Raw genomic sequence first — 72,089 nt, 5'->3', positions numbered from 1 at the left:
AGAAATATATATACTCTCTTTTTAAAGTTTTAAGGCAAGACTTCCATAGTCTCACCACTTATTAGTAGCATGATCCTGCAGAGTTCAAGCTGAAGACATAAGGCCCCTCTTGCCTATGGTACCTTTTCACCTGGCATGTCTTTGGTATGGTTCAGAGAGGGAAGAAGAGTGAATTCAACATAAAGTGCTTTCTCTAGGACTTAAAGAATTCCTCTGTTGGGCTGCATATTAGTAAAAAGATCATTAGCTTGCAGGAAAGAGATAGCTACTAAAGCTAGCACGAGGGGAAAAATGACATTTAATAAAATTTAAAGGCAAGAAAGGGACAGCCACTAAGAATTTTACTTTTTAGAGATGTGCTCTTTTATGTTTACCCTTTTTTTTCTGGGCTTTTCTTCCTCCCTCACCTTCTCCTTTCCTCCCTTTCTTTCCAGACTGCCTTGGCTCCCCAACCTTGGCTATACATGTTCTTCTAGTTCAAGTGATCCATGAGCTGAAACTAGGCTCCAAGCAATTAGAAGGCAGAATCAGATTGGCTAATCATGCAGTCAGATGTCCATTCCTGATCCAATCATCCATGGGCACAGTGCAGGCATATGCAGGCCTGCTCTTCCCCAGAAGAGATTGTGAGGGCCAGGTGGAAATGATACTTGTTTCAACCTTCATGTACCTCAGTACCCATTTTCTAAAGCAGTAGGAGAATATCACTGTGAATCTTTAACTTTTTAGGGATGTTTCAAGCCACTGTCAGGACTTTTTATCCTTAATGTCTAAGGCAGCTGGATGAAAACTGATTGGAGCTGAAAGTCAGTAATTTGTAGCTGTCAGGTGAGCTCCTTTGTCTACAGGGAGAAAAACCATGGAGAATTTTGATTACTCAAATATAGATTAAAAATACACAGGCTGTATAGATTTCTGAGCATAAATGAGAGACTTTGAGATAAAAACCATCCAGTATAGTGTAGGGTTAACATACAAAAATAGCAATCTGGGCCTCCCAATGCCCCACCTACCCCTTGACCACCCTGGCTCCTTCCACTAGACTGGCTCCTTGAACTACCCCAGACTTCCTCAAAATCCTGCAAACTAATGGTTAATACATGGTGTATTAGGAGGCCTCGCCAGACTCTGTGACTATTTGATTAATCAGTGCTTTGCTATACTAGTTTTTAAATATTTTGATAATTGCTGCTAAGGTGGTTAATACAGTCTTTGGAATTAGGAGCTATGTGATCCTGAGCTCATTTTTCTTATTTCTTTCCAGATAATTAATTAATAAGTATTTTTGCCCTCTTCCTGATATTTTAGTTGTGTGTATAATAAGCTTAGCAATTGGGTTTGATTTAATCCAAAACTATACCTGAAATTTAATAAAATATTATTTACTTTTTAAGCCAGGGAATCTTCCCTATCACCTCAAAAGTACTAAAGTTATGCCTTCCTCTAGCTGTTCTCGTTATGAAGGACAGTAGACTTGATAGGAGGTGTTAACAATTCTAAACATAGTGCTAAGGAAATTCATTTTACTCCTCTGTTGGGAGGTGCTGGTGGGGTAGGGAACAAATTAACAAGGAGAGAGGGGTAATTATTAAGTACGTAAAAGTTTCCCAAATCAAATTAGCACTTGAAAACACAGAGGGACATGGGCTTTTCTTCTTTAGGCATATCTCATGTTCTGTTGTAAAAATGCTGCAACATTTCCATATTGATGAGATTTAATTTGTAATTGCAGAAGGGTCCCATTCTTACTAGAAATGTAAAATCTGTAAAAATTGTAAGTTGTCAGAATCAAAATGGAGTCACTTGGGTTAAAAACTCAGACAAAGAGAGCTGGGAAAGGCCTTGAAGAAATGGTTCTCATGCATGAATGCCTAATCAAGAAACTCTCACCAAAGACTGCAAAACCACAGCCTTGCACAAAGGCCACCACAACCTTACACAAAAATACACTTCTTTGAGGACAACTGCCCAGTAACTGCCTGTCCAACCTCAGACTGATGCCACCCTTGTTACTGATCCTGGCAGCCAAGGATAATTAATCTTAAAACAATTATGTAATCCCTCTCAATTTTTTTAAAAAACTTTGTCTTTCTAAAATAGGCACATAATTTATTATATATGGCACATATATTCCCAGTGCAAAGCCCATTCCCAAATAAACATCATTTTCTTTTAGAGAGTTCACCTGTTCGTTATTTAAATTGATAAGCCCTATGAGTAAATGCAGTAAACTTGGAAAATTTGGTAAATTTAATTCTGGCAATTAGTGTTTTTATTGTTTTCTTCCCTATTCCTCTTTATGCATTTAAAAAATGTTTATAGGTTCTTCTCTTGGTATTTCACTCTTTCTTTGGATTTGGGAAATTCCTTCGTGGGTTGTTTTAACGTGAAGCCTCGTCTGATTGTTCAGATTACTCCTTTCTCATTTTTCTCTAAGTAATAATTTTATCTTGGTGCATTATTAGAATTCCTTGAGAATTTTCCATCTTTCCTTAAACTTCTGGTCTTTGCTGGATATTCCTAAAGACTACATTATAGAGCAACTGCCCTGCCGATTCCTAGGATGCTTTGTTGCAGTTGAAATATGCTTCCCAAATAATTGTTATAGGACTGTTCTTAGTGCTGCAAATTTAATTAATTTTGTTGCCAGCATCCACTCTTCCAGGCTTGTAGTTAATGACTTACTGTTGGATTGTAATAAACCCATGACTAAGTCTCTATTTGCTTTCTTGAGTTTTGGAAACTAAGGACTCTCCTCTATGAAGCTCAAATGCTTTCTGAGGACTGTTGGGCTGTGCCAGTGACACAAAACATGATTACCAAATTAAAGTCTCTGAAAATCAGATCTGGAGATCTTTTTATCTTTTCTAGAAATGTAAGTCATCTTGAGTGAAAAGCTTCACTTTCATCTTTTTTGTAACATGGCCATCTAATAGTATTTTACATAGGTACATTTTCCCTTTAGTGTCTGAATTACAAACAATCGATTTCCATACATCCCTGTAATAAAACATCTGCGAAGAATGTAACTGCAAGGTGATCTTTTCTTACCACCCTTCATTCACTTTCTTCTTGTTGTGCTGCACAAAGGCTGCCACAACCTTCCACAAAACCTTGTCCCACTGTTTGGAGAAACTCCATTATTCCTCCCTATAGCATAACGATTCTTGAACTAGTCTCATTGTCACTTCCTTCTTCTTCCAAGGCCAGTTTTTCCCGGGGGACCCCAATGGTTAAAAGAAAAGGGAAAAGTGAGGTTTGTATGACAAGGAGATGCTTGTGCCACTGAGTGTGGCTGTTCCTAGCATCTGTTGTTCCTCTTACCAGTCTCCAAGTGCCATGTGGAAGCTGGTCACTCTTTATACTGCCCTGTCTCCCAAACACTGCCCCTGTTCTTCATTCTATCATCCAAGTTCCTACCCAGTTTCTTAACATTCTGAGAGAGCCTATTGTAGTAGTTGGGAGTTTTTCAACTGCAAACGAAATGACTCTGAAAAAGTGATAAACAAAATTGGATATTTAATTTACTGTTACAGAATAGAAAGGCTTCAGGCCAGTTTGATCCAGGTGCTCATGCTCTGCCATTTAAAATCTGCCTCTCTACAACTCTATATTCTGATTACAGTAATCTAGAATTTTGACTGTGGAACTTGGCTAAGCAGGCTGTTTTCTTCTCTTTAACACAAAATAACTCACTTTTTCTTTAGTCATTGCCCAACCAGTTTATCTACCCTCAGCTCTGAGCATGAGAATCTTCATATTTACTGCTTGAATGATGGGAATAAGAATGTGTTCTTGGCACTACTGAGTTGGACTATCAATTGCATTTTCTCACAGAGGTATTTTACTTATTTACACTTAAGTTCTGCCTTGCTTCAAAAAAATGATTTAAGATGGAAAAGGATTGTTGTACATGGCAGAGAGCTTCAAAGTACTCCTGAAATTGTATGTAAGGTACTTTATAGATTTCTGTAGATGGGCTGAGACTGACCCAATATCCAATCGCCATTTTTAACATTTTATCTAAGGGATGTGGATACCAAGTGAAAAATTATTTACAGATGAAATTTTTTAGCACAGTCTGGTCAGACTTACAGAGAACTATCTTTATTTCCTTTCATGTCTGTAGCTAACTGAATTTCACTGTGCATTCTACATTAGATTTTCTCATTATGTTTGTACAAATGCTTTACTGAATAAGCACTTTATCTCTTGTATTTTGAGCCAGATCCTTAGTCTAAGTGAATCATATTGTACAGTTTTCTAGCTATCTTGCTACTTCACTACTGAAATCTTGTGCATGTATAACAGCATTGACTAATCCTAGCTAATGTCTATATGCCCTTCTCCCCAAATATAAAATACGTATGTTTCAGTATCCCCAGGCCTTATCAACCTGTGGAAAAAATGAGTTCTCATTACTAATTATACTTAAATCAGGCTGACACATTGTCCCATCTGCTCAAGCAGGAAACCAGCTTCCCAGAAAATCTCCCTATGTCTGCCATTCCTCTACCTCTGAAAGTATACTTGGGAATTCCTACAGAGTATTTTTATGTGGGTTCAAAAAGCCCATACCCCCCAGTGGATTCCATTCTCCCATGAGAGAGAGAATTAGCTCTGTTTTTGAGAGCATAAGCCCTGGACTTAAACTACCTGTGTTTGAATCCTGGTGCCACCATTTAGGGTACATGACCTTGGACTATTTGCTTAACTTCTCTAAACTTCAGCTTGTTAACTGGAAAGTGGTGACTGTTTTAGGGTTAAGTGAGTTAATGCATTTGGAGTACTTGGAAAGTATCTGACCTATGTTAAGAGCCCCATAAAGATTACTCACTGTTATTATCCACCGCATCTTCTGCTGCTGCTTCTCTTTTTTTAAGCCCCACCCCCCGACTTGAATGCTAGCACACAGTTTTAAAAATCTGCCAATCCAGCGGGTATCCATAGGGTCCTCAATGCTCCAGATCATTGTGTATTCATCACAGAAGTGGGAAGAAGGTCCCTGCTTACATTTGGCTCAAGTGCTTTCCTTAGAGCTGGTTGAGGTTAAGGTGGCTAAGATCCCTTGCATTTTCCATCTCTTTTTCAGGCTCTAGTACACTAAAAGCTACCTTTTTGCAGGTACCCTTCACCTCATGTAAATCAATCAGTATGACCAGAAGCCTGGACAGGGATGAGAGTAGGAATCTAGTGCAGCCACTTAACCCCACCTCAGTGACTTCCCTTTACTGTCAACCATGATCTCTGCAAGCAGAAGGAACCATTTTCTCCATTGTACTTACTACCTTAATGTATCTTAATTTTAGTTGTCTGTATATTAAGTGAATTAATAGACTGAATTCAGGTATTTAAAGTCAAAACCTCTTATTTTCCTTTTTACAGGTAGATATTTCAGTGTATTTTAACCCCTCAATCCTACAATTTATTCTGCTTTTTTTGGCCTTGAAAAAGTGGTATTTATAAACAATTATGCTATGCAAAATAATTAAATTATTTTTATAACAAAAGTGACAATTAACTTAGTAAATACATTTTTAACAATATTAAAATTTTAATTTCAGAGTAACTATTTTTGATTGAATGGAGAGTTTTGGTGGTCTGGATAGAAGATCAAGTCACCCATATTTCTTTAAGCTGAAGTCTAATCCAGAGCAAGGTCCTAACTCTCTTTAATTCTATGAAGGCTGAGAAAGGTGAGGAATCTACAGAAGAAAAGTTTGATGCTAGTAGAGGTTGGTTCATGAGGTTTAAGGAAATAAGCCATCTCCATAACATAAAAGTGCCAAGTGAGGTAGCAACTACTAATGTAGAAGCTGCAACAAGTTATCCAGAGGATCTAGCTAAGATCATTATGAAGCTAGCTGTGTAGCTTCATCAGTGTAAAATCTAAACAACAGATTTTCCATGTAGATAAAACAGCTTTCTATTGGAAGAAGATGCCATCTATAACTTTCCTATTTAGAGAGGAGAAATCAATATCTTGCTTTAAAGTTTCAGAGGATAGGCCAACTCTCTTGTTAGGGGATAATGCAGCTGGTGACGTTAAGTTGAAGCCTGTGCTCATTTACCATTTTAAAAATTCTAGAGTCCTTAAGAATTTTGCTAAATCTACTCTGCCTGTGCTCTGTAAGTGGAACAAAAACCCCTAGATGACAGCACATAGGTTTACAGCATGGCTTACTGAATATTTTACAGCCACTGTTGAGATCTGCTCAGAAAAAAAGGATTCCTTTCAAAGTATTATTGATCATTGGCAATGCACCAAGTCACTCAAGAGCTCTGATAGAGATGTACAAGGATAATAACAATGTTTTCATGTCTGCTAAACACCACGCATTTTGTAGCCCATGGATCAAGGAGTCATTTTGACTTTTGAGTCTTATTATTTAAGAAATACATTTTGAAAGGCTGTAGCTGCTTTATATAGTGATTCATCTGATGAATCTTAGTAAGGTAAATTGAAAACATTCTAAAAAGTATTCACCATTCTATATGCCATGAAGAACATTTGTGATTCATGGGAGGAGATCAAAATATCAACATTAACAGTAGGTTGGAAGAAATTGATTCCAACACTCATGGATGACTTTGAGGATTTCAAAATTTCAGTGGAGGAAGTAACTGAAGATGTGGTGGAAATAGTAAGATAACTAGAATTAGAAGTGGAGCCTGTAGATGTGACTGAAGTTTTGCAAACTTATGATTGAACTTTAATCAATGAGCAGTTGCTCCTCATGGATGAGCAAAGAAAGTGATTTCTTGAGATGGAATCTACTGGTGAATACGTTGTGAACATTGTTAAAATGACAACACATGATTCAGAATAGTACATAAATGTAATTGATAAATCAGCAGCAGGGTTTGGGAGAATTGACTCAAATTTTGAAAGAAGTTCTATGGGTAGAATGCTATCAAACAGCATCACATGCTACAAAGATATCTTTCATGAAAGGAAGAGTCAAGACCCTCTATCAGCAAAATGATTCACTGAAGGCTCAGATGACTGTTAGTATTTTTTAGCAATACAGTATTTTAAATTGTTATGTCCATTTTTTTATGCACAATGCTATTGCACACTTAATAAACTACTACATAGTAGTTTAAACATAACTTTTTTACGCACTGGGAAAACAAAAGTTTGTGTGACTCACTTTTATTGTGATATTTGTTTTATTGCTGTGGTCTGAAAGTAAACCTGTAATATCTTTGTGGTATGCTTATACTTGGAATTTGTCTCAATTTTGATACTTGTCAATTCAGAGAGGTAGGAGAGTGTCATGATTAGGTGGGAGGGCTGGAGCTAGTTTGTCAAGTTTGAATTGTGTCCCTACTCTGTGGTAGTTGTGTGTCTTGGGTAAGTTACTTAACTCCTCTGTGTTTCAGATTCCTTATCTGTAAACATCCTCATCTGAGGATAATAATAGCCTAGATGTAATGGGATATGTTATTAGGATTGAAATAATTAGTATGTTATGTGGTCACAGTGCTTGGCATGTAAGAAATAATAACTGTTGGCTAATATTATTAACTACATCAAAAATATTCGACAAAAAGAATATTATTTTGATTCATTCACTCTACAAGTATTTATTGGGTGTACGCCAGGAACTATGCTAGACTCTGAACTAAAAGGCAATTAAGACAAAATTACTGCCCTCAAGGAGCTAGTAGTCTTGTATCCTAAAATTTTCAGATGATTTCTTCAATCAAACATTTCACTTTAGGGAACATGGATTCATGACATAACATGTCAAAGAGATGTTTATTCTTAAAAGAAGAAAGATAGATCTTGAATTTAATGATGAATTCAACAAACTATATTCAGTAATCTTTATTTTTTTGTCCAAAACACCTAGATTTCAGGCAACTGTTGCTATGTAGAAGAATAGCTTTAAACAAATCCAAGTTACTAGGAAGAGTTAATATAGACTGCAGAGAGAGCTCTATTCTTTTATCCTCCTGGAATTCATTAAAATAATTTTAAAATTAGTCTTGTGAAGATAAACTAAAATAATTTCCATTTTAATGCAACATTGTGTGATTAGCATATCCCTATTTATTAGCCATTTCTGTCCTTCAAAGAATGATAAGGGTTATTTAAACTTGGATAATACAGCTAAGTTTAAATATCTAGGAACAATACTTTTCTATTTTTGGCAGAAAATACATACTATTTTCTGAAAAGTCAGCAACATCAACAAGACTTCTTAAAATGACACAAATTGGAAAATAATTTAGCTTCCCAATTATTATTGAGAATTTATGAGCAAGGCTGCTAATCATCAGTATCTTGGGGTAAAAGGAAGTGAATTGACAGCAAAAGGTACATATGTAAGTTTTGAAGATAAACTGACCTTGTGCCAGTCTCTCAACCTGTCCTTCTTAACAGATGAATGTCATTTGTTGTGTCAGTGGTTTGAAGTCAATAACCATTGATACTCTCCTTGGGGACCTCTTGGGCTTACAAAGGCAATATTTTAGAATGAGGACACAGTCTGGTGATGAGTAAGTAAGTATCTCTGTTGATGTTAGGAAGATATGTTACTTTGAAGCTTTGAAATTCAAAAGAATTGCTGCTCTGTTCTTTTAGTAGTTATTGAACAATAATGATGCATAATTTTCAACTACACTTCAGATGAAAAATAAGTTCTTTTTTCTTAAAAGTAAAAATATTAACACGTTTGTATACTGTGATATTTCACTCTTGTTCTGTTTGGAGAGTAATTTCATAATGCTGACCCTGGTAAGCATCTTGGTGGGACAATATCTTTTTAAATGAACATGTCTATTTTTATCTAGGTCACAAAGGTATGCACACATTTAGTTTTCAGCCTAGATGTATTCCCACATTTTGCCTTGCCTTTGATGTCCTTATTCTAGTACTTGCTTACCTGCTTTGTCTTAACCCCAGAAGAAACATGATGTTACTGAACGTCATGGTTGTGAATGTCTTACATGCACCCATTGTGTTTTTGAGATGGTTAATTCCAAACCAACATGAACATAGTTCTTTCTGTTATCAAAGCTGGTTTCTGAGTTTGGCTGTTATGAATCAACACCACAAAATCTGACCACCTTTTGAGGAGCTGACAAAACTTGAGGGCCTGGATTAAGAAACCTTTCTTTGAAGACCTTTCTGAGTAGCTTTTCAAAATTATTCATAGCTCTATTTATTTCAATTCAGAGTATTTACAAACACATAAATGCCTTGTTTTCATTATTTTAAATCAAATCGAGTGAATTTCTCTTTAACAGAATTTTAGCTTGAGTTCACATAAACAATGACATTAATAATAATTGAGAGCAAACTCCCATTAAATATATGTAGATATTCTTATTTCAGTCACTATAAAATTTAATCATCTCATTAACTATCTAATCTCTTAAGTGAAATGACCAGGTAATGGAACTTGATCTGATTGATTTGATTGGTTCAGTGATTAACTTATGCTCATATTTATCAGACTCTGTAAGACTCTTTTTTGTTTTTTTTAAGTCTCTGTTGTGCAGTGGCGCGATCTCGCCTCACTGCAAGCTCCGCCTCCCGGGTTCACGCCATTCTCCTGTCTCAGCCTCCCGAGTAGCTGGGACTATAGGCGCCCGCCACCATGCCCAGATAATTTTTTGTATTTTGTTTAGTAGAGATGGGGTTTCACCGTGTTAGCCAGGATGGTCTCTATCTCCTGACCTCGTGATCCCCCCGCCTCGGCCTCCCAAAGTGCTGGGGTTACAGGCGTGAGCTACCGCGCCTGGCCAAGACTCTCTCTTAAAGTCAAAATAAAACTTGACTAGTCAGGTGAACTGCCCCTTTAAAAAAATTCTGTTTATCTCTTTTTGAGTCCCCTATAAGGAGAACATGGACTTAAACCTCTCTGTTTAAGAAATGGGAATCACTGGAGGACAACTCTATCACTTTGGTAGGAAGGAATCCAACATATATCGAGCAATATTTCTTTACGAAATGCTATGTAAGATGAGCAAATAAAGGCCAGCTTGTCTACCAATAGACTTTTTCATATCTGAGCAGCATGTTATTCTTTCACAAAAGGTTTCTGTCTGTTTCTCATATAATCTCAGTTTACTCATTATATGAATACATACATTTGTATGTATATACACACAAACATATATTGAGTATCTACTGTGTATAATTCAGGTTTCAAAGATTCTAAATCTTTAAAATTTTATCTATATAATTAATGCAATCCTCATAAAATACCAACATTTTGAGGCATCTGACAAAATTTAAGTTATATATATATATATCATCTTTTTCAATAGTGAAAAGTGCTGTGGAGAAAATTAAGCACAGGCGGTAGATCGGGAGATAGGGAGGGCTATCTAAGGACAATTAGTTTTAAAGAAGGTCCACAGGGAATACCAATGAGGTATTACTTTTATTTTATAGAAGAGAAATTTTACATTTTCAAGATATGTGAGTAGCTATCTAAAATTCACTAATGGTGCAAACAGAGTTTGGTTTGTGTATTTGAGATCTTTAAATTAAAACCCCAATAGAGCCGTGTTGAAATATAAAATCAAAGCAACAAAATGTAACAAATATCTTTGATAACAATTCATTACAGCTTTATGTTAAACAACCCATAGTTCAAAAATAAAATAAAACTTTGCTTGTGTGATGTTCATACAATAATGAAAATGAAAACAGTAAGCTATAGAATCTATGAGCTATATCCACAGTTCACACAGTATAATTCTCATAGTTTTAAACTTACAAAATAAAGATTAATAGTAAATGAATTAATTATTCAAATCAAGTGTTTTATAAAGATTAACAAATAGGAGCTAAGGAAAATAGAGGAAATTATTGATAAAATGAAAGCATAAATTTATACGTAACACAACTTTGCTAAAGTTTACTTAGCAAAACACAATTGGTAACATATACAAAATTAGAAATGAAAGTGAGGAAATAACCAAACAACCACAAGTGGAAAGGATATCAAATTAGTTATTCATGAATATTTTATAATATTCTCTCTAAATCTATTTGAAATCCTAGATGAAATAAATGTTTTGTTAATAAAAAGATCTATAAATAACTAGACTTTACTAGAAAAGATTTAGAAAGCCTAAATTGTACAAAAACCTAAGGAGAAATTTGAGAAAAGAATTTAAGTTACTTCTCACAAACAATGTACTCAGAAGATTTTACAGATGAAGTCTTTCAAACAGTTTAGAAAGAAATAAATGTAATTCTGTTAAATGATTACTATTATACAAAAGAGGAAGTTTTAAAGTGATACCAAAATCTGATAGGAACGATAGAAAAAAAAAACTGACTACAAACCACTTTAACAACTCATGAAGGCAAAGTACAGAACACATTATTGGCAAACAGCCCTGCATGAAAGATGTTTCAGTATTTGGAAAACTGTTATTATAATTCACCATATTAAGAGAGTAGAAAACAGTATTTCTTCTTAAATGTTAAACTGAAAAACACCCTTTCAAATATAGAAACTTCTGTAGAATGAAATAAATATATGTGTTAATTAAAAAGAAAGCATAAATCTTAATAATGAATCACTAAGACATTCCTGTTATCTCCTGATAAGATGGGAGATAATACAAAAAAGAAATATATAGATGCCCTTTTATATCTTTATATCATTTATTATTTTCCTGGAAGCACAGCCAGTACAACTAGACAAATAATGTAAATAGACTTATAAATGTTAGAAAGTATGTGCCTTTTTTTTTTGCAAATGATTGCAATGTAAACCTAAAGTAATCAACTAAAATCTAGTATAATTTAATAAAATAAAGGTGAAAAATGAATAACCAAAAAGTTTTCTACATACCAAAACCACCAATTTAGAAAAGCAATGGGATAGAATATTTATAATACCTGGGAATATAATTAATGATCAATGTGTGGAACTTATGTGAAAGAAAATTATTTTCTAAGGACAATAAGGAAGTATTAGAAAGACATACTTTGGATAAAAAGAATCTATGCTATAAAATGTATATTTTTCTCAAATATATATATTTAATCTATTCCCTTCAAAATACCAGCAAGATTGCTTTTGAGAAAATTTGCAAAAAGATAGTACATTTTGTTGGAAAAAGATAAATAGGTAAGATTAAAATGAAAGATTGTTAATAAGAATAATGAGGGGAAACAAGCCTTGCCAGGTATGTTAATAAACCTGGAGAACTTGAAAGAGCTTGTTATTTATTCAAGAATAGACTGAAGAGCATTTTATTATGGAAATGAAAGTCAAAATGTATGAAGATTTTAATATATAGATAATGGTAGAACTCAAGTAAATGGGGAAGGAAATGGATTATTTAATAAATGATGTTCAATAAGTTGGCTTGATATTTAGAAAAATAAACTGATATCTCTCACTTCTTACACTAAACAATTAATCTAAATTTCAGATGGCTCAAACATTGGAACATAAAAAATAAAATGAAATCAGAAAAGCAGTTGAGTAAAACATCAGGATATGATTTAGAAAAGGACTCCAGAACATGCCACAAAGTTTAAAAGTTGTGAAGATAGACTGATAAATCTAAGGGCATAAAAAAATCTTTCAGTCAAGGCAAAAAATAAAAGTCAAGTTTGTGTGTGTAGAAGTGTTCCTAGTAGTTTCTGATGGTTGTTTTTATTGCTGTGGGGACAGGAGAACATTCGTTTTGTAATTTCTAATTGTGTTTATGTGGCTCTTCTCTCTTTTCTTCTTTATTAAACTAGCTAGTGGCCTATCTGTTTTATTACTTTTTCCAAAAACCAACTCCTGGATTTGTTGATCTTTTGAATTTTTTTGTGTGTGTCTTGATTTCCTTCAGTTTAGCTCTGATTTTTGTCATTTCTTGTCTTCTTCTAGCTTTGGGGTTGATTTGTTCTTGCCTCTCTAATTCCTTCATTTGTGAAGTTGGATTGTTAATTTGAGATCTTTCAAACTTTTTGATGTGGGCTTTTAGTGCTATGAATTTCCCTTTTAACATTGCCTTAACTGTGTCCCAGAAATTTGGCTATGTTACATCCTTGTTCTCATTATTTTCAAAGAACTTACTGATTTCTGCCTTAATTTCATTATTTACCCAAAAGTCATTCAGGAGCATGTTGTTTAATATCCATGTAATTGCATGGTTTTGAGTGATTTTCATAGTCTTGACTTGTATTTTTATTGTGCTGTGGTCTGAGAGTGTGTTGGTATAATTTTGGTTATTTTACCTTTGTTGAAGATAGTTTTATGTCCAATTATGTCACTGATTTTAGAGTATATGCCAAGTGGCAATGACAAGACTGTATAGTCTGTTGCTTTTTCTTGGAGAGTTCTATAACAGTCTATCAGATCCATTTGGTCCAATGTTGAGTTTAGGTCTTGAATATCTTTGTTAATTTTCTGCCTCAATGATGTATGCACATAAACTAGAAAACCTAGAAGAGTTGAATAAGTTTCTGGACAGATACACCCTCCCAAGGCTGAGCCAGGAAGAAATTGATTCCCCACACAACCCAATAATGAGTTTCAAAATCAAATCAGTAATAAATGGCCTACCAAACAAACAAACAAAAAAAACCACAAAAACAAGAAACCCTGGGACCTGATGAATTCTACAGGATGTACAAAGAACAACTGGTACCATTCCTACAGAAACTATTCCAAGAAATTGAGGAGGTGGGACTCCTCCCTAACTTATTCTATGAGGCCAGCATCATCTTATACCAAAACCTGGCAGAGACCTAACAAAAAAACATCAGGCCAATATCCTTGATGAACATCAATGCAAAAATCCTCAGCAAAATCCTTGCAAACTGAATACAGCAGAACATCAAAAAACTAATCCAGCATAATCAAGTAGACTTCATTCCTGGGATGCAAGTTTGTTTCAACATATGCAAATGAATAAATGGGCACATAAACAGAAACAAAGACAAAAACCACATGATTATCTCTATAGACACAAAAAAGGTTTTCAGTAAAATTCAATACCCCTTTATGTTAAAAACTATCCATAAACTAGGTACTGAAGGAACATACCTCAACATAATAAGCACTATCAATGACAAACCCACAGCCAACATTATACTGAATGGGGAAAAGCTGGAAGCATTCCCTTTGAAAATCGGCAAAAACAAGGATGTCCTCTCTTACCAGTTCTATTCAACATAGTATTGGAAGTCCTAGCCAGAGCAATCAGGCAAGAGAAAGAAATAAAGGGCATCCAAATAAGAAGAGAGAAAGTAAAACTATCTCTACAGATGACATGATTTTATATCTAGAAAATCCCACGGTCTCAGTGCAAAAGCTTCTCCAGCTGATAAACAACTTCATCAAAACTGCAGGATACAAAATGAATGCACAAAAATCACTAGCATTCCTATTTGGTTTTCTGTTCCTGTGCTAGTTTGCTTATGATAATAGCCTCTACCTTCATCCATATTGCTGCAAAGGACATGATCTCATTCTTTTGATGGCTGCATAGTATTATTCCCTGGGTATATGTGTACCACATTAAAATGGCTATACTGCTAATTTAGTTCAACCCTTGTGGAAAGCACTATGACAATTCCTCAAACAGCTAAAAGTAGAATGCCATTTGACCCAGCAATCCTATTTCTGGATATGTATGCAGAGGAATATAAATCATTCTACCACAAAGAAACATGCACGTGAATGTTTATTGCAGCACTGTTCACAATAGGAAAAACATGGAATCAACCTAAATGCCCATCAATGACAGATTGGATAAAGAAAATGTGGTATGTATACACCATGGAATACTATGCGGCCATAAAAATAGAACGCTCGGATAGAGCTGGAGGCTATTATCGTCAGCAAACTAATGCAGGAACAGAAAACCAAATACTGCATGTTCTCACTTATAACTGAGAGCCAAATGATAAGAACTTATGAACACAAAGATGGAAAAAACAGACAGTGGGGTCTACTTGAGTGGGAAGGGTGGAAGGAGGGAGAAGAGCAGAAAAGATAACTATTGGGTACTGGGCTTCATATCTGGGTGACAAAATAATATGTACAACAAACCCCCACAACATGTGTTTATCTATGTAACAAACCTTCACATGTACCCCCAAAGCTATGATAAAAGTTAAAAATAAATAAATAGAAAGATAAGAAAAAGTCAAAACATGAATGATAACCTGGCAAAAAGTAATTGGAAAAGCATATGAGAAAGGACTAATTTTCTTTCTAGTAAAGAACTCATATATTAAGAAAAATGAGCACAACACTATAGAAATATATAATAACAACAAAAAACCAAACAGGATACAATCCAAATGTCTGTCACCATGGTTCATACAAATAGTAGAGTATACTGCACATATTTTATTTTAAAATGAGATATATATTTTTTGTTGTTCTTGCTTTCTCTTTTAAAAATTTTTTATTTTTATTTTTTAGCTTTTAGGTTTAGGGGTACATGTGCAGGGTTGTTATATAGGCAAATAATGTGTCATAGGAGTTTGGCATACAGATTATTTCATCACCCAGGTAACAAGCATAGTACCCAATAGGTAGTTTTTTGGTCCTCATGCTCCTCCCACCCAGCATTCTCAAGTAGGTGCTGTATCTGTTGTTCGCCTCTGTTTGTCTTTGGGTTCTCAACATTTAGCTCCCATTTGTAAACGAGAACATGTGCTATTGGGTTTTCTGTTCCTGTGCTAGTTTGCTTATGATAATAGCCTCTACCTTCATCCATGTTGCTGCAAAGGACATGATCTCAGTCTTTTGATGGCTGCATAGTATTCCCTGGTATATATGTACCACATTTTTTTAATCCATTATACTGTTGATGGGCATTTAGGTTGTTTCCATGTCTTTGCTATTGTGAAAAGTGCTATGATGAAAATACATACGCATGTATCTTTATGTTGAACAATTTATATTCCTTTGGGTATATATCCAATAATGGGATTTCTAGTCAAATAGTAATTCTGCTTTGAGTTCTTTGAGAAATTGCCCAACTGCTTTCCACAATGACTGAACTAATTTACATTCCCAACAGCAGTGTATAAGCATTCTCTTTTCTTCATAACCTTGCCAGCATCAGTTATTTTTTGATTTTGTTAAGAATAGCCTTTCTGATTGGTGTGAGATGGTATTTCATTGTTGTTTTTATTTGCATTTCTCTGATTAGTGTTGTTGAGCATTTTTTTCACATGCTTGTTGACTGGGTGTATGCCTTCTTTTGAAAGGTGTTTGTTCTCACTCTTTGTCTACTTTTTAAATGAGGCTATTTGTTTTTTGCTTACTGATTTGTTTAGGTTGCTTATAGAGTTTGGATATTTGACCATCGTTGGGTGCATAGTATGCAAATATTTTCCCTCATTCTGTAGGTTGTTTGTTACTCTGTTGATAGTTTCTTTTTCTATGCAGAAGCTTCTTGCTTCAACAACAGCACCATGCTGTTTTGGTTATTGTAGCCCTATAGTATAGCTTGAAATTGGGTAATGTTATGCCTCTAGCTTTGTTCTTTTTGCTTAGGATTTCATTGGCTGTTTGGGCTCTTTTTTGGATCCATACGAATTTTAATATAGTTTTTCCTAATTTTGTGAAGAATGTCATTGGTAGTTTGGTAGGAATAACATTGAATCGCAAATTGCTTTGGGTAATATGGCCATTTTAACAATATTGATTCTTCCTGTTGATGAGCATGGATATTTTCCATTTGTTTGTGCTATCTATAATTTCTTTAAGTTGTGTTTTGTAATTCTCATTGTAGAGATCCCTCATCTCCCTGATTAGCTATATTCCTAGGTATTTTATCCTCTTTGTGGCTATTGTAGATGGGATTGCATTCTTGCTTTGGCTGTCAGATTGCATGTTGTTGGCATTTAGGAATGCTGCTGATTTTTGTACATTGATTTTGTATCCTGAAACTTTGCTGAAGTTATTTATTAGATCAAGGAGCTTTTGGACAGAGACTATGGGGTTTTCTAGGTATAGAATTACATCATCTGCAAACAGGGATAGTTTGACTTGCTTTCTTCCTATTGGGATGCCTTTTATTTATTTCTCTTGTCTGATTGCTCTGGCCAGGACTTCCATTACTATGTTGAATGGGAGTGTTGAGAGAGGGCATTCTTGTCTTGTTCTGTTATTCAAGGGGAATGCTTCTAGCTTTTACCCATTCAGAATGATGTTAGCTGAGGATTTGTCATAGATGGCTCTTATTATTTTGGAGTATGTTCTTTCAATGTCTAGTTTATTGAGGGATTTTTAACATGAAGAGATATTGAATTTTATCAAAAGCCTTTTCTGCATCTATTGAAATAATCATGTGGTTTTCATTTTTAGTTCTGTTTATGTGATGAATTACATTTATTGATTTACATCTGTTAAACCAACTTTGCATCCCAGGAATAAAACCTACTTGGTTGTGGAAGATTCGCTTTTTGATGTGCTGCTGGATTTGGTTTGCTGTATTCTGTTGAGGATTTTTGTATCTATCTTTATCAAAGATATTGGCCTGAAGTTTTGTTCTTTTGTATGTCTCTGCCAGCTTTTGTTTTCATGATGAAAATGGCCTCATAGAATGAGTAACGAGGAATCCCTCCTCCTCAATCTTTTGGAATAGTTTCATTAGAAATGGTACCAGCTCTTTTTTGTACATCTGGTGGAATTCAGCTGTGAATCTGTCTGGTTCTTGATTTTTCTTGTTGGTAAGCTTTGTAGTACTGATTCAGTTTTAGAACTCATTACTGATCTCTTCAGGGATTCAATTTCTTCCTGGTTTCATCTTGGAAGGTTGTATGTTTTCAGGATTTATCCATATCTTCTAGGTTTTCTAGCTTGTGTGTATAGTGGTGTCCATAGTAGTCTCTAAGGATTTTATTTAAAGAAAAATTCTGTGGAGTCAGTTGTTATATCCTTTTTGTAATTTCTGGTTGTGTTAATTTGGAAATATATCTATATCTATCTATCTGTGTATATATCCTCAACACAGTATCAGATATACTAGTATCAGATATATCAGATACCGTGTTGAGGATATATCTGATGCTTAGTTCTTCTTGTTGAATTGAACCCTTTACCATTATGTAATCTTCTGTCTTTTTTGTTATATGTTAGTTTAAAGTTTGTTTTGTATAAAATTAGAATAGCAACCCCTGCATTTTGATGTTTTCCATTTGCTTGATTTTTCTCCATCCGTTACTTTGAGCCTAGGTGTGTCATTACATGTGAGATGGGTCTCTTGTGTATAGCATATTATGTATAGCATATTATCAGGGTCTTGCTTCTTTATCCAACTTGCCACTGTGTACCTTTTAATTGCATCATTTAGCCTGGTTACATTCAAGGTTAGTATTTATATCTGCAGATTTGATCCTGTCATCATGTTGTTAGCTGGTTATTATGCAGAATTGTTTGTGTGGTTGCTTTATGGTGTCACTGGTATATGTACTTAAGTGTGTTTTGTTGGTGGCTGGTAATGCCTTTCATTTCCATACTTAGGAGATCGGTTTTAAGAGACATAATAAGACTAAATTATCTTGTGAACAAAAGTAGTGACTTAAAAGTATATACAGATTTACTTCTGAAAAAGTGAGCTACACATAAAAAGTTGATGGAAAGGTATGTGAAACAGTTTACAGTACTTACCTCTCTGGGGAGTGAGCATAAAATTATAGTTGAGAGGATCTTTGAATTATACTTTTTGAAATCTTTTAATGATTAAAATGTGTTAATCATATATGTATTATTTTATTAAGTGGATTTAAATAAAAATGAATTTCTGTTAAAATAATATGGAATAATCTATAGTCAAATAGTTTTAAAAATAAATTAAAAAACAGGGGAAATAGTTACCTAAATCAGGGATGGGGAACTAGGTTTTTGCAAAGATAAATAATCTCTCTTCGATCCTTTAGATGTGTAACTTTTTTTTTTTTTTTTTTTCCCTCTGAGACATGGTCTTGCGCTATCATCTAGGCTGGAGTGTGGTAACGTAATCAAGGTCCATTGCAGCCTCAACCTCCTGGGCTCAAATGATCCTCCTGCCTCTGCCCCCCAAGTGGCTTGGACTATAGGTGTATGCTATCATACTCAGCTAATTAAAAAAAGTTTTTTGTAGAGACAGGTGGGCTCTTACTATATTGTACAGACTAGTCTCAACCTCCTGGGCTCAAGTGATACTCCCATGTTGGCCTCACATGGAGTTATAGGTGTGAACCACTGTGCACGATCTAGATTATAACCTTAAAATAGGTTATATTTTGCTGCATGTCCAACTATATTAACTGCTGTGCTACTTTGTCTTGTAAATTAACAACTCTTTTGAGTGAATAATAGTATTTCATGTGATAACATTTGTTAAGACATGGAATGGAGTGCCAAGTATTAACATGAACTTTTTTACTTGATGTTTTCAATGATTCAGAACATTCACCTTTCAAACTAGCATAATAAAAACACTTTTCTTATTCTCCAAAGCAAGGTGTGAGGAGGAACAATTAGGTTTTGTGTATGAGTTTTCCAGCCATCAAATATCTGTTTAGCACCTACTCTATTAAGCTGTTGCAGTGAATAAACCTGCCACTAGGTTGGTTTCTGGCATTAAGGTATCTACACTATTTTTGTAATCCTGCCTCTTGCCAGTAATACATCTATTGCAAATTGTGGCTGGGAATATCTAAGAGGATATTTCTATCATCACTCTTGGCAGTAATGTTCACTTAATGAATAGCTTAATGGACCTATTATATGACAATATTTGATTATTTCAAAAGTCATCAAATTGAATTTAGAATGCAAAAGAGAATATAAAGACTCTAATGTGTATAATTAAATATATTATGTTGATTTCCTATAGAATTGATTTTGTGTTAGTTTTTAAGAGCGTTATTTGAATTTAACATTTTGTCTTGAAGATAGGTGTTTTGAAATTCATTCTGTAACTTTATAGTAGACTATACAAAACATGTAAAAGTCTAAATTATTCAGTTTAGTATTCCAGTGGAATAGCAAATGATTCCAATGCTGTATTCTAAAGGTAAGTATACAGGAGATTCTTTAATTGAAAAACAGTGAACTTTTATAATTTACCCTTTTTTTTAGCTTTGTGATATACTTTCTATAGCTGTTCTTTCAGAATGAAAGAATGGTTGTCTTAAATCTCTAGGTAGTTGTACCCAATTATTTCATGTTAAATAAAAACAAAACAGTATACTTTGTGTTCAATTTCTGTTAAGTCTCTGGAAGAAAAAAAAACTGTTTCTCTTTTGATACTTTGCCTATTTTTTCATCTTTATTCTCAAGGTTTTAAAAGGATATGAATAATTCCCATTCCTTCCTTCTTTGTAGAAATATTATTAAAAAATACTGTGCCTTCAAATATAAACCAAGCATAAACCAGAGAAATAAAATTCATTCAGCCATTAAATTAATAATTGGTTATTTGGAACTTGAAAATTAATTGATCACAAAGCGAAATTTTATCTTTTTTCCCTTTCCTCTCGAATCAATTTGTGTATGGGCAGTGTTTAATGAGCAAATAGAAAGTTTCATGAAAGAAATTATTGCAGTCATTCTATTACTAACAGCAAGGCCCTAGAGCAGGTTTTAAAAATACATTTTTATTTTAAAATGATTCTAGGTATTCAAGATGTACAATGTGATGACTGGATATACGTATATGTTGTGTAAAAATTGTCACAATCAAACTAATGACCACATCTATCACCACTCATGCTATACATTCAATCCCCAGAACTTGTTCATTTTATGAAAAGCATCTTCCTACTTTCAACACCCTCCAGCTCCTTGCAACCACTGTTCCACTCTCTGATTCTATGTGTTCACCTTTTTTAGATTCTACATATGAGTGAGATCATATAGTATTTGTCTTTTTGTGTTTGGTTTGTTTCACTTAGCGTAATGTCCTCCAGATTCATCCATATTGTTGCAAACGGCAGAATTTCCTTCATTTTTATGACTGAATAACATTCCATTGTGTATATATAGGCAATGAAATATATGTATGTATGTATAATATACACACACCACCTTTTCTTTATATATTCATCTATTGACACTTAGGTTATTTCCATATGTTGGCTATGGCAAATAGCGCTTGATGAATATGAGCATTATGAGGTTTCAACTATTTAAAGTGACTTCTAGTCTTTCGCAAATTATTTGTAATTGATTTACTATAACCTAATAGAATAGCATTGTTCTTCCATTTTCTACTTGAAACTATGGAAATCCAGTTTAGAATCTGGCAACACCACAAGGTGAATCAATTCTAGAGTGAAGGGCTGAGAGTCCTTAGCTTCAGTTCTCCCAGCTGTTTCTTTGGCTTCAGGTTAGCATAGAGGCCTCTCACTTGAATCTATTATCATAATCCTTTATATAAAATTATAAAGCACTTGGAAATTGAAGGTTAACATTTTAAACTTGAAGAAAAAAATGTTTTTACAAAATGAAGTAAATGTAGTTATCCTCAGGAAAAAAGATCTTCCCTTTACTGTGAGTAATGCTGTATTGCCATGTTTTCCAAAGAACATGCTTTTCGAAATGGATATCTCCAGATGTGAAAAACTCAGTGGGATAAATTAGTTTGCAAATATCTTGGTTAAAAAATACTGTTTTAAAACAACAAAATCTTCTCTAGAGATAATTTATATTCTAATAATGGTGGTGAATATCCTAGTGGGGGCTATATCCCAAACGTATTTAACCATGAAAACACTTTTTTTTCCTGTGGAACATCTGTTTAGTAGAATACAATTTAGGTAACACCAATGAGAGCATATCTTCAGACATTAAAAATATAATTATGCTAACAATTTGCTTTCAGCAAAATCTCCTGCTAGGTTTAAATAAATGTATGCTTCAGAAAGTTAATCTATAATATCACCTTCTTTTCTTAGGTATGAGAATGATTTATTTTTATAGATTTAGTTAGAGGCTTCACAGCTAATTGACAGAATTACACATTGGAGGTGAGTCTGTCAAGGACTTTGTTGGTCAAGTTGCTGCCATGCATTTGTTTGAATAGAGCTTTGCTACTCATAAAAGGTACTGGGCATAGAAACTGAGCGTTGTTATATTCTGTTTGTTCTGCCCCAAATTTCAGCCACGGAGGTAGCCTGGATGTGATGGCTGGCTCTAGAGGCCATACAATTTGGCCACCCTCAGGTAATGATTACTTTGGCCCTGCTTTGAGCAGATGAAAAATAGAGGCATTTTTCTATATAAACACTAAATGCTATTTACTGTAGAACGGCTCGTTATGAGTAACAGGTGGTATTTATAGTAAATTTGAAGCTTGAGCTCTTTTGTCATTGCTTCTGATACTGTTAGGGGATTTAAACAATCACTACTTTTCTGATCTAAAAATTTCCCTAAATATCCAATTTATTAATGCTTATTTGAAGGAAATTTTGGTATTCTTTTCTGTCACCGTTCGCCTTTCATGTATTCACAGTCAACTTAAAAAATTGTGAGGACTATCACGCAGCTGAATTATTTCTTTACATTATTCCACGGCTTCATTTTTAGTTCTCTTTACAGATCTGTTAAATTTTGTGTCTACATGATAGATTGTCTACCAGTATTTTATTATTTTATCCAACATATCAATTTCCTTGTGTTCTCTTCTCAATTCTGTGATCCACCACATTCAGTATATCTCTACAGAAACCTCTTTGTACAATGTCCTATAAACAGCAAATGGGAAACAGGTTTCTTTTGTAAGTTTGCTAGATTCTAAAAACATCTTAAATATAAAGAAGAACAAAACTTGCATTATGATTGAAAAAATACAGAAGGGATATAAACTTATAAAGATGGTTTATAAGTTTAATTGGTGACTGTCTCTGTGATGTAATTCCAGAGATCTCACAACACTAAAAAATGAGGTTTGTAAATATTTTCTACCCCATGGGGTCTCATCTAGTTGCCTTTTAAGCCCTTTGATTAATGTTAAAGTGTGCAAAGGTCTTTGAGTCCTCAGTTAGATACATAAATGTGTTATATACTTGAGAATTTCCAGTGAATGGACTTAAGGGGAAGATTTGAGTAGGGGAAGAGACTGAAGAGACTGCAAGAGAGTTTGGATAGCTAATATTGGAAGCAAGGGACAAGGACATGCAAGAGAGAGTTAGGGACACTAAAAACAAACAGTTCCATTTCGCTAAGTGCCAGCTCTGAATATCTCACTCAATCTCCTTCAAGGGGAAACTTGGATACTAGTGCTAATGTGGATACACTGAAGAGCGGATGGTTCATATCTTGTCAATTTTTAGTTGGAAATGTGATACATTTTAAAAATTATGGGGTAGGATATGAGAAAAGAAAGCATCTTTGCTAACACACCACTAAAAAAAATCTTTCATGGGTCTTGGGCTTATTGTTATTTGAAGATACCCTGAAAGTCAACCACACACTTCCTAAGTGAGATGTCCAAGAGCCTCGGATTGTAAATTCTCTGACACCTGAAATCTCTTCACTTATCCAGAGAATCTTCCCTTGCTTTCTTCTTTAATGTCTGTGCCCCTTGTCATTGAACTTCAGGGCTGTGTGTCCAGTAAGTAGATAGAAGGAAGGAGGCTGGAAATAGTGGAAATCTAAGGCTATGAATCTGTGAGGCTTATATTTTGGTAACAGCAACCCCAGGAAGCAGATTATTATGCTCTAACCCCAGGCATTTGAGGCATACCTGGTCCCTGCAGCTGTTTGGCCTTTGTCAAAAAAAAAGGTACTCTGCACAACATGTTGGTCTTAGAAGAGGTCAATAGAAACCCATGTTATTGCTGGTCTTTACCAAGCTTATGCATTTGAAGATGTTAAGTATCTATAAATTCTCCCAAAATATTATCTCTCCAATTTATTTATTTATTCATGTGTTTGTTTTTGTAGAAAAGTGGTCTTGCTATGTTGCCCAGTCTAACCAGTCTCAAACTCCTGGCCTTAAGAGATCCTTCCACTTTGGCCTCCCAAAGTGGTCTCCTTAATTTTTAGCTTAAATGTTCCATATGTCATGTGTTATGTAAATTCATTTTCTTTTCAATGATCTCTTCTCAAAAGAAAATAATTAAGGGTTGAAATTAGACAAACTAAGTTTCTTGAGCTTTTCTGGCAGAACCTTCTAGTTATAAAATAATACCACACACATAGCATTTTTATGAGAAGGAACTCATAATCCAGTCCTACTCATTTGGTTCACAGATGTGGAGGCCAAGGTCTAGAGAGGTGAAGTGCCTTGCCCAAGGGCTTCAGAGCTGGACATCAACACGAATCTTTGTGCTCCAGTCTTAGGAGGTCCCCACTACATCCCACTGCCTACTTTGCATCTTTGGATTGACTTACCTCATGTCAAATTTTTAAAAAGTTTCCCTTAAAATACTCTAAATGTCAAATATTTGTCATAAATTTTTAGTACTAAGAACCAAATTAAAATATGAAAAATAATTACACTTCAGTAGAGAAGATTAGCATTAGATTGCTACTAGATAAAACGCTACTTTAACTTAGTTGGAATCTGAAAATAATATTTAAAATTCACTAAAGATATAAATAAAATTTGCAAATCCACAAAATGAAAACTGGCTTGAAGAAACATAAGGTCAGAATTCAAAGAAAAGACACCTGCTTCTGTTAGCCCCTGCTTACTGTGCTATCTGCTTACCCACCTGTTCTACCAGTGAGCTTGTTCTGACCATACCCCTCCCTTTTCTTTCTTGGCTTGACAGTATTAGGAAGTGAAGAGGCTATTGTGCAATAAAGTCCTTAGCATAAACAAAATAGGTCTCCAGTTAATCTCCACTGTTGTGCATATTTCACAGATTATTTTTTCCTACTATGAGTGTTATTTTCATTGTTTTCCAAACTTTAGATTATTCCTTTGGCTTTCGGCATCTGCCTCAGAAGATATTCACTTAACTTGAAGCAGCTAACCTTGCTCTATTTCTTACCTTTATGTTCAGCCCTGAAGTAGGCCTGGGACTGGAAGTATTTTTGGTAAGGATGTTTTGCATACAGAGGAGGAGGATAGATACAGCAGCATACTTCTGAAAAATTTATATTTTTCTAAACTAATACTCTATGTTGTAGGTTGGTTTCCCTGGGAAAAAATATTCAGATCGAGATTTTTTGCACAGGGAGTTTATTGGGAGTGCTCTTGGAAACCACACCTATGAGGCAATGAGGAAAGTAGGACTAAATAGAGGGAGAAATTGGATTGCACTGTAGTCACAGTGAGGGCCTCTGTTGATCCCATGGGAAGATCTGAAGTGGAATGGCACTGTGGAGTTGACCACATAGAGGCAAGAGAGCTAGACCTGTAGACACCTATATTGACTAACATGTGGATATTAGCTGCCTCCAGAAATGGAGTGTGGGTAGTGTGACCCAGGACATGGACGGTCTCTTTACCTGAGGTAGCCTTCTTCAGCCCATGGTGTGTCTCAGAGATAAATTCAGCTGAGAGCCATCAGCTACCAACAATTGCAGAAGGTGGGGAAATGAGTGTTTGAGTCCCAAAGTGTTGATTTGGGAAGGACACCTTGCTACTCACAATAGTCCGCCATTTGCACTGCTCAGATCCACATGCTTCGTATAATAAGCTCCAGGAGTAGCTCCTTCTTGATCTCAAGAGCTTCTTTTCCTAGAAAAATTGTAAGATGGAGGTTAGACCAGACATGGTGGCTCATGGCTGTGATTGCAGCACTTTGGGAGGCCGAGGCAGGTGGATTGCTTGAGCCTAGGAGCTAAAGATCAGCTTGGGTAACACAGGGAGACCCCAACTCTACAAAAAAACAATTAGCCAGGCATGGTGACGTGTGTCTGTGGTCTTAGCTACTCAGGAGCCTGAGAAAGGAGGATCACTTGAGCCTGAGAGTTTGAGGGTACAGTGAGCTGTGATGATTATGACACTGCACTCACCCTGGGTGATAGAAGGAGACCCCGTATCAAAAAGCAAAACAAAACAAAACAAAACAAAAAAAACAGGAAGGGAGGTTAGTGGAATGAATTCCAGTTCTAGCTGCTTCTCAAGGCTACTATTTAACATCTCTCTTCTATTACACACTCTAGATTCCACTTACCTTTGTCTGCTAGCACCTCTGCTAGGCTATTTTTTAAATCTGTTCCCTCAAGTATTTATGCTTTGAGTTACAAACAATCCAATTACACTCTTGAAATTATTTTAAAATGTATAATTATTATTGACTATAGTCACCCTGTTGTGCTGTCAAACATTTGGTCTTATTCATTCTTTTTATGTTTTTGGTACTCATTAACCATCCCTACCTCCTCCCCATCACCTCTGCTGGTCTAGATAACACATTTGCTTGGATGACTGAGATCCTCATCTCTGAGGGTCCTGAGCCCCTGTTCACCATGTTCTTTGCATATGCGGCTGCTGAATTTATCCATTTTCAAGCAAAATTGTGCCAGGGAGTACCAAGATATACTGAAAATATCACTTGGATGCCTCACATGTTCTTCCATGCCTTCGTTTGTGGCATGCAGCTTAAAATGAATGGGCAGCATTTCTAGAGATTAAAGTTCAAAGGCACTCTTGCTCTGTCCTGTGGTGGAAGCATTCCCATCTGGGAGCTAGGATCTCTAAACCTGTAGAGTACAAAATTAAGAGAAAAGAAACTGTGGATTTTTCAAATGGGTTATTGACAGTGAGGGTAAGCTGGGCCACTTGTGTTTCAACCCTTTTGTTCCCGGACCCATGTGGTGTACCCACTGGGAAAATAGCACCATTAAAAGTCATTGATTTAGTGTGATACAACATTCTGGGGAAAGATTCTTCATCTTTCCAGGGCATCATTTGCAAGCAGGTGCCCCAGCCGTTGCTTTATCAGGCCTTTCCTTTGCTCCACTGGGACAGCATCTTGCAGGTGGTGTAGTAAGTGATAGCTCCAGTGGACCACCTTGCCGTATGGCCACTGCAAAGCATGAGAAATCCTGTGTCAGTGGATGAAACACTGTGTAAACTCAGAGGGAGGCTAGGTTGGGTTCTGCAGGTAGAAAAGTAAAACCCATACACCAAATGTATGCTGATTCTATTAAAGTTGAGTTGCTGCCCCTTTCAAGACAAAAACAGCCTAATCTGATCAACTTGCCAACAAATAGCTTTGCAGTCTTCTTGAGGGGTAGAGCCATTGAGCAGCTAAGATTTGATCTCTGTTGTTAGCAAGTTGGACATGTGGCATTAGCAGTAGTTAGATCAGTCTTAGTGAGTGGGAGCTCATGCTGCTGGCCCATGCATAGCCTCTATCCTTGCCACTATACTACTCAACTCATGTATCTATAGTGCAACCATGAGGTGGTCAATGACAGGCTCCTAACCCCAGCAGCAACAATCCAGTTTCATAGTCTTTATAATTATTATCTTTCATATTTCTTAAAGCTGAAGATACCACACCCATAAGTGTAGTCACTTCCACCACTATCCCCTCTCTGTTCATGCTCAGCGAAAGTTTTAATACTTGTCCCAACACTCCAGGTTAGGAGCTGTCAGTATTTCACTTACCACCAGTGATGAACTTTTCATGGTTGATTGGTCGGTAGGTGATTCAGCAGCAAAATGTCATTTTATAGATGTTTTCCTTGAATCACTCCTGGCACCAATTGTTACAGAATGGATTCCCCTAAAAAACAGAGGCTGAGAAGGAGATCTGCATGCAGAAACTTTATAAGTGTATGTTCCTGGGGTCAATACCCATTTTGGGTTGAAGGAAAAAAGGTTGTGTAGAGAGAAGATAAAATGAGAGGCCTTGCATAAAGGTCCCAGGTGATTTCAGAGGGAGCTCTGGAGCTGTGATGGCCCTTTAGTTGAGCCATGATGAGGGTCTGGACCTATATACATCTAAACAGGTTGGCCATTGAATGTCAACTGCCCTTATGACGGAGGCAACTTTAGAGGCCAGGCATGGTGGTCCACACCTGTAATTCCAGCAATTTGGGAGGCTGATATGGGAGGATTGCTTGAACCCAGGAGTTCAAGACCAACCCAGAAAACATAAGACTCTATCTCTATAAATAAAGATAAAAATAAAATAAAATAATTAGCTAGGCTTGGTGGCACATGCCTGTAGTTCTAGCTACTGGGGAGGCTGAAGTGGGAGGATCACTAGTCCAGGAGTTTGAGGCTACAGTGAGCCATAATCATGCCATTGCACTCCAGCATAGGCAACATAGCAAGACTCCATCTCTAAAAAACAAAAAATTAGCTGGGCGTGGTGTAGTGTGCCTGTGGTCTCGGCTACTCAGTAGGCTGAGGTTGGGGGATTGCTTGAACCTGGGAGGTTGAGGCTGAAGTGAGCTGTGATCACACCACTGCACTTCTGGGTGAGAGAGCAAGACTATGTCTTAAAAGAAAAAAGAAGGAAGCAACTTTAGTCTCCCAATAGCTGGAGGTGATGGAAAGAGGAGCAGTGTTTCAGTCCTGAAAGCGGATTAAGGGATGGGATATCTGGATGGAGCACCACGGCATGCACTATATTATTTATTGCATAAAATTTGCAAAAGGCAAAAAGTGTAAAAAGAAAGATAAATGTGACTCATAATACCATCACCTAGATTTAACTGCTGTTAGTATTTTGATACATTTTCTTCCCTCCTTTTTCCTAGGTATCTATATTTCCTGCATATTTGGAAGCATACCCAAAATATTTCACATATTACTGCATCACTTAACATAATTTACGTAATTCTTCATATTATTGAAAATAAATGTCATATCCTTAATTTTAGAGGCTCTAAATATTTCAATTTGTTGATGTACCTTTACCTAACAATTTCTATATTATAAGTTGTGATCTCCTATATTGTATGAATATAAATAATAGCGGTATAAATTTAAACTGTTGGTCCTTGATCTAAACATATCTCAAAGAGTTCTCTTCTTTCTTGTGAACTAAAAAGTAAATCTTCATCAGAAAGATTCTCTCAACGTTCCCTTCCTGAAATGCTGGGATTTTTTTGTTGTGATGGGGAAAAGAAATAACAGCTGGTCATTTTCTGATTTTCTAGTGTTGTTACTTCAATTCTGCCCCTCACCAGAGGGGCAGATCACCAGGTATGTGATTTCAGGTTACTCAGTTAAGTTCTCCAACCCTAAGATCTTACATCAGTAAGTGTATAATTCCTGCCATTCTCCCTCACAAATTTATTGTGAAAAACCCACACACTCTCCTAACATGGAAGGGATTGTTTTGTAGTGATGATGATCCTGTCTAGGGGTGGGAGAATAGTGTGATGGGCAGAACTAGAAAAATAACAAAGCAAAACCTGTCCTTGTTTTTGTGAACTGTATTCCAATTTGCCTAGTGTCACATTTTCACAGAGAAATGAAGAAAATGAGACTCATTAGCTTTGTTTCAAAACAGACAGGGGCTGTGCCTGCATAGCAACCAGCAGCAAGATGGAGAAGAGCAGGGTTCAGCTGACAGTCCAGATGCTTGCTGATTCTCAGGATGCAAAGAAAGCATCTGGGTGGTTGACTGAATCTCCCATTCACCATCACGGTGCTTGGTCTCATGTAGACAGTATTGCCAGTTGGTGAGACGGAAGTAGATCATCCATATGGACAGAAATACATAGATTTATATGGATCCCAGTCCAGTATGTTTGAATGTACAAATGTCTCTCTTTGTACCCACATAAGTGGGAATATTAGGCAGGGGCAGCCGTAAAGACTGTAGAGATGTAAATGATGACAGAATAAATAGTCTTCTATCCTACTACAGATAAGCAAAGGGAAGCTTTTTAAAATAGAGTGTTAGGCTGGGCACAGTGGCTCACGCCTGTAATCCCAGCACTTTGGGAGGCTGAGGCTGGTGGATCACCTGAGCCCAGGAGTTTAAGACCAGCCTGGACAACAAGGTGAAACCCCATCTCTACTAAAAGTACAAAAGAATTGGCTGACTGTGGTGGTGTGCATCTGTAGTCCCAGCTACTTGGGAGGCTGAGGTAGGAGGATTACCTGAGCCCAGGAAGCAGAGGCTGAAGTGAGCCGAGATTACGCCACTGCACTCCAGCCTGGGCGAGAGAAGGAGATCCTGTCTCAAACAAAACGAAACAACACCAAAGAGTATTTTATGTACTATCCCAGGTTGGTGTGTGTTTACTTCCTTTATCTTATGCCTTTTCAAATTGGGACCTTTCCAGAAGGCATAAATCATTGTAATTAGTAGGAGGAGATTCCATAGATCCTGGCTTCTTTTCATGTATCTAAGAATGACAAGGCTGGAGACCCTTCAGAATGTGATGCCAATGAGTTAGAAACCCTAGGCCCTAACCTGAGTCAATGCATCCAGATTCCAGATTAAGATGGGATGTTCAGGGGATTTGAGTGTCTCATCTACCCCCCATCTCCAACCAGGCATAGAGGGGAGGAGAGCCTATTAGTTTTCTAGAGGGAGGAAGAAATTAGCTTTCTCAGTTCCTCATTCTTCTCCCTTCTGCTCCTTTACTTCTATAGCCTTGTAGGAACTTTGGAAATGTGATTGGTTATTTTTAAAATGTATTTATCCAGGGTTATGATTAATCAGACATTCACCAGGAAATCTATCTTTTCTTTTGAGGTTTTTTCATTGACTCTGAATTTGTTATAACTAGAAATTATATAACACACATGTAATAACCTAAAACACGATACAATATTATCCTAAGTAGTATTTGTTCGTCATTCAGTATGTGCTTTTATATGTATTAGGCACCCAAGAGCCAACAGAGTATGAGGGGAAATAGCTCCTGGTACCTGATGTCTCCTTATCTCTCACTCACACCTCAACCCCCTGAAATATGACTCCTGCTCCTACAAGTTAATTGAAATGTCTCTTGCCAAAGTCAATGATGACCTTTGTTGATAAATTCAGTAGAGAGTTAGCTTTTATCTTATTTGACCTCTCAGCAGCAATGCGACAAGGCTGACTAGTTTCTCCTTGAAAAAGCCCCTTCCCAGGCTCCTGGGATACCATACTGCCTGGCTTTCCTACCACTTCTCTCTGGTACCTCTTTCTTTGATCCTTAGCATGTTTCTCCCTCCTCTGCTAATCCTTCCAATGTTGTTGTTTCTCAGCATACTGCTCTAGTCTCCCTCTTCCTCTCCTGTTTGTATTCTCCTTTTCTATCCTGTTCTCACTTCACCCAGCCTCCCTGAGTAAACAAAACCATCCCAACGTGTCTGCAGTCCCTAGTTTCATATATGCCATATAGCTCCTTATACATCTGATGTTTAAAATTTTGTTTTCATCTGAATCTTCACACCTGGACACTAGCCCATTTAGCAAATGACCACTTGTAGATCTTGATTTTGTTGTCTCACAGGTGCTTTTATTTTACTCTAATCAAAGAAAAATTCATCCTCTTCTCCCACAGATTTGACTGTCATCCATTTTGCCTTTCTCACTGAATGGTACAAATGTGCAACTCATAGTGTAAGTCAGAAATATGAGTGGCATGGTTAAAGTGAATTTGAGTCACATACGGGTATTTGTTTCTATCTTGTGTTTCTGTTTTGTTTTGTTTGTTTATTGAATCCTCCCAGTGGCAACAAACCTCAGATTGAATTCCTTGCCTCCTGTGAATAAAAAAAGCATCTCCTGCCTAGGGAGTGCTGTTCTTTTCTGTGCTTCTGTTGGCTGATCATTGTCTTCAGATGCAGGGCAGCAGGATGTCATTTGTAGTTAGGATTGTGCCAGGAGGTCTCCCAGCTGTGGGAATAAAGCCAAGGGCCCCTCCTGCAAAGGTACATAGTAAGACAGCCAAGATGAGCTAGGAACTGGAATTTTAATTTTCAGTGTTGGTGGTACAGAGATGTGGATGAGGGATTGTTTTAGCATAAGAAATTAAATGCCTGTCAACATAGTCTGCAGAATTAACATAGAAAAAAAATCATTTCCACCATTTTTCAGGGCTTAGATTCAATGAGTAGTTATTGGCATCATTATTTAGTAGGAGAATTTCTATCAACAGACTTGATATATCTCTGCATCCTAATTTCAATGTATTTTTTTTCCTGTTAGCAAGAAGAATGTTATTATCTGTTAGATTTGGTGGTGGAAGCAAAGCAGAAGGAAGCAGAGAATATGAAATTGTGAACTCAAGCAGTAACAATATTTAGAAAAGGAAACAATCCCAGGAGAAAGAATTGGATAAACTTGATAGGTTTTCTAATTTCTAAATGTTCTTACATATCTAACCAATTTCATGTGCTCTCTGCCGTGTCTATGGTATACCTTAAAAATCATTTTAGCCCTTCAGGAAACTGGGTTGGCATGCTTTAGCACAATATTTTTACCAGCTTTAGAAATGATCATTATCATTTATCACTATTTTACAATGAGAGAATGACATTTAAATTGTTACCTTTCAAAAATTGTTTATTAGCCATGCTGACCTCTCTCTGAGGAAGTATTGGAACATGAAAAAATATGAAATTGTACACTTTTTTCTCTTTTCTTAACCATTAGGAGATTGTAACAAGTTCCTACCCCTTAGCAATGGGTATTTTTGAGCCCCACTGGGTAACATGGTATTATAGGCATGAACTATAAAAAACTTAGGATGTATGTTTACCAAGAAGATTTAAGTGATCATCCAAGCTCCCATATACTTCCTGAAAATTCTGCAGAGTGAGTGTTTTTAATCCAGTTCATGAGATACTGAACTAACATGGGAAAGGAGTCTGGAGGCTTTATAAAGCATGTTCATTTAGGTAGTAATTTCTATCTTATGTGTTATCAACCTTTATTAGAGTGGTTAGTAAGCAGCTAAAATGAGACTGATTGTGGTTTAATTTTATTTAATTTCCCTCGTCTCCACTTAAATGAAAGGCATTAAGTGGCAGTAAGTTGACCAGGCCTCCCAGACAGAGGTGAGAGGAGAAAGAAGAAAAGCACATGTGCAGTTTCATCTGAGATTGGACAAACAGCTTCTGGGTTATAAGGAACTGACTCTACCTTTCTGGAGAAGCTGCAGTTTTATCTGGAGGATACAGGAAAGCACATAATGAGGCATAAATATCATATATTATTTTCTTTGCAGCATGAGATAGTTTTGACTTTTGTTCCTGTACTATTTAGGCTCAGGGTTAGGGCACTAGGGATGCAGACAGCTTGAGTGTAGGATGGAGCATCTGGGTCGTATGTACAGAGCATTAAGCAAACATCTCGTATGCCCACACTTTAGACAATTCTGACAGCTGCTGGAACAAACTATTTTGCAGTACAATTATACAAAACTAAAAGCAGTCAGCAATTGTATTTACCATTGTGAATTGTGTTCCAAATCTTATTCTCTCTGAGATACTCATTTTAATGAGCTAAAGATGTTCACCTAAAAAAATAAAAGGTTTTGTATGTAAGCATCTTCAAAAATGTTTTTATACTGTCTGGTGCTGTTACTACATTTCTTCCTGAACATATTATGATTCCTAAGTTAGATCCTACTAGAGCCAAAACTCAGGTCTGTAATTTGTTGAAATGCTCTATGATAGTGAGTTCGTGAGATCTTACTGTCTTTATCCACTAGGAACAGACTGAATGTTAGGAATTGGGCCACACTGAATTTATGATGATGCTTATCTTCAGTCTTTCTAGAGAATATAGGCTACCCAATGAGTGAAATGACATGACAATAAAGCATGTTTATGTAGCTTAGCTTTCTGAAACCAAGGATGTTATAGGACATAGCAAGCTCAAAACATTGAAACTCTTAGCAAATTTGTTAATTTTAGATTTGTTTGGTTCCAATTAAATTTCTTTTTTATTTTTCTGCCACCTTGCAGGAAGTGCTAATAACCAATGGTATGAATAACTCATGATAGAAACTAGATGAGATATCATTCTCCTTATATGCTCATTGAATCTTTTGCATATTTGCATCATAGCCATAACTTTGTTGTCTTGTATTTTTGTGTGTCTTCCCTGCAGACCATGAGTTGACATAAGAAATCCTTCAGGCCAAATCCTGCCCACTTCTTTTTTTTAATAAATAAAGTTTTATTGATAACACAGCTCCATGCATCTGTTTATTTATTGCCTGTATCTTCTTTTGTGTGGCAATGGAAGAGTGGAGTAGTTGGAACAGAGACTATATGGCAAGCAAAGCCCAAGTATTTACTATCTGACCTTTAACAGAAAATGGTTGCAGAATCCAGCTGCAGCCTATGACCTCTTGAGAAGCTGGGATTCTTTTCTGTTGCCTAGGAATCCCAAATGCATTGCACAGTACTTGGCATATGGTAGTAGGCACTCAATGTCATTATTAAGAAGCATCAGCAGCATTGAGATTAGTCAAGTGCTTACTGTCTTTCAGGCACTCTGCTAAGTGTTAAGTGCCTTTAGCTGCATTATTTTATTGATTCTGCTCAACAACCCCATGAAGTAGGTATGCTATCATTGTCCTCATTTTATAGGTGAAGAAACTAAAACACAAACATGCTGAATGATGTTTAAAAAGTCACACAGCTGGTATGTGGTGAAGAGGAAGAAAGATGCTGAAAGATTTTCAAGAAGTCACATAGCTCGTATGTGGTTGACCAGTATTCATAGATTCAAATCTTAGTACCTACACTTACTAAGTGATTAATGAAAACTCAGTACAGTGAAGCAAAGAGCCTGAGTCCCCTACAAATTACACGGCCCCAACAAGGACACATGCCAGAGGCCACCATCCTAGAGGGCTGCACCTTTTTGAGAAGGTAATACATGGCTATTCTTCTTTTCCTCCCTGCTCTCACTTTTTTAAACCTTCTCTATCTGTTGCACTGGTAAGTAAAGGTCTGAGTGTGTCTTTTGCCAGGCAGGGCTTTATAGAGGACTAACATGGGCCAAGGTGAGGACTTGTGTGGAAAGAAAGCAAGAATGGCTGCTTGACTGTTTCTGGGTCAAGTCTCAGGGCTCTGATTTCTGTGTTGTTCAGCCTAGGTAGATAGGGGAGCAGATGAGTGTTAGAACAGAAGGCTTAGTGTGGTCATGGCTGTACATTTGGCTGGTTCAGATCCTGTGTCTTTTCTCTTGGGAAACTGATGGAAGCAGTGGGTTTTGGATTTGGGGTGGTAATGACTGAACCAAGGGATCCCTAATGTCCACCAGAACCAGCAGTAGAAAACCTCAATAGCTGGTAAATGACTGACAACCACTGTCTGCCTTAAACTGCAATATTGGTAGCTTTGTCAAGTAGTAGGTAGTAAATACAAGAAGTTCACTGACTGCACTACCATCCAAAGATTTTTATGTGAAGAATAAAAAATGACAGAGATTCAGTCAGTATTTCAATACCCACAATCAGTTATTAAAGGGGAATAATATGCTCAGTATATACTGATAGTCAGGGTAAATAGTGGAGTCAACCAGTTTACTGACTGTGGCAAATACTGAGCTCCCTAACAAGATAGTATTATATATGTATCTAAACATGTATAGTAGTAAGCATGTATATAGCAGGACGGCTCATTGATTTGGTTCCCACAGAACTTCATTTTCTCTTATACGTGTATTTTTAATTTTAAAAGATGAGCTAAATTCTAATATTGTGTGTCTCAATAAGAAGGTTGAAGTATTATGTTTTAATCAAATAGTTTGATAGTCTCAAATAACCTAAAGCTATCCTCAGATTATTTATTGATTCCTTCTTGTTTATTTCCCAGTATCGTTATTCTTCTTGTCTTCCAAGCTTCCCCCAACCAGGGCACTGTGGCCTGTGCATACCCACAAGTAAGCACTGGGAGTACTTGAGAAACCTGGGAAGCTTCATTAAATTTCCAGGACACCAGGGTAAGAATCACTGTGCCAAGCCAGTCATTTACAGAAAGGCAAAACCCTTGTGCTTTGAATTCTCTTGTTACCACCTCAGAGGTCCATAGAAATCTTCTGAGTTTTTGTTGTTCTTACTTGGTCTGTTTTTCTTGAAGGAAGAACTCACTAGGTGTGTTTTTATGTACAATTTTACTCAATAAACTGAAATTACAATATGGAAAACATATAATTATGGAATCAAGCAAGCAGTAATCATTTTGTACAAAATGCCAGAAATCTACAACTATGGCAATTACTATGACACACCTAGCTGAGATCAAATTTGCATAGTATTAATGTCTAAGTGATACTCCATGTGGCTCAAAAGAATAAAAAATTTTCTAATCCAAGAGGACTTGCAAATGATAAGCACAGAAAACAAGCAGGGTCTCTTCATTCACCTGGCAAATTTATATATCTTCCCTTCTGAAACTGCTGGTGAAGTTTTATTCTTTTATTTGTGTAATCATCAAAGGATGGCTTTCGTAATATTTCTACTGTGAGTTTTTAAAGCACTGTACATTCTGATAATTGTCATATACCTCATTTTATTCTCATAACACCCCTTTAAGGTGAACATGAAGCTTTCTCTGCTTTCAAATGGCCTTGTGTTCCAGAATCTAGTGGTTTGCCTATAACAGTGTGAAAGTGTTAATAATGCTGAGTGACAGGAACTCAGCTTCTTCTGACTTCAAATTCTCTTTTCCTTAGTGTGGGGAAAATCACATTTTACCTGCTCATAAAGTCCTCTATTTTCTCTTTCTTTTTTTGTCTTAGTTCTAAATAGCTAAAATTAAAAAAAAAATACTAGATTACATTTAGTCTCACTTTCACAATGTGAGGGAAGCAGACTATATCTAAACCCTTCTCAGCTTTGATTTAGTTACTTTTCAGAGTCTTTGGAAAGGAACGTCTGCACACAGTGAGAACATTTCATGAAAGACAGCAATAGCTAACACTTGAGGTGCGAAACACTCTACTGCATCATATGGGGAAGGTTTTATAGATGAAGAAACTGAAGCTTAAGGAAATTTAAATAATGTATTTAAGACCACATAGCCAGTAAGTGGAAAAGCAGGGATTCAAACCCAAGCAGTCTGGCTCCAGTGCCCAGACACTGAATATTGCTTTGCTATAGCTTTGCTGTATCTTTTTTTCATATCTAGATGGATGTGAATTTCTATTAAGCTTAAGTAGAGATAAGCATAGCAGATAGGTAACAAGCGCCAAGAAATAAAAATGGGCTTGATACCTTCAAAGTGCTTCTAACCCTCATGGTCATCCTGGAGACATTAACAGACATAACAAAGAGTAGCTCTGTAACTTCAGAATGTCTTTTTTTCACGTATCCTAATTACAGAATATTGTGCTTTGGAGGGATTGGTCTCTGAAGTTCTCCTTTTCCATCTCCACTGAAATGTGGCCAATTTGTTCTATGGCTATTTAACATCTTTGGTTAGTGCCCAAAGTCTTCTTTCAGTTTTAACAAGGTCACACAAGTGTTGGTGGAAGTTGCATTTCTTTATAGACTTATAACCTACTTTCTTGGCTTTTCTACTCTATTCCTCTTCTGTACTTATATATTTGGCCTTATCATGTTTCATACCTGTGTTGTACTAAACAGTAGCAAGTGAGGAAAAAGAATTCACAAGGGCTGTGTGGATTCTCAGGATAACTAAAGCAGGCCATCATGCTAAAGGTGCTGGCCACAATGGAGCCATGCACCAGACATGCTGCCATGAGACATTCATGCCTATCAAACCATGGCCCAGTGATGACTCTTCAGTTATCCCATAGTGGAAGACAGTGTAGAAGTGCTTCACGATCCTACTGTCACTTAGATTGACCTACTTTAATGACATTGGAAAAATAAAGAAAATGGTATTTTAGGTTGTGGACAAAAGTACTGTTTTTAAAAGGTGCCATTCAAGATGCCTCCTGGTCACACCAGGATTCTAATGAAAAGCCTTGTTTCCAATTTCCAGGCTGACACAGCTCTTTGTACTACTCGCTGTAACATTTTTCAATGTGTAGCAGACTTCAAATAAAAGTCAGGCAGTAACTTCATTACAGTGTCCTAACCCAGCCCTGTAGCAATTCTATAATTACCAGTTAGCAAATGCCTGTCCTACTGTGTACTTGTGTCTACCTGATCATAGGTTTCTAAGAGGTCAGTATAACACATCCTCAAAATGATCATGGCTTAATATTTACAAAGACAAATACCATAATATTTGTTCCTAAAAATGTACATTTTTATGCATGTACTTTACTTTTTAATTGTATATATTTATACACATACATGATTTTTATATATGCATTATACACGTATGCATATATATGCATTATACACGTGTGCGTATATATGCATTATACACGTGTGCGTATATATGCATTATAGACGTGTGCGTATATATGCATTATACACGTGTGCGTATATATGCATTATAGACGTGTGCGTATATATGCATTATACACGTGTGCGTATATATGCATTATACACGTGTGCGTATATATGCATTATACATGTGTGTGTATATATGCATTATACATGTGTGCGTATATATGCATTATATATGTATGTGTATATATGCATTATATATGATGCATATACATGCGTATACATATATATATGTATGCGTATATATGCATTATATATGTATGCATATATATGTGTATATATACACACACATAGTGAAATGATTACTACAGGTAAGTAAATTAACTTATTCATCACTTTCCTTAGTTATTTCTCTCTCTTCCCGTCTCTCTTTTTTTTTGGTAATAACTCCTAAAATCTACTCTCCTAGCAAATTTCTAATATACAATACAGCAGTATTTACTATAATTCTACTATTATACATTAGGTCTCTAGACTTACATATACTACATAGTTGCGTGTTTGTACTCTTTGACCTACATCTCCCCATTGCCTCACCCTCCACCCACTTACCCCTGGCAAACACCCTTCAACTGTTTCTGTGTATTCATATTTTTTAAAAATTCCACACATAAGTGTGGTAATGAAACATCTTTCTTTCTGTGTGTAGCTTATTTCACTTAGCATAATGCCTTCTAGGTTTATTTGTGTTGTTGCAAATGGCAGCATATCCTTTTATTAAGCTAAGTAATAAGTTCCATGGAAGTAGATGTTCATCCTTGGGGAGTTTCATATAAATTATCTTTGACAACCTCAGCCAGGGGTTAAACTTATTTAGAAGGAATTATAAACCTTGCCATGCGTTTAAAAGCTAGAATTGGGCCTCTTTTTATTATGGCAAATTGAAAAGTTTGGTTTACCTCGCACTTACTGAAAATCAGATCTTTTATGCCAAAGCATAGCTCTGTGCTGATTTCTTACACCTGTCTGTATTAGTGGTATTGTTTTATATTGTACTGTTTTGAGGAGACAATGGGGGATCTTGTCTTTAAAACTTCTGAATATCTGGTTTCATTTAGGTATATGGCAGTGTAAAGAGGACTGTCTTAATCCATTTGGGCTGCTATAACAAAAATACTGAAAACTTGGTGGCTTATAAACAACAGAAATTTATTTCTCACAATTCTGGAAGCTAGAAAGTGCAAGATCAAGGTGCCTGTACATATATTGACTGATGAGGTTCTTGCTTCCTGGTACATAGAATGGCACTTTCTTACTTTGTCTTGGCATGGTGGAAGGGACAAGGCAGCTCTCAGGTACCTCTTTTAAAAAGGCATATGATCCCATATGTGAGGGATTTACCCCATGACCTAATCACTCCCCAAAAGCCCCACCTTTTAATATCACCTTGGGGGTTAGAATTTCAACATATGAATTTTGAGGAGAAAAAGCATTCAGACCATAGCATGGGGTCCTAGTCCAGATAACACACATTTGCCACTATAAGTTGTGTAGTACTCCCAGGTAGTTATTATTTAGATCAGAGAATTAGATGTTCTTGTGTTGTTTTGTTTTGGTGTAATTCTATTTATCTGTAAAATTTGTGACTCTGATTCTGGGTCATGAAAAGGAAGAGTAGAAGCAAGGCCTATCACCAATAAAACTGGAAAGTTCTAGAACTATAAATCTAAAATCTAACCTAGTGTTTTATTTATTTTCTTATTCATTCCGTAGGGCACCTTCTAAGTGATTGTGATACGTCAATGGACAGGACATCTATCACATCAGCTACCTCACTTTTTGCTAGCATTCCCTTGTTTCTCTCCCTCTCTTGGGTTCGTCACTCCTTGAGTAAATATTTATTGAGTATTTATAACCTATGGAGTACTATCCTGGTTCTCAAATGGCCTTGTAACTTTTTTCAAACAGATTTAGAGAAGGAGGTCAGTAAGTTCTATATTCCCAAATGTGACTTGAAACCAACTTGAAACCAGTCAACCTCTTTCTCTTCTAGGGGTGAAAATTTTGAAGTCTTGTTTGAACATAGAGATACTGACTTTTTCTAAAGGAATTTTGGTATTAAGTAGGTGATGGCTAAGTTACTGGCCTTAGAACCTAGTGTCTATGGATATGCCTGTCTGGCATTCATAGCTAATCAGAAGCTTTCTCTCTTCCACTTTTACTTAGCAGGTAGGAAATTTGAGGCCACGGAGGTTTTGAATTGCCAAAGGCTTCACATCGAGTCTCTATCAAAATCGACACTGGAACCCGGCTTTTCTGATTCCTAATCTAACAGATTTTTATTTCACCTGGTTGGGTAGGAGAAGAACCTAATATGGAATGAGCCCAGAGAAGACTAAAAGGCTAAAAGTTAGACCCAAAGCAGAATTTGTAAGAATTTGACCTGACAAAGTGAGGTTAATGGAAGACTTCTTAACTAGCTGCATTCAAGGATATAAACAGTTTCTACATCAAAAATTATGATGACCAACAGCATAAAAAGAACACATATATTAAGGTTGTACTGTGAATATTTGGGTGAGGTATAAAAAATCTTCCTAATGTTAAAAGGGGGAAGATGTTTCTAGAAAAAAATTACAGAAATTTATTTTTGAAAGATGTTTTTTAGAAAATAGAGTGTATGCTTGTGTGTGTGTGTGTGTGTGTGTGTGTTTAGTTGCAAACCTACTGTTTAAATGCAATAAAGCGTAGGTAAAAAGTGGAGCTGTGTTTACAGAGAATCCAAGCCATCATGGTTTCTATGAGCTCCTAAGAGCACAGTCTGGGCCAGGCATGGTGGCTCATGCCTGTAATCCCAGCACTTTGGGAGGCTGAGGCGGGCGGATCACAAGGTCAGGAGTTTGAGACCAGCCTGGCCAATATGGTGAAGCCCCATCTCTACTAAAAATACAAAAATTAGCCAGGTGTGGTGGCATGCACCTGTAGTCCCAGCTACTTGGGAAGCTGAGGCAGAAGAATCACTTGAACCTGGGAGGTGGAGGTTGCAGTGAGCCAAGATCACACCACTGCACTCCAGCCTGGGTGACAGAGTGAGATTCCATCTCAAACAAAAACAAAAACAAAACAAAAAACAAAAACAAACAAACAAAAAAACAAAGCAGAGTCTGAATGAAAAGCCCTGAGCCAGATTATAATTTGCCAGAATGGTTTTACCTTAGGGTAGAGAGTGGCTTTATGAGAGTGCTTCAGCTCTGACATTCCAGGAAGAGCTCTTTGCTTGAATATTAACAAGTAGTTTGGCAACGTACGTGATATTCAGCGGCCATTGACTCATGCCCTTTCATTTAAACTAAAGTGAATAATCAGTGCTGTGCTCAACAAAAGGCCTTTCACACAGTGGGCTCTTGACAAATATTTGATGAACAAATGCTGTTCTTATGCGTAGTAGAGAGCTCTACTTCTCTAAACGAGTTGGTGAAAAGCAATGAGAAGTCATGGCCCAGAGTTAATTTTGGCTTCTTATCCACTCTACACAGTGTATTGGATTTCACCCCATGGGATGGCTGCCAATGATAAAATTTTCCCAGCTCTGTTTGTATTTGTGGCCTGGGCAGGAGCTGGAAGGGCTGTGGCAGCAGAAACATGAGACCCAGACCTGGAGCCAACCTGACTCCATCAATATCTTCCTGCTCAGCACTTCAGAAATGTTTCCTGTATTAACTTCTTTGGACAGTAATTAAGGAAGGAAGGATATTTTTGAAAGAGCAACTTATAAATGCGGAACAGATATCTAAATGTGCTCTGGGTTGGACATGTTTTACAACTAGGATTTTCACAAGTGAATTTTTTCCCTGTTTTTCTTGCTCTGGCCTCTCATGGCTATGGGGAAGTGACTTCAAGGCATTATGGATTTTGGATGTTGCCAAGTCAATCTACCACAGAATGTGCGGCTTTGGAGAGCAGTAAGTCATTTTCCTGGGTTCGTTGACTTTTTAGGGACCTCACAAATATTTTCAATACTAGCATATAAGAAAGATTTTATCTTTATAGGCAGAAGGACATTTTGTAACTCTTCCTGCTCCACCTCTAAGAAGTACATTTTTAAATGGTGTCTTCCTTATCATTTTTTCTTCTCTGTATTTTATTTAACATGGAAATAGCATAAAAATAACAACTCAGAAATAAAGACAGAAGAAAGAAGTTGCCCCAAATATCACCACTCAGCTATAGGATGTGTTTTAATTTTCAGTGATTCCTTATAGATACTATTCATACAAATATTATACAGTGGTAATCAAGGTGTAGACAGAATTATGGTCTCCATTTCATGCCAAACTTGGTGTTTATATATATTCCATGTTGAATAATTTCCATAAATTATCACATTAGTGGCTATTTTTTGTGGATATATTCCATCTTAAGACTTGCTCTGTTGTTTAATGCTTATTCAAAAAGTGTCCAAGTTTTCCTAGTATAAAAATTGCTGAAATGAGTAATTTCACATATGTAGTTTTTTGTCTTTCTTTTGAAAACAACTCAGCATATAACATGATATTTTCAAGTAGGTATACATTGTGGAATGACTAAGTTTAGCTCATTAACATATGCATTACCTCACATAGTTATCATTTTTGTGGTGAGAACCCTACATTCACTCTCAACATTTTTCAAGAAGACAGTATATTAACTATAGTCATCATGTTGTACAATGGATCTACACTTGAAAACATCATGTTGTACACAGTAAATACAAATTAATCTGTCATTTTAAGATATAAATAAATAAGTCATTCAACAGTTAATCTTTTGCTTCGAGAAATTTACATTTTAGTGGAGATAGGCATTCATGAAATAAAACAAGTGGGTAGCAGTTGCTATAGCAGCTGGATACAGTGAGACAAAGGACATTGGTGAATTCCTTTTGAGCAGAATGTTATATATATAAAACATATATAACTTCACATATATATGTATAACATATATAACTTCAGGTGTGTGTGTGTGTGTATATATAGATAGATAGATAGATAGAGTCATGTGTGAAATGATGTTGTTCTTAAGTCTTGAAAGATGTGTAGAATTTAACCAGGTATGTGAAAGCAGAAAAGGAGATGTAGGCATAGGGAAGGGCTTGTGCAAGGGAATGGAAGCCTGGTAAATTCTGGGAACTGCCAGGAGTAGGAATGATTGGAGGTCCATGTGGAAGAGGGCCAGCCTCAGGGCTAAGGTGGGAATCAAATGATGAAAGGCCTTGAGTGCCCAGTTTGGGAACTGGATTTTATCATGTAGGCAATGATAGTGCAATTATTATAATACTTCAGGTAGGAGGGGAAAAGCTTTGGGCTCTATGGAGTTTTATGTGCGTGTGGGCTCAGGAGAGAACTAAAAAATTTTAAATTCGTAGATATACATGACACTTGGAAATATTTGAGTAGATGTCGTCACCAAGGAGGATTGTGTAGAATGAGGCTGGCCAAAGACAGAGAGTTGGGAAGTAAGACCAGTTATGGAGGAGGCAGGAGGGGGAAGAAAGCAGAGGTATAGAACTGACTAGGAAGGCAGCAGGGGAATCAAGTTTGAATAGCCAGAATTATTTATTGGATAAGTATGTTTTGATAAAAAACAATCTCCTGACTTATTTGTAGCACTGTCTTTGTATTAAATTCCTAATTATCAATTGGTGTGAGTTTTCTCTATCATGTAGGCATTAGTTCATTGTAAAAGCCATATTTGACATTTATTCTTACTAGTCCATTTTTGTATTTTTAAGTTTTTGGTTTTATCTATCATGAGTGCAAAAATTTTAGCAGTTGAATTGTGATAATGTTCCTTTGTGATTTTTTTCTTTTATGTGGAAGTCTAGGCAGATTAATTAATATGGATTGAAGGGATGAGGGATAGATTTAGGGATTCCAGTAAGGAAGCAATTATGGTGTCCTGATGGCCTGAAATAATGGAAAGAGCAGTAGGACAAGAAAGGAGGAGATAGGTGGTGCAAGAGTTATTACAGAAGTAAAACTTACAGGTCTTTCATAAGCAATGGTAAGCATTAAGAAATAATTTTTGGAAGCTGAAGTATTAGAGAATGGAGAAGGAAATCAGAGCTTTATGCTTTTATAATATTTCAGGCAATTTCTAGTTGTTTACATATATTCAATCATTCAAAACTATTTACTGAGAACCTGCTATGAGCATAACACTGTTTTATGTGGTCAGAATATATTAATGGACAAAGCAAAGATTCCTGTCCATACTGAACTTACATTTTGAGAGATGAAGGTGATGATGATAAACAAAAATAATCATAATAACAGATGCAAAGTACATCAAGCATTTGAAGTCAAAGTGATTACTAGTCTCAAAGTGATTACTAGTCTCTGTTTTCTTTCTAGATTTACTTCTATCTTTCTCTTTCCTGCCCAGAGCTCTGGGAGTCTGACTTTTACAGATTAATCAATGGGTTCTGTTGCCTTCTGGCCTCCAGCTGCGTTCAACTAATGGGAGATACTAAAAGGAAATCAGAGTTTTGGAGGAGAATGAGAGTTGTTCTCTTGTCTGTGGATCTAAATGTTGACGGTGGCTAGGCTTATCTAGCAAAAGGCACAACTTGTGTAAGATGCTTTCTGCTACAGGATTTAAATAAAGTAGTTGGGTTTCATTGAAAATGAGACATTTGATTAAAAAAATCAAAGGTGATGAAACCATTATTAAAGTGGATATCTGAAGTTGTGTTAGGCTGTTTTTGCGTTGCTATAAATAAATAAATAATAAAAGAGGTTTAATTGGCTCACAATTCTGCAGGCTTTACAAGAAGCATGGTGTTGGCATCTGGTCAGCTCCTAGTGAAGCCTTGGGAGCTTTCAGTCATGGCAGGAGGTAAAGCAGGAACAGGCACTTTACATGGCAAAAAGCAGGAGCAAGTGTTAGGGGGAGGTGCCACATACTTAAATGACCAGATCTCATGTGAACTCAGAGCTCACTTACCACCAAGGGGATGGCCCAAACCATTCATAAGGGATCCACCTCCATGATCCAAACACCTCCCACCAGGCCCCACCTCCAACAGTGGAAATTACATTTCAAAATAAGATTTGGGCAGGGACAAATATCCAAACTATATCAGAGGTAGAATCTTTTCAGGTGGAGGGAGCCACTATGGGTAAGGTAATAAGGATAGTGTGTCCTATAATGTGGAAGAAACAGCAGAAAGACAGCATGGCTGGAACATGGTGAGTGAATTGGTTAGAGCACAGATATACTTTGAAGTAGAAAACAAAGGGAAGAGGAAAGGATAATTCTGTGCCTTGTGTCTTGGGCAACTGGCAGGATGGATTTGTATCCCTTTCAGATGGAGTGGGAAGAGATCGATTCAGTTTTAGGCATGCAGAATTTGAGATGTCTATTTGATATCTCTAATTGAAAATATCAAGAAGGTATATAGATATATAATCTGGAGTAATAAATTAAGAGTCATCAAATAAATGTGCACTGTCTAATACAATAGCCACTGGCCACATGCATTATCACATTTAAGGTGACCCAGTAGCCTGTGTGACCAGTGGTAACTGTATAGGATAGTAAATATTTCTAATACAGTAGATATATTCTATTGCTATTGGATAGTGAGTATATAGAAGATTTCCATCACAGTGGAAAGCCCTCATGGATAATGCCGATCTAGGCGGTATTTAAAGTAATTAGACTTGATGAAATCATTAATGAAGGGAAAGGCAGAGAAGATAAAAGACTGAACTTTGGAGCAATGCAATATTAAGGGATTAGAAAAAAAGGAAGGGTAAAACAATGATATGAAAAGGAAGTGGACAGTGAAGTACAAGATAAACCAAGAATAACTGATGAAACTGTATCATTTCATCCTCATGACAAAATTAAGAGGCTTACATTATTTTCAACATTATTTAGGGGAGAGAACTAAGGCTCAGAGAGTGAAGGCATGTGTCTTTTATGACACAGTTAGTATCAGAACAGTTAGGAGTTGAGACAAGAATGTGAGACCATCCTCCTTTGGGTGGGATCTAGCTGGCTGTGTATGTGATGATGGTGACTACTCTTTGGCCATGACCAGAAGTGCGTCCTCACCAAAGATGCCTATTCTAGTGAATTCAGGGAGTGGTTTTGGGTTTCAAGGATCCCTCTGACCTTGGAGGACAGAATATACTAACAACAGCTTCTGCCTCAATTATAACTGAAGTTCAGTTCTGCTCTAATATGCTGTACTTACTGGAAGACAGAGTTTTCTTTTGAGTGGCTCATCTTGCCTAAGTTTGCCATGCAAGAGGCAGGGGGCTCCATTTTATTGAATCACTAAGTCCTAAGACTGCTACTTAAAGAGTTTTCTGGGTTGCCTGACTTGATATTTCTTATTGCGAAAACTTTAACATCATTTATGTCTTAGTTTGAGTTTTCTTGAAGGCATAGCCTAAAATAAGGATTTGGTTGAAGGTAGTTTATTTGAGAGACGATCCTGGGAGGCATAAGTAAGGGAGTGGGGAGAATGAGGCAAGAGAGAAAGAAAAACTAAAAATGGTTAGTTACCCCCATGAGCAAATAGGGCTTAAATTTTCTGGTGACCTTCTGAATGCACTGACTTCCATCACCTTTGGTTGAGAGTTGCCCTTGGGGAAATTTACTTTGCACAATTCTGGTCTACACTTGTGCACAGCTTAAGCTGCGTTCCCAGCGTCTTTCTGAACCAGACTAACTAGAGATGCTGCAGCTTGTATTTATGGTGGGACACAGGCACTGTGCATAGAACTGTCTACTAAAGCCATGTTGAAATCAGGTGGGCTGGGGGGCCATGGCATGGAGCACCTGTAAGTGTAAGACAATTGGGAAGCAGCATAATATGGCTGTTGGGACTGAGTAATGAGTATGAAATTACACTATCCTCTCTTAAAATGATATTACTTGTATGTAAATATATTAGATGACACTATAATTTATTCATCTCTAAAGACAAAACTATTACAAGTAAAATGTAAAAAGAAACCCTCTCTTTCAAATTTGATACATCACTTTGGAATCAGAGAAATTAGGTTACAGCCTTGGCTTGCTGCTGATTTGTTTGAATTTAGGGAAGCCAATTAACATTTCTGCACAGCAAAATTATGATCTGTACAATGAAGACAAACGTATTTACCTCATGGGATTATTGCAAGAATTATAGAGCACACACACCACAAGTGCACATATACACACATATCAGGCATGGAGTGAGTACCTAATACTTATTAGTTTCTTTTTCTTTTAAAACAAATCTAGTTATTTAACACCTTTCCAGCCTTAACTCATTTCTTCCTTTTTGAATGGAAAATAGAAACATACTGATTGTTATCAACAATGAAAATAATAGAGTAAAAGTGATGTTAATGTTCCATTAGATTAAGTAAAGATTATTGGACTCTCATGAAATATTTTGTCATTAAGTTATGGGAAAATAAGGTATATGAGAAAAAATCAGCTTATCTAGATTTCCTACTGAAAATCTATATACTACAGTCTAATTTTCCTATTTATGAGATTTGAAAAGATGTCAGGTAAAAACCAAACTACTATTTCTACTTCTACTTACTGTCATGGGTGTATTGTTCATAATAATGTTTAATTTTCTATTAAGTATCTTTTATCTGCCTTTCTTTATAGTGCACTCATTCCCCATTGTTATTTGCTTACAGCCTTATTATCTATAAATGAAGGGAGAGAAGAAATGCCAACAAGTCTAAATATTGAAAGGTCAGGATATTTACACACAGACGGTTTCACTTTTTAGAATGCATTAGCCGTTACAAGTCTGGTATGTCTTTCAACTTTCAGGTATCAAATTGATGCTGTGCCATTTTCTTTTCCGGAGGCAATTTTTGAGATCATAAATGTGTGCAAGGGACATGAAAACGGGGCCTGAATAATTCAGGATTGAGAGTATTTTCAGCTCATGCCTGTTGTGAAAAAACCAAAGATGCTGGTTTTCACTGGCTATTTGTTTTTGTAACACTTCAAGTAATAAAAGCATCAACATAAATTCTGCATTGGTTTTGTTCCCTCAGTGAAGTTTTGCTATAGAGACTGATGCATCTCTTTGCACAACTGTGTAAATAGTATGCTGCCATTTGGCACAATGAAAGGTTGGCCCTGGTGAAGAATGGAATAAGCACAGGGATTAGAATAAGTGTGGATTGGGAGAGAAGAGCTCCCCAATCAGGGACTTTTCTGTAATAGATATTGCTCCTGTTGTCTACCCAGCGTATACCTGCTTTTTCTTTGTCTCATTAGTTCTGGTCAAGCTGGCAGGTACAGTACTCTGACTTTGGTCAATAGAGTAGGCTCTAATGGTCTGATAATTATAAAATTAGAGAGAAAAATAAAATTTTTATATACAAAGTTTTTTTATAATCTATACAAAAATGCTTAACATGGATGAAAAAATCACAAGCAAAAATAAAATACTTGACAAATTTGAAGATACTTCCAAGATACATTACATATAGAGGTCTGATATCACAAATACATAATAAACTCTTAAAATTGGAAGGAAAATAATTTTTTTAAAATGGAAGATATGAACAGATAATTCACAAAAGAAATAGCCCTAAAACATAAAAGGCATTCAATTTCAGACATAATTACAAATCTAAAAATTAAAATTGTACTGAGAAACCATTTATGACTTTTCCCAGTTGATGAAAATTAAAAAGTCTGACCACATCCTATTGGCTAGGCTATAAAGAAACCTGCACTCTCATATATTGGTGGTGGTAATACAAATGAATACAGCCCTATTGGATGGGAATTTGACAATATCTAATACAAATACATGTTAATTTACCTTTTGACCCAATAATCCTTGTAAGACTTTACTCTGAAAATACACCTCCGATAATACAAAGATAGAAGGAAAAAGAAACTAAAAGATACTGTGTTTCTGTCTGCTTTCCATGTTTGGTTTCTTGTATCCATGTTAATTTTAATATATTTTTGATTATTTACAACATGGAAATGCTTTTAAAAGTCAGAACTAAACCAAATATGATATGATACAGGCCCTTTAATACAAAAGGGAGATGGAGGTAAAGAGTAAAGAAAGAGACAACTGGAATAGGGTACAAAGGTGGGGGCAATACTTCCCTGAGTATACTTTTGGTTTAGTTCTGACTTTTGAAAGCATCTCCATGTTGTATATAATCAAAAATATGTTAAAATTAACTTGGATGCAAGATACCCAACATGGAAAACAAACAGAAGCAAATAAACCTAAATGCATTACAAGTCAGTAACATAACCACAGTGAAGAGGAGGGGGAGAAAGACAATAATTAACCTAAGAAACTTTGAAAAACAGTGTTTTTTTCCATATACTCTAAGGCTAAAGAAAAAAATAACTGTTCACAAATATTGAACTCTAGTTAGTAGGTTTGTTTTTAACTGATGTATACATTACCAATTCTAAAACTTATGTATATTCTAGAATTAAGCAAATAAGTAATATATGGTGCATAATGAGAGCAAGGTTTCTCATTGTCTGAGAAAAGAGTTACAGTTAAAGAGAGGGGAAGGCTGCTGCCAGTGCTCATCAGCCAAATATCACCCAGAGCGTACCTGAAATTGACAAGTAGAGCTTGTTACTCGTTTGCAGAGAGGAGGCACGCCATAGCGAACCACAGTATCTTAGTAGAGAATGTTAGAAAGAACCAGTCATAGGATTTGGACTTCTGTTGGGTGGGCAGTGAGTTTAGTGAAGGTCTAAAGAATTGGGGATTCACTCTAGGTAGGTTGCTGTTAGAAAACAAGGCGATTCTGTCATTGGGTATCTCAGTAATTGTATTTATATGGAAGGCAGATGAGAGTGAGAATAAATCTGTAGTTGGAAAAGAAGTAGCAGCCACTTGTTTTAGTCAGGAGAGAAAGGGAAATTTAGTATTTAGTGGGTAGCACAATGACCTTATTTTTGTCTTTTTTTTACAAAAAATTATGAAGTGGTCTTGTTTTTTCTCACATTATCAAGGTTGCAGAGTAACCTTTCCTCATGTTTGCTTTCTGTGAGATTGTTTATGTTTAACAGAATAACATATCCAAGATGTGAATGCCAGACCGCCTTCAGGAAGTAATGGACTGCTTTTTGACTTTCTGTGGCACTGGATTAGAATCAGTAAAATCAATATGAACAGGTGGCTCATGCACACTAATGTGTATTTCTTAGCCCTGTCTACCGAGAAGCCTAGAAGCAATGCCACCTGACCATGGATGAGCATACCTCTCAATTACATCTTGCTTCCTAAATATTATTCTCTAACAAAAGAAACAAGAGCTCCTTGGAAAAACGGCCAGTTCTGTGGCTGCAGTAGAGAAATTGCAGGATAAAACCAGAACATTCTGTAGTACTGTTGCAGGACAGGTGAACCCCAGAATTGGAGCTTAGCCCAGGAGGGTTCTTGGCTTCACCCAGGAAATAATTTGAGTGTGAGCCAGTGGTGTTAGACAGCAATCTTTTATTGACTGGTGCTGATCCTTGTGGAGAAGGGCTAACTTATGGACAGTGCACCCAGAGTCAACAATGTATGGGCTCTAGGCAACTGTTTATATTCACTTAAACCCACTTCCAATTACATGCAAATTAAGGGGCACATCAGTACAAATTGAGGAGCAGGTCTCACTAGACTAAAGTCAAGGTAACAGTTGTTCTGTGTTTCTTTCTGGAGACACTCAGGGGGAATTTATTTTCTTTTTCTTTCTGGATTCCAGAGGCCACTCACACTCCTTAGCTCATGGTTCCCTTTATTTATCTGAAAAGCCAGCAATGTTGCATCATTATAGAGTCATGTTTTAGTCAGGGTTCTCCAGAGAAACAGAACCCATAGGATATATTCTCTGTTTTTAAAATTCAAGTTAGATTTTTGTTTACTTGACCTGGAAGTTTTCTGCTTATTCAGATCAAGTAAGAATTTAGTAGGCTTCCTATCTATTTCATATCTAGGAATAACATGATTAACTAGCTAATACCACAGGTCTGTATAAGTCAGACTATTCTAATTGTTGCTTTGACCCTGTGATCCATTACAGTAACTAACTACGCCCGCCTTGTCTCTGGTGGTTGATTGCTGCCACCTGGCCCTTACCAACTAGGATCCATTTTTTCATATTGCATTTAAGTTTTATAGATTACAGTTCCCATGGTACACTCTGAGCAATCATGAAGCTCCTCAAAGACTCTAGGGCTCCTTTCACAAATCTATTTCTTAAAGTAGTGGTAAAAGATACATCTCCTAGACTCTCCTAATATAGGAAAGTAGGCCGTAAATGACAAATTTGCTCCAGCATTCCAGTCTCCCTGAATCTTTAAATCTTTTCTTCTACCTTAAGCCAAGGGACACGGGACATTTCCAACTAACTCACAGTAGGCCATTGTTGACTCATTTTTCAGCCGACAAAACAAACTATTAGAGCCTTTTCTAACACCCCAGGCTGCAACATTAAATGCAGAATCTCTGCTTAGTGGGCCTATATTAATTTCACTTGATCCATCTTTATGTTCCTTCCATTATTATTCCACACCCTTAATACCCATTCCCACACATGTTCTCTGGATTTCTGCTTGTATAAATTAGAAAACTTAAGTAGCTCTTTGAAAGTGCGACAGACATACCTCCTCATGAATCACACTTTGTACTTTACTTTTGAGGCCCTTCTGGGACTTGAGTCTAGTTATTTGTCTAGAAGCAAAGAAGGGTGGTAGGGTGGGTCTTGAGGATAATCAGCATTGCCTTGCTTAGCATCTGTCTCAAAGGAGGTCATTGCCATTTCCTTAGGCAATCAAGGGCTAATCCCCTTAGACAGAGGTAGAAAGGCCAATACCACTGTGGGTGGGAAAACTGCTACACCTGGGGGTAGGGAGGCCACATCTGCGGGCAAAACAAAAAACAAAAACAAATAACTCATCAGGATTTAGGAGCTCCATGTACCCACATGTCCTCATCCCAACTTACAGGATCCCAGTATTTCCCAAGCCATGCCTTTACTTTAACGGTAGACACCTTGCAATGCTGGGAGTTCAATTTTCATTGCAATTCAGCCAATTCCATGAAGGAATCTTGTGTTTTATTTTCAGCAATTTCAGCCCTGTGGCTACAGGAGATACGATTCTTTGTCAGGACATATATAGAAGCTTTTAGGTCATTTATGTGGTGCTTGAGCTGTGAATTAGAATCCCTGAGATCATCCTTTTCTTTCCTCACTCCATCCAATGACATTAGGAGCAACCAACCAATGTCATTATATTGCTTAGTTTTCCACAAATGTTCAAAAGTAATAACAGGATCACTAAGTTCTTTGTGTCTTGTAAGTGGTTGATTAGGAGTATCCTAATCAAAGTAGAGATACACAAAATATCTGTGTATGTGTATAAATATTTCATGCTATGAACTATTAGTGCTTTTTGTACTATTAAAAATAGAGTCCTTATGATTTTAAAATCTAATCAGATTAGACAGCCAAGTGCAGAAATCCTAAAACCAATTCAAAAAACACAACCTTAAAGTTCTGTTCACCTAGAACCACTCCTGGTGTCAAAATCTGTTTTAGTCAGGGCTGTCCAGTGAAATAGAATCAATAGGATAGATTGATAGGTAGATCAATAGATCACAGGAAATTTATTAGAGAAATTGGCTCATGTAATTACGGAGGCTGAGAAGTCTCATGATATGCTGTCTGTAAGCTGGAGAATTGGGAAAGCCTGTCACATAGCTCAGTCCAGGTCTGAAGGCTTTGAGATGCAACAAGGACCACTGTTTGGGGCCTGCAGATCTCCTTGGCCACCTCCCTCAACCCCAAGCATAGAAATAAAGAAAACATTTTAAATTCATCCAAAGGAAATTCCAGGCACTTAGCCCTGCAACCAGCAATTAGAGAAGTAAATAAACAACACATTAGCAAGAAGATTGTAGCTTAAATAGTCACCCAAGGAAGCCAGAATCACATTATTTGGTTTTGCATAGAAATTGAGGATAACATCTTGATGTATGTCCCTGAAGTTTTTTTTTTTTCAGAAACTAGCTGGAAAATTCTGACCAGCCGTTGTCATATAGACCTCAGACAGACTGGAACCAGAAAGTACATTTAAAAAGTTCCAGAAATTCTCCAGCCCTTAACTCACTTCTGAGAACGGCCCCAACCTCTGCCTTTAAAAAGTGTTGCTTGTAAGCCATCACAGTTGAGATCTTAAGCATTAGCTCTCCATTCTCCTTGCTTGGCGCCCTAGAATAAATGTCTTATTTTCTTTCACTTATAAATCCTGGTATCAGGATTTGGCTTTGTTGCACTAGGTGAGTGGACCCAAGTTTGTTCCAACAATAGCCTGAGATCCAGGGAGACTTCTGGTGCTAGATCCATAATCAGAAAGCCAGAGAACCTGTAGTTTTGCTGTCCAAAGGCAGGAAAACATTGGCATCCCATTTCTAGAAGAGAAAGTTAATTTGCCCTTCTTTTCTGCCTGTTTATTCTATTTGGGCCTTCAACTGACTGTATAGTTGCCTCCAATTTCATCTACCTGAATAATCCATGAAAATTTTTCCATCCCAAGGTTCATAGCATTAATCACATCTACAAAGTCTCTTTTGCCCTGTAAGACAACATATTACAGATTTCAGAGACTGGGAATTGGACATCTTTAGGAGGCCATTATTTTGCTGCCACATATATGATAAACAGTAAAACAACAACTAAAGTAACACAAAAGTTTTAGCTAATATGCCAACAAGGGATATAAAATGGAATCATAAAAGTAAAGCAGAAAATAAAGAAAAAGCAAACAACACAAAGATGGAATAAAAAATAAAAGAAATCCCAAGATGTAAAAAAAAAAATGAACGAAATATAACTGATTAAACACCCCTATTAAAAGGCACATGTTGTTACATTGCATTTAAAACAGGAAAACCTAACTCTAAAGCTTGCTTTTTGATGCTTTCAATAACAGTGATAAATTTCTAGCCAGACTGATAAGGATAAAAGGAGAAAATATAAAAATTATCAATATTACAAATAAGTAAAGTGATACCGTTACAGATTCTACTGTCTTAAATGTATTTAACAAGAGAATACTTAAAAAACTTTATACTGACAAATTTTACAATTTAGATGAACAATTATCTTGACAGACACATATTACTAATTATCCCTGAAAAAGAAATAGAATATACAAATTGTTCTTTATTTATTACAGAAATGAATTTGTAATAATCACCTTGTTTGTTTCAGGGTATGAAATTCATTCTGACACTGGTGTTTGTATTAGATAAAGCAAATGTGTTAGGTTTAGATGATATTTCTTTTCCGACATTATTAATTCTGTATTATGAGCTATAACAAATAAGCAATAGTAATTTTGGATACAGATATAAGATTGAGGAGGTTAAACATATCTCTTTAGTCCTAAATTTGAATTGAAATCTTTATTTTTATTTTTATTTTTTTGAGATAGTGTCTCACTCTGTCACCAAGGCGGGAGTGCAGAGGTATGATCAAGGCTCACTGTAGCCTTCAAATCCTTGGCTGGAGTGATCCTGTTGACTCAACCTCCTGAGTAGCTGGGACTAGAAGCTGTATGCCACCCCATGCCAGACAACAATTTTCTTTTCTTTTCTTTTTTTTTTTTTTAGAGACAGGGTCTTACTATGTTGCCCAGGCTAGTCTTGAACTCCTCGGCTCAAGGGATCCGCCCACCTCAGCCTCCCATAGTGCTGAGATTATAAACATGACCTACCATGCCCAGTCCAGCTGAAAACTTTTGTAAGAACATTCAATGTGTTTTCTTCTTATATATGTCTTTTCTAGCTCTTTCCACTGATACGGCACAGAAAGGAAGATTCATGAGAATGAGAAGGCAATAAGAATCCCCAGTGGTCAAATTACGCTCTTTGAATAATATTTCCCTCCAAATGATAGCAGAACTTCTTGCATAAATGACTGATGTGAGGTCTAGAACAGAAACTTTTATAAGATAGACCTGCACCTACTGTGTACTTCTTAGAAAAGGAACTTGTACCAATGTCATGTTAGCAAGACTCAAGATTCAATCTCATTTAATCTCCCATTTTCCAAATGTGGAGCATTTTCAATGAAAACACTAACTTTGATGGATTGAAGCACATCAAATTTGTTTAACGTTGCAAGTTCATAATGATACCCAAAAGAAAGAAAATGCATTTTGAGTAGTACAGAGAATCACTCCATTAGTTTGAAAAGTGTGCAGATAGGAGAGGAATAAAAAATGTATTCTGCCATTCTGTATAATAATATACAAGGAGGAGTTTCTCTTTATAAGTGTATTTATAAATGTAATAAATGAAGAAGGAATGGCAAATCATCACAATTTGAAACCCTTAATGAAGTAATGAATCTAAGCAGTGATTAATGGATGATAACATCAGTGAAAAAGTGCCAACCAGACATCATGTGCCTCCTATTAGAAGTATACACCACACTCTAGGAGGTAGTGTAGTACTGAGCTTGGGCTACCATAACACAATACCATATACTGAGTGGCTTGAAACAACAGCAATTTATTTTTTCACAGTTCTGGAGATTAAAAATTGAAAATCAAGGTTCTGACTGATTCAGTTTCTGGTGAGGGCTCTGTTCCTGACTTGCAGACAGCTGCCTTCTTGCTCCATCCTTACACGGCCTTTCCTCTATGGCGTATGGAAACAGAGAGAGAGAGACGGAGAGAGTGCATGCAAACTCTCTAGTGTGTCTTTTTATATAGACACTATTCCTATTGGCCCATGGCCCCATCTGACAGTATGATTAACCTTAATTACTTCCTTGGAGGTCCCATCTCCACATATACTCACTCTGGGGATTAGAGCTTCAGCATATGAATTTTGAGGGAACAAAGCTTTCACTTCCATAACACATATTCATATACAAATTACTGAATTTAAGTTGATCAAGTCTCTAGATCAGCTATCAATTTACAGAAAACAGGACAGAGGAATATGTCAAATGGTATCAAGGGACTATTCAGCAAAATTGTGCAAAACTCTACGGGAATAATAAAACTTCAACAAAACATTGCAAAGTGGCAAAAAGAAGAGAATGAATGTAGAGATTAACCGATTACAAAGATGCACTTTATTCAGATACCACTTCTTTTCATATTGTGTTGTATCAAAGTCCTTTCAGGAATACTTGAATAAATACTACAGGTCCCAAAGTATAGGTGGCATTTTATCCTACTTTGTCATCTCTTCTCATTTATCAACTCAATTGATGATGTGTTATCTTCTTATATCTTTTAGAGCCTTAGTATTACATTTTATTTCAGCATTTAAAAATATCCTCTGTCTAAGCAGAGGATACTTAGGAATAAAATACTATAGTTTCTTACCATTTTAGCCTTATCACTTGCCTCTGATTCACAGTCTGATTTTTACCCCTGGTTTGTTTATAGCTCTGTTTTTCAAGCAGATAATTGCTATGACCTGGTCTTCCTGCTTGCAGTATTAAACCTACTCCAGTCCATAAATTACTCAAATAAATTATTATTCATCTGCAAAATAAGCTCTTGACAGTTCTCCATTGCCCAATTAATAAAACGATTACTCCTTTCAATGGTATGCAGAGATCTGCCCAATCTGGCCCCAACCATCTTTCCATTCTTATCTCTTGCCACTTTGATCACTGTATTTGCATCATATTACTATTTCCAGAACTTTCTATACTCTTTGCCTTTGTGTATGCTGTTGCCCATGCTGTAGTACTCTCTTTCTTTTTAAACCTGGAGCATGCTTACTTGTCGTTTATAATCCAACTCCAAAAGCATCTCTGATATTTTTCTCTGTGCTCCCAATTCCCAATGTACACAGCTTTCATCACTCTTTTCTTTCTAACATTTCACACATTTTGTTATTATCAAACTCACCAAATTGTATTGTGATTATATGTCACATCGTCTTTAGTATACAGCTAACATAATTATTAATATTCAATAAATGTTAAATTGAATGAATGCATGGAAGGTAAGTGGGCTGTTTTTGGTGGAGGAAAATATGTTCTGCTACTCCTCAAATGTGCATCATTACAAATATCTACTGGATTATGAACAAGGATGACTGTTATCTTCAAGCATTTATACATAACTTCTATGTTATAAATAAATTTACTTTAAATCTGAGTTTGTTCCTGTATAAATGTGAGTTTATTCCTGTATAAACTCAGATATTCATTTTTCCAGGGGCGTCTTGGGTTAAAAAATTTCTAGATGATAAAAGCCATGTTATTTTCATTTAGTCTATAGTAGTGATATGAAATGGCTATAGAAAATTTTATTTTAATATTAACTTATTTTATGGTTCTAATTAAACAAGCTAGTTTCTGTTATATAAAATTTTATAGTAGATAAGGTTTTAAATTATATATAAAAAATATAAAGTTTCACTTTAAACATCAGGTATGCTTTTGAATATAACTTACTGTTAAACTAATTGGATAATGTCAATAACAATCCATCACACTCTAACTATTGAAAGTCTTTTTTCCTTATATAGAAACTATATTTCTATATCACAAGTAGATGACACTTTTCCAGTCTGAAGTTATAAGCTAGCACACTCCAGACATTTCTCAATTGAGAAACTGATAGATAATCACATTCATACAACTTCCAGTGCTATAAGCTTGACAGGTTTGAGTGGACTGTTTTGCTTTTTGAGAAATGATTATATTGTTGTCTCTAAGAGACAGAGCTCCTTACTCTGAACTGGTTTTTGAAGGTTTTACCCCTGAGTAACAACTGCATCTGTAAAGTGTGTAGGGAGGAAAGCCAGATTTATTTCACGTCTTGCGTACTCTTTAGGCACTTGGGAGGGCAGATAATGCATTTTCCCATGCCTTTTTGTTTACAAAAATGTCACCATTATGATTTTTATATAGGACTGTTTACAACCATTTTTTTTGTGTGTGTATTGTTGAATGTGTTCAAGACAACACAGATGCTCACATGTTGCTATACAAATGCAGTGTTTACCAGTTAGAATGGCTGTTATTAAAAAGTCAAAAAATAACAGATGCTAGTGAGGTTGTGGAGAAAACAAAATGCTTATACATTGTTGATGGGAGTGTAAATTAGTTCAATCATTGTGGAAGACAGTGTAATGATTCCTCAAAGACCTAAAGGCAGAAATATCATTTGACCCAGCAATTCCATTACTGGGTGTATATCCAATGGAATATAAATTGTTCTATTAAAAAGACACATGCACATATATGTTCATTGGAGCACTATTCACAATATCAAAGACATGGAATCAACCAAAATGCCCATCAATAATAGATTGGATAGAGAAAATGTGGTACATATACGAACTGGAATACTATGCAGCCATGAAAAAGAACAAGATCATATTGTTTGCAGGGACATGGATGGAGCTGGAGGCCATTATCCTTAGCAAACTAACAAAGGAACAGAAAACAAAATACATATGCCCTCACTTATAAGTGGGAGATAAATGAACTGAATACCTGGACACTTAGAGGGAAACAATGCACACAGTGGCATACTGGAGGATGGAGGATGGGAGGAGGGAGAGGATCAGGAAAAATAACTAATGGGTACTAGGCTTAATACCTTGGTGATAAAATAATCTGTACAACAAACCCCCATGACACAAGTTTACTTATATAACAAATCTGCATATGTACTCCTGAACTTAAAATAAGTTAAAAAAATAAAATACAATATTTTAATACAGAAATATAGTATTTAGTTCTATCTTACAATCCTTGAAGTCAGCATCTGGATTTGCATTCTTCTTTTTGCAATTGAACTTGTGATAAAGAAGACTTGGAGGAAGCTAGAGAGGCATGATAGACCCCTGTGCAGAATGAAGAAATGGAAAACCTGCAATGGTTTAAGTTGATGATCACAGCACTTAATTCTTTTGACTCTAAGCCAGACTCAGCTATAAATTTTCTTATGCTTGAAAGTAGGAAAACATTTAACATGCTTTTTTTTCTATCTCAAATATAGTTTTATCTTGACATGGGTTGAAAAACAAAGTAAGCTTAAAGAAAACAAATCTGCTATCTTCTTTGTCAAAGCCTCCTTTACATCATTTCTCTAGGAGTATGATACCTATTTCTTTTCCATGATGAAAAATGAAACACCCAGTCAGTTATAATCTATGACACATAGTAGTTAAGTGATATCCTGCAAAGGAAATTTTATGTGCTTCCAAGTTTCTTCACATTTTGAAGACTGCATTTAAGAAAGGAGCCTTTAGTGTATTCTCACAGATAAGATGAAAAATGACTCCAGGCCTTTTAAAAGCCCTAGTGATCCAAGAAGATTTCTTAACCTGTCCTGCTAGTATCAGTGCTTCAACAAAGCACCAACGCTTGGGAGCTTCACTGACCCAGGGAAAAAGGAGACTAGATCTACAGCTTACATTTCCATTTTATTAAAAAATTTTCCAGCTTCATGTTAATGGGTGCAGCACACCAACATGGCACATGTATACGTATGTAACAAACCTGCACGTTGTGCACATGTACCCTAGAACTTAAAGTATAGTAAAAAGTTTTCTATTCTTCCAGAGTCTGAGTCTTCGTGTGCTGAGTAATGTTAGCAGACTGAGGCTCTCTAGAAAGATTTCACGGAGGAAGAGGGCAGTGTTGTATTTCTTCATTGTAACCAGTGTTTGAAAGGATGACATTTCCTTCTGAAGCCTTGGTATGCATATCTACTTATTTAGTGAGGAGAAAATACCACCACTTCATGCCTGCTGCAGAAATCAATGTCATATGGCAAATCTTTTATTTTAGAGTGAGGAAAGGAGGACTACATGCTGCCTTAGTGTGTTTTCTGTTGCTTATGACAGAATTGTTGAAACTGGGTAATTTATAAAGAAAATGAATTTATTTTTGTAGTTATGAAGGCTGATAAGTCCAAGAATGAGGGACCACATCTGGTGAGGGTCTTCTTGCTGGTGGGGTCTCTCTGCAGAGTCCAGAGGCCATGCAGGGAATCACATGGTGAGGAGGCTGAGCGTGCTAGCCCAGGTCTGTCTTCCTCTTATAAAGCCACCAGTCCCACTCTCATAATAATGGATTAATCTATTAACACACTAGTCAATTAATCCATGAATGGATTAAACCACTCACGAGGGCAGAGTCCTTACAACACAATCACCACTTAAAGGAGCCACCTTTCAATTCTGCTACATTGGAGAGTACATTTCAACATGAGTTTTGGTGGGGACAACCATTCAAATCCTAGCACATGTATATGTCTCTGGGACAGGGAATGTTTTGACTCTATTTCATACTAAAGTATAAATGACTAATAAGTAATCTTTTCCCAAGAGAAATTTTCTTTTCTTTTCTTTTCTTTTTCTTTTTTTTTTTTATTTTATTTTAAGAGATGTGATCTCATTATGCTGGTCTTGAGCTCCTGGGCTCAAGTGATCCTCCCACTTCAGCCTCCCAAGTAGCTGAGTAGCTGGGATTATAAGTGCACATTACCATGCCAGGCTCTTAAGTTTAGTTTTTGTCGAAAGAAGAGAAAGAGAACAAAAGGACACTAAGTGGAGGGAGAAAAGAGTGTCAGTTGGAAGAAATAAGAAAGAAATGGGTGGCTGGAGTACTCACAAGTCAGCTTTGATGATAGCTTTACATATGTGTAGCCTGGTCTTTCCACACTGCTCACATTTAAAGCAGGTCCTATTGATTTTATGATTATAACTATGGCTGTTTTGGTATTAGCCTCTTAGATGGCTTGAAGTAGTTGCTAAAATAATGGTAGATTGGGCTTACTGTAGCAGTTCTTTTTTTTTTTTTTTTGCATCTAGAACTAGGTCATATCTTTTTATAATCATTCCTGAGGGCATCCTTCTAAGTACTTCTCTTCTTTCTGCTTGAATTTACCCCTCATAGGACAATAGCATATACAATGCCTATAAAATTCATATTTCTGCTGATGTGGCAATTGACTAATTATACTTAAATATGGGGATCATGATTCTTCTAGTCCTCTGAAAGCTGCTTTGACAGAAATTAAAAAAAAAATCCAGGAGATGCTTTGACAGAAATTTAACAAAAGTCCAGGAATCAATTAATGCCTATGAAAAACAAATAAAAACACATTTCTTAATTGTAACATAAAATACAATAGCCTTGGTCCTATTAGTGGTAGTCTTTATTCAGAAACATTGTCATTTAAATGTGATAATTTACCTTAAACTACTTCTAATTCTTTTCTCATTAGAGATTTTTCACAATTAAGAAGTAAATATACTTTTTTCTTTTTTTAGGAGACTAAAAATCATGGAATTGGCAGCTTATATTATAATTTCTTATCAGCTTCCTTTGAGGCCTTTGATCATTGACTTCTTTTTTTTCTCATTTCCTTAACAGAGGAAAGTCTACTGAGCAAATTTTGCTGAATTTGTAAACATCTTAAAGTGCACAAGGTTCCATTCATTGACTAGCTTTTCTCATTTTCCCTGGTCTCTTTAGCCTGCTGCTTAAGATGCTCAAAATGGAATGAAAATTTCATTTCATATTATTTTTTGAGTGTTTGCTATTTCCAAGGAACTATGCTAAAATGTCCAAAAATAGAATATGTCCAAAAATAGAATATTCTTATTTTCAGAAAGCTGAAAGCTGGGAAAGGGGGAGGGCTGGTTAAAATATAAATACTCGGGTGTATAAGCTACACATGGCACACGAAAACAAGCAGATATTTACTGAGCATCTACCATGCACTTCACCTTGTGCTAGGTTCTGCGGGTGATGAAGAAGTGAGTATAGTTCATGACCTAACTGGGAAGATGAAGCATACACATGCACACAGGCTGGTATGAACCCAAATAAGTGAGGAGATTTTGACAAGAGGACATCAAGAGTGCTGGATTTCTAGTCAGTGTTTAATACATATTTAGGGATTGTTTAAAGAAGACTGGGGTAAAAAGGAAGTATAGAATAGCCTTAGCTGGTGCTTTAGGAATGATAGTCTGACATAAGGCGGACTGGGAAGAAAGGAGGGGACACTCTGGGCAGGAAGATGAGAGGAGCAAAGGGAAGAAATGAGGTATGTACTGGCATGACTGGGGATGAGAGAGGTTGAGGGGGTCATGGGTTGAGCATGAGAAGGAGACTTAGAAGGGCATAAAAAGGAGACTTACGTATCTCATCTAAGGTTGTTCTGCTCAAAATAAATGAAGATGGTGTTTGAACGTAGGAATTCTGATCCTGAGTCCCCTGGGTGGGAGGTAAAATTGCACACACATCTAGATGTGGCAGCCTTAAATTTGAGTACAGTAATGTGACTTTAATTTTGTAGATACATGGGAATTAGGTGAATATTATTTTCTTGTCTTTCTGCTATAAGGACAAACATAAAACAACTGTTTTAATATTGAAACAAAGAGCTCTGAATGGAGAAGAAAAATTCCAGCAAACATTCAGATTTCTGAAATTATTATCTTGTGCCGTAAGTATTGGGAAGTAATTTTTTAACTTTTGAAATTTGAATAATATATAATAAGTAACATACCATTCTGTGCTATTACTGAGTTTCTGCTGAGGACTATTTTAGGTTTCTAAAAGGGATCGTTCTAATTGAGACATAACTTGTTTGGGATTCCTATTATATAGAAAACGTTTCTCTAGGATTTTAAATAAACCCAGTATGTATTTGTAAGAAGAACAAAAAGAGGTAGAAAACAGAATCCTACCTCTGAAATTAATAAGGGAAAATTGAAGGGAAATACAGTATGCCTAGAAGTGTACTATCAACCATGGAGGCATTATCAGGTCTTGACATGGTAAGTTTATCTTCGTAGGCTATTTGGATTGACATCCTGCATAACATCAGGACATAAATTAATGGGTCTTCTTGGTAAAAGAACTCAAATGGAAATTAGGGATGGTGTCACTTGGGGTTATATATTTTTAAAAATAACTGTAATTTTCACTGCTCCAATGAAAAATACTGAAAACCATTGGCAATATTTTTTTGTTTCACTCTGCTGTAGTTTATTAACATGAGTTTTAATTAACTCCGTTGACAGTATTATTTTTCTCTTGCAGCAGCTGACTAAAAATCTAGGGCAAATTCTAGTAATAATTGTGCTGAATCTCTTCAGGGAAAAAGTGAGAGTTATAATACTTATTAAACTTTCCAGTGGTTTGCATTAGCAGAAATTTTTGCTAAGACTGGGTATTTTCACTTTTGAAAGCTAGCAAACCTGAGTCCTGAGTTGTCTGAATTGGAAGAAAAGTTTCACTTTTCATAGAGAGAACTTCTTAAAAAGAGAAATTGTTTTAAAGAGGGTGCAAATTATTGGATATTTGTGTGTCTAAGCTTATTTAGTAGCTAAGTGTTGGATGATACGGCATGTCTTCTGTTTTCACAAACACTGAAATTGTGCCTCAGCACTGCAATGAAGACATGACAACTTATGCTTTTCCACATTTTTATAAGCTCTGGAAAAAATCTAGGCCATACCCATATTAAATAAAAAATGTTTAAAAATTATTTCCAGATCCACATAAACCTATTTAAGCCATTCAGATTCTCTTAAAAATATTGAAAATTGCATTTTTGACTCAATAGTACAGATGATACATAAATTTATTAGAATGTATAGTTATTTTTTATTCTGACATAATCTTTAATGTTGCTAAATTCCTCTTTTTTCTTTCTTCCTCTTAAGTTTAAGCAAAATAAAATTCCCAGTTTGGATTTAAACTGAGCTTCAAATTGTGGTGAAAAAGAAAAGTCTATAATTTGATTCCGATACAATTGGAAATTTGCTCCTTATACATTTTCTGATCTTACATCACTTGAAATTACTTCTCCACATAGTCCTGGCTACCGATATATGTAGAACCTTTGTCTGTCATACTATTATAATCATATTTTTAAAGATTTACTCTTTTTCTTTTACTTTGAAACATGTTTTCTTTATTTTCATTCCAGTAAACTTATTGGGTACCTGATAGGTACTTAATAAAGTTCAAAAAGGAGCTCAAATTATTTCAAGCAAAAATAAAATTTAACAAGATTTTTAAAGCTTCCCATGGGGAAAACGAATCTTGTAAGTGGGCACGTGTTGTTTTTGGCTGGTTAGCAACCAGGGATTTGAACATCTTTCCTATTATGGGCTAACCCTTACAATGGAGGTAAGCAGGACCCTCTCACAACAAAAGTGAAGGAAGCAAATAATTCTTTGACTTCCTAGGCTTATAGGCAAGTCCCATGGCCTTGGCTAATTGGATACTACAAATAAAAATTTTAATATAAGGGAATCATTCTAAGAACGGGAGCAGAGTTTATGCACAGACCTATCATGGTGTTTTCAGAGGTAACAGTGTCCACTGCTAAGTGGGTGAGTATCCAGAAATGGCAGCGTCCATTCAGGCAATCTTGGCTATACTTGGGTTTCTTTATTTCTCCCAATTTTTTACATCTTCCCAGTGTTTCTCAAGCTATGTATGATTCTTTCAATAAAATTACTTTCTGTCTAATTAGCTAGAGTAGACTTCAGGTATTTGCAAGCAAGAAGCATGTCTACTACTTTTCATCATCAGGGATTAATTTTTTTAAAGTGCAGGTGAACCTTAAATAATAGTGACATTTATTTGCACACTTCTTTAAAAATATTTTGAAGCACTTACACAATCTTATTTAATTTTATCCTAGGAATATTACTATGGAATATTTGGAAACAGTTTCTATCACTAAATGATATAAGAAAAAGCTATGCCTTGGCAATGCAGGCTCTTTTTTGGTTCCATATGAACTTTAAAGTAGTTTTTTCCAATACTGTGAATACCATCTCATACCAGTTAGAATGGTGATCATTAAAAAGTCAGGAAACAACAAGTGCTGGAGAGGATGTGGAGAAATAGGAACGCTTTTACACTGTTGGTGGGACTGTAAACTAGTTCAACCACTGTGGAAGACAATGTGGCGATTCCTCAGGGATCTAGAACTAGAAATACCATTTGACCCAGCCATCCCATTACTGGGTATATACCCAAAGGACTATAAATCATGCTGCTATAAAGACACATGCACACGTATATTTATTGTGGCATTATTCACAGTAGCAAAGACTTGGAACCAACCCAAATGTCCAACAATGATAGACTGGATTAAGAAAATGTGGCACATATACACCATGGAATACTATGCAGCCATAAAAAATGACGAGTTGATGTCCTTTGTGGGGACATGGATGAAGCTGGAAACCATCATTCTCAGCAAACTATCGCAAGGACAAAAAACCAAACACTGCATGCTCTCACTCATAGGTGGGAATTGAACAATGAGAACACATGGACACAGGAAGGGGAACATCACATACTGGGGCCTGTTGTGGGGTAGGGGGAGGGGGGACGGATAGCATTAGGAGATAAACCTAATGTAAATGACAAGTTAATGAATGCAGCACACCAACATGGCACATGTATACATATGTAACAAACCTGCACATTGTGCACATGTACCCTAAAACTTAAAGTATAATTTAAAATAATAATAATAATTAAAAAATTTAAAACTTGAAAAAAAAAAAGAATAAGCTATGGCATGGAAACATTAAATGACTTGCCTAAGGACATCAGGCATAGAGAAGAGTTTAGAAGCCAAATCACTTGCCTTTCAATATCACATTTTCCCATATTTGTTTACATTGCTTTATATCATGATTGAACCAGTAAGAGTCTTAACAAACCAAAAATAATAGGCAAGACCAATGTTAACTTAGCTATTTATTGAATAAATCTTTAAGCTCTTATTTAAGCAATAAAAACAAAATGATGAAGCAATGAATGAAGCTGTTCCCATTCTCCAGGAGTTTGCTATCTCATCAGGAAGATAGACCTGTACACAGATAACTTTTATACAATGCCAACAATGAACATGTTCTGAAAGAGGGAGCATTTGATCTGGTTTTCTAAGGATGAATAGGATTTTAGTAGGTGTTTATGAAGTTAGGGAAATTTTCATGAGGGAGCTTCTGAAATGAACAATGGAACAAAATACATACAGGCATGGAGCTGTGTTCTGGTTGGAGGCAGTGTGGAGAGCTTGCTGTTCTTCATCATGAAGAAAATAAAACCAGACGTGGGAGACATATTGGTGGAGGTGTGGTTTTTTCATAGCAGTGATGAGGAAGGGGTTCTTTGGTTATGTGATATTTGGCCAGGGTCCTGGAGGATGTGGGTAATGAATCAGTCTTGGGAAGAGCCTTCTAGGCTGAAGGAATGGTAAGTACCAAGGCTCTGAGGAGGAATTTGTGGAGAAAGCAAGAGTTCAATGTGGATAAAGAGAACAAGAGAGAAGAGGAGCTAAAGGAAAGCAGTTTGAAGAGTTAGAGACTGTCAGATCATTACTGTCAGATCATTCATGCCATGGTAAGGCATTGAACACATTATCAGTGTCATAGGAAGTGGATTTTGAGCAGGTGATTTATGCTTTTAAATGATCACTCTGGCTGCTCTGAAGAAAAGATATGGGTTGAGCAAGTAGGGAGTTGAGAAGTTAGAGGCAATGGTGACCTAGATCAGGTGGGACTAGACTAGGATGGCTGTAGTGATAATTTAACCCCTTTACCCCATGTCTGTCTTGAAAAGATGTTTAAAGGGTACAGGGTACAAATAATGGTGGGATCTGTATACTGGCTATGAATCAGCCAGTTTTGGGGAAACATTTTTAAATAGTACTTTTGACACCCACAATTCACACTATGCATATGGCTATGTACTAAGGAAAATGAAAGCTTTTAATATTTCCATGAGAGAAGACTTCGTAATTTTTATAATTTAAATTTCAAAATAATGTCCATCAGGAAATATTATGTTTACCCATTATTATTTGTGCTGAAATACAATTCTATTGCTTCCTCTAGTACCATATGCTTGTTTTTCAGGGTATAATAAAATAGTCTCAAAATTATGTTAGGATTTCAGCTGTTTTACATGACCTAGTACTTTTTGTAGCATTAATGTCAATGCCAATTAGAGAATATGACTGAAAAGTAGGAAGGTCAGAATCACCAAAGGAAATGACGATTGCCAATAGTATTTATGAAGCATGAAGGGCAATTTGGTTTAACCATACAATAATGGGGATTGGCTCATAGGCTTTTTCTATAATGGTATGGAAAATAAACTTATTCCTGTGTTCTTAAATGATTTTTGCTAATGAGAGAATTGACATATATGTTACTTGGAGAAATAGCCTTTTATTTTAAAACTTTGAGAACTGGCAGAAATAAAGGCAATCAAATGCTCTGTGAACAGAAATGCAGTTGTTAATGACAATTAAAAGGGATTTGAGAAACTATGGTGCAATGTTCACCACAGTGAAAAATGAAGTATCCAGTCAGGCATAACCAATGGCACCATTCAGTAGTATGTTGCCAACGGGATATAACATATTTTAGATGCTGGATTAAATCTTGATTGAAACTCTTTTGACAACTTTAAATATTTATGAAAAAAATGCGAAAGTTTTGAAATTAAGGAAAATAGTCATAGGAATAGTATATTATTTAGGATAATAAAACTGTAAAGAAAGAAACATAACAAGATGTGTTTGCACTTATACTTTTATGATATTGATGAATGACTCTTAATCTATTTAACATCTAGTGAAGGCTTGGCTGTAAGGAGCTCAATAAAAGTTGGATAAATATTATATTAGTCTGTTCTCGTGCTGCTAATAAAGACATATCCAAGACTGGGTAATTTACAGAGAAAAAGAGGTTTGATGCACTCACAGTTTCACATGGCTGGGGAGGTCTCATAATCATGGTGGAAGGCAAAGGAGGAGCAAAGTCACATCTTACATGGCAGCAAGAAAGAAAGCATTGCAGGGGAACTGCCCTTTTATAAAACCATCAGCTCTCATGAGACTTATTCACTATCATGAGAAAAGCACGGTAAAAAACAAAACAAAACAAAAACAGCTCCCATGATTCAATTACCTCCCATGGGGTCCCTTCCAGGACACTTGGGAATTATAGGAGCTACAGTGAAGGATGAGATTTGGGTGGGGACACAGCCAAACCGTATCAAATATGGTTAATAGCTCAGGCTGTGGTGTCTGACTGCTGGGGTTTCAATCATAGTGTACAACTTATTAACTGTGTAACCTTAAGGAGTGTTATAAATGAATCTTTGTGTTCCCCTGCCCCCAAATTCATGTTGAAGCCCTACCCCCCAGTGTGGCTGTACTTGAAGATGGGGTCTTTAAGGAAGTCATTAAGGTTAAATACAGTCACAAGTGAGGGGCCCTGGTCTGATATGATTAGTGTGTCTGTAAGAAGAGACCCAGAGAGCTTGCTTGCTCTCTCTCTTTCTCTCCACACACCACAGAGGAAAGGCCATGTGAAGACTCAGCAAGCTGGCAGCTCTCTGTAAGCAAGGCAGGGATCCTTTACCAGACGCAGAATTGGCCAGAACTTTTATCTTGGACTTCTAGCCTCCAGAACTGTGAAAAAATAAATTTCTGTTGTTTATGCCATGTAGTCTGTGGCATTTTGTTATAGCAGCTCTAGTGGACTATACAAAGGAGCCACCTAATTTATCTGTGCCTTGGATTCCTTACTGTGAAATGGAGATAACAAATAAACCCACCTCCTGGTGTTGCTTTGATGATTAAATGAGCTGAGTGTAACAAGCTCAACTAATGTTAGTTAGTCATAATGATTCAGAATGCAGTTTACTCTTCTTTTTTTTGTATCTGGAATAGAATAAGATAATTTTCTGTGGTGTGTGTGTTTTCTTTTAATGAATTAAACTATTAGGTATATACTTATGTGTAGAAGAATGTATATAAACCTGAGATAGATTTAAATCTATTGCAAAGAATGCTAAATACAGAGGGCTATAGAATGTAAGAAAAGTAAATAAATAACAAAAAAACCTCTGATATGAATCTTGTTTTTTTTGAAGTTATGACTCAAATGTGGCCAAATAGAGAACTGAATATTGTTTTGAAGTGTTCCAGGTTCTTGGAACTGTACTCCAACTGACAACTGCAAACTGCCTGAGACCTCTCAAACACTGAGCCCTATAAGGACAAACAAACAAAAAGAGCACAGAGTACATGGCCCATTTAGTTACTTTAGCCCTAAATTTTGACTGAAAGTTTTAACTGTATACTATTAACCAATTTAATTTTTTTTGATGAGTTGATATTTCAACATCATGAAAACACAGATTCAGCCAATTTAGTACACCAAAGGTCAAATCAATCATTTGTTGTCCTAGAAGAGGAAATGAGTAATTGATTTAATTAATTTTGTAGTTTTCCATTGATGGTCCCTGTGAGTTTTAGACAAAGCCCCAATAATGCCAAGGTTTCTATTATTTCTAGTTACTACTTTAACACATTGATATATATCACCGTATATACAAATTGCTTACTGCCTTAGGTGCTTTGATAAAGTCTTTAGATCCCAGATTTCAAACTAGATGCCCTTATATTAGGGTGAGTGGGAATGATGGGTGGGGAGGAGGGTAGAGATAAAGCCACATGTCTCCAAGCATTTGACTCATTGATCTAAGGGAGTATTTACTATTCTTTAAAGAAAAAAAAATCCTAGGTTGTTGCTGATGTCTTTGAGCTTTGATGGCAGTGTGAAATTCTTGTAAGAAAATAGGAAAGAGGATACTGAAAGAGTATTGATCAAAAATCAGAAACAATATGGGGAAAACAGATGCTCTGAAAAGATTTCTGTTTTCTAATCATTCCTTTCCCTCTTAATTACCAAGTCTTGTTAGTTAGAGGTAGAATAAGATGAAGATGTAAGAGAGAGGGTGAATATAGAATTTCAATGTTATCAATAAATATGTTCTCTGTGTATGTTTTTATATGTTTTAGTATGATCCTATAAAACTGGGGCTTAGTAGCAGGCAATTCTATAATAGATCACCAATGCATTTCAACAGCATAAATTGTATTCTCATAATGCTTATAATAGAATAATAAAATATTTTAATAAGCACTAGAAAAATCCTAAATGTAAAACCAAGTAATTAAAAACTGAAGATTTTTTTTTGTTTTGTTTTAATATAATATTTTATTCAATACTAGGCTGCTTTGTGATTGTGGTAGTAGTGTGTTTCTTATTTTTATTTTTATTTTTATTTTTTATTATTATTATACTTTAAGTTTTAGGGTACATGTGCACAATGTGCAGGTTAGTTACATATGTATACATGTGCCATGCTGGTGTGCTGCACCCATTAACTCTTCATTTAGCATTAGGTATATCTCATAATGCTATCCCTCCCCACTCCCCCCACCCCACAACAGTTCCCGGAGTGTGATGTTCCCCTTCCTGTGTCCATGTGTTCTCATTGTTCAATTCCCACCCATGAGTGAGAACATGCCGTGTGTGGTTTTTTGTCCTTGTGATAGTTTACTGAGAATGATGATTTCCAATTTCATCCACGTCCCTACAAAGGACATGAACTCATCATTTTTTATGGCTGCATAGTATTCCATGGTGTATATGTGCCACATTTTCTTAATCCTGTCTATCATTGTTGGACATTTGGATTGGTTCCAAGTCTTTGCTATTGTGAATAGTGCCGCAATAAACATACGTGTGCATGTGTCTTTATAGCAGCATGATTTATAGTCCTTTGGGTATATACCCAGTAATGGGATGGCTGGGTCAAATGGTATTTCTAGTTCTAGATCCCTGAGGAATGGCCACACTGACTTCCACAATGGTTGAACTAGTTTACAGTCCCACCAACAGTGTAAAAGTGTTCCTATTTCTCCACATCCTCTCCAGCACCTTTTTTTCCCTGACTTTTTAATGATTGCCATTCTAACTGGTGTGAGATGGTATCTCATTGTGGTTTTGATTTGCATTTCTCTGATGGCCAGTGATGGTGAGCATTTTTTCCTGTGTTTTTTGGCTGCATAAATGTCTTCTTTTGAGAAGTGTCTGTTCATGTCCTTCACCCACTTTTTGATGGGGTTGTTTGTTTTTTTCTTGTCAATTTGTTTGAGTTCATTGTAGATTCTGGATATTAGCCCTTTGTCAGATGAGTAGGTTGCGAAAATGTTCTCCCATTTTGTAGGTTGCCTGTTCACTCTGATGGTAGTTTCTTTTGCTGTGCAGAAGCTCTTTAGTTTAATTACATCCCATTTGTCAATTTTGGCTTTCGTTGCCATTCCTTTTGGTGTTTTAGACATGAAGTCCTTGCCCATGCCTATGTACTGAATGGTAATGCATATGTTTTCTTCTAGAGTTTTTATGGTTTTAGGTCTAATGTTTAAGTCTTTAATCCATCTTGAATTAATTTTTGTATAAGGTGTAAGGAAGGGATCCAGTTTCAGCTTTCTACATATGACTAGCCAGTTTTCCCAGCACCATTTATTAAATAGGGAATCCTTTCCCCATTTCTTGCTTTTCTCAGGTTTTTCAAAGATCAGATAGTTGTAGATATGCAGCATTATTTCTGAGGGCTCTGTTCTGTTCCATTGATCTATATCTCTGTTTTGGTACGAGTACCATGCTGTTTTGGTTACTGTAGCCTTGTAGTATAGTTTGAAGTCAGGTAGCGTGATACCTTCAGCTTTGTTCTTTTGGCTTAGGATTGACTTGGCGATGCGGGTTCTTTTTTGGTGCCATATGAACTTTAAAGTAGTTTTTTCCAATTCTGTGAAGAAAGTCATTGGTAACTTGATGGGGATGGCATTGAATCTATGAATTACCTTGGGCAGTATGGCCATTTTCACGATACTGATTCTTCCTACCCATGAGCATGGAATGTTCTTCCATTTGTTTGTATCCTCTTCTATTTCATTGCACAGTGGTTTGTAGTTCTCCTTGAAGAAGTCCTTCATGTCCCTTGTAAGTTGGATTCCTAAGTATTTTATTCTCTTTGAAGCAATTGTGAATGGGAGTTCACTCATGATTTGGCTCTCTGTTTG

The sequence above is a fragment of the Pan troglodytes genome, chromosome 12, assembly GCF_028858775.2.
Source record: "Pan troglodytes isolate AG18354 chromosome 12, NHGRI_mPanTro3-v2.0_pri, whole genome shotgun sequence".
NCBI lineage: Eukaryota > Metazoa > Chordata > Mammalia > Primates > Hominidae > Pan > Pan troglodytes.
Note: the sequence above shows the minus strand (reverse complement) of the source record.